Below are 72,089 nucleotides of genomic sequence, written 5' to 3' on the forward strand. Positions count from 1 at the left end.
CTTCTGTGTGAAGAAGAATGGGCTGCCAGCTATAATGGCTATTGTACAGACGGGGAACTCAGCGCCAGGGATGGTGGAAACTCTTCATAATGGACACAACAGGTGTACAGACCTGGGAACTCATAATGGGCACAGCAGATGTGCAGACCCAGGAACCCAGAGCAGGGATGGTGGGAACCCCTTATAATGGCCACAGCAGGTCTACAGATAATATAAATAATAATTTAGTAGGGGCTGTTGGGAGCCCCTCATAATGGGTACAGCAAGTGTACAGACCTGGAAACCAGCATAAGAATGATGGGAACGCACTTATAGTGGGCACAGAAGGTGTGCAGACACAGGAGCTCAAATCATGGATGGTGGGAACCCCTCATAAAGGACACAGAAAGTATGCAGAACTGGGAACTCAGTACAGAGATCTCATCAAGAGACTTCTAAAGAGATAAGGAATGGTCACATAGTTTAACTCTCCAGCATCTACCAGACAATGAAATATCAGTTTTGTCTGGACCGACCATTTATATAAGTCTTTTAACCTAACCAAACTTCTCCATAAGTACAAAGTAAGATTGTCCAATATGGATGATTGTAGCTACTTAGTCAACTATTGACTAAGTAAAAAAATCAGATCAAAGTATCAAAAGAGGAAAATGGTCTACCAGACTAGTGAATGAATGATCCCTCTATGTGGATAACTGCACTTCACATTTGCGGCAAGGCTGAGAATTATAAAGCACAGCAATCAAATAATATTTTATTTTTTATTTTTTACCTACTTATCTAATCTAATATCTGATCTGATAATTAATAGAAATCAGATAAAATAGGTGATCGCAAGCAATTGAGAAAGAGGTCAGTTAAACATCATCATTAATATGTGTCTGTCTATCACATTGGGAGTATAATTAAGCTCAAAGAAAAACTTCTTCTAGAGGGAAGACAGTTTTCTGCGAGGGGTTTCCCTCTGTGACAAACACTGCAGCTTACTTCGGGGCTGGAACGATTCTCTCAGTTCTGGGTGAGTTCAAAATCTCCAAAATGTCCTCAAAATGAATTAATTTCAGGTATAGTTTTTATGCAGCTGTAGCATGCTGTGAGCTTACAGAAGCCTGAGTTTGGCCTGGGAACCGTCCTTTCTGTATTAGGTAAGGTTGAGCCAAGAATATGTCTTTTATTATGTGGGTTTGTGTATTTATCATAATTTGGGATGTCAGTAAGAGATGATCTATATAAAGGCTTATATGCCAAGGCAGACATGTCCAACTGCTACTCCTTGGGCAGCGTGTGTGGCACTCATACCCCTTCCTTGTTACTGCTCTTCTATGTAAGTTAATGAGCTGTAGACTATATCACTGAACAGCCACCTTGTAGGAGTAAGTGGACAGACTGTATCTCTTTTCTGGGTAATCACTTTAAATAATACCACAATGTTGCCAGTAACTGATATTAGGTATCAATGATATTAACACACAGCATTGTTACAACCCCAAGGGGGTTTTTTACTTGCACTCTGCTTGTGTGTCAGTACCGAAAGACAGTATTTTGGTCAGGGAACAGTGCTGTCCGTGTTGGGTAAGTAAGAATTTGTCTATTCTAAGGTGGTTTGGATTGCACTTTACTTCCAAATTTCATTTTTGACTATATGTTAATAATAATAATATAGGTAATGTTGAAATACTGTTCATATAAGGGGTGAGTGTCTTTAAAGAGAATTTTTTGGGGCAATAAAAAATCAGTTAGGCATGCAAAAGCTCACTATTTAGTTAGTGACATGTCTCTGCCGAGTCTGTTAGTGCCCAGATTAGTGTCCTACATTAGTTCTAAATTCACTTTGGTGTCTTCCATTGTGCATTATTATCTTCATCTCCAATAGCCACACTCATTGTGACATCCCAATTCCATGCAGCTTTCTGATAGAGAATCAAAGATTTAAATTTAAGACTAATAGAATCAATAGCAATCTGTAAACTGGAAAGGAATTAACTACTTTGCTAGTCTTCTCAGATGGAAAATTCCTTTAAGTACAAAAAAATCTTAATAATGAAAATATTGCATTGACTGGCAATGGAGTTTTACACTGGCAGTCAACTTGTGTGTCAGTAACGACAGACAGTATTTTGGACAGGGGACAATACTATCCATCCTGGGTAAGTCATTAACAGCAAATATCCACTTTTGATTCTGTGTTCTTTATTTCTGACTTTCTTTATGAAAACACAGTACTGTGTATTCTATTTTCTGTAGATATCCAGCTCAGTGTTGGTATTTAGTATATCACTCATATGCCTATTATGTTAAATTTGCCACAAATGTAAGCAAAGTGTTACTCTAAATCAGCCTTTATCAACCTTTTCAACATGGAGGAACACTTGAAATAACTTTATGGTCTCAGGGAACCCCTGCTAAAAATTACTATATGTAAAACTCATGATACATTAGTTTGATGGTCAGTGGGAAGAATGCTCCTTACATTTGTGATGAATGGGAAGAATGCTCCTTACATTTGTGATGAATAGGAAGAATGCTCCTTACATTTCTGGGAAGAATTACCCCCTTACAGATAGCTAAAAAGATTAATAGTGTCAGTGGGAAACTGTGGAAATTGTATGGAACCCTGGCTGAGAAACCCTGATCTAAATACTCAGAGTTAAATAAGACAAAACTTATTTGAACTTAAAGTCAATGCATGGCCAAAAATATTTTTACATAGGGTAAAGAAAAGTCAAAACCCTGATCAGATTATTTTTTACAGTCTGCATCCTGTTGGGAAGCTCTCCCTTTCGTTTCCTGCCTGGAAGGCATAACAGTGAATGAGAGAAAATCTTCCAAAATGAGAAGAATTCACATCTTAGACAGTTGTTCCTGGAACAGGTGTCCCCAATGGAAGATTTTCCATCACCTCTTGCTCTGGTGACAACTCAAAAATTTTGCATTTCCCATCACTTTCTCTCTCTGTATAAATGGTCAAGCAAAACAAGTAGAGTTGGGTTTATCTCCCCAGAAATGTGATGGTGGGCTAACCCCTCACCACTCTATCCAGAACAAGAAAAAAACCCAGCTTTGAATTTTCATACACTTTAAGGACCACATTCGTTAAAAAAAAAAAAAAATCTTGTATTCTGGTATATGTGGTTTATAAATGTAATATTAGTATTTGGAAGGAAAATTCCTTTTTATTTCAGTCATATGCCTTTATTTATAATTTTCTAGACGTGTGCCTACAGACCGAGCTGTCCAGTAGAAATGACAGCGACAAAGGTTAGGACAAACAATAACACTGTCACAGGGGTCTTAAAGGGACACTTTTTTTCACACATTTTTGAAGGTTCTCTTTCGACCAGGTCATGGTATAGGTCAAGGGTCTCCAAACTTTTCCATCTGATGGCTACATTATGTATTTTACAAATATTTGTGGGCCAAAAAAATTGAATTTATAAAAGTCCCTTATTACTTCCAGTAGTGCCTATCAGATTCCCCTCCATACATCCAGCAGTGCCCAACAGAGTCCCTCCTTACATCCATGTGTATCCAGCAAAGTCCCCCCTTAGATCCATATGTATCCGGCAGAATCCCCCTTTACATCCATGTGTGACCAACAGAGTCCTCCTTACATGCATCCACGACCATTAGAATCCTCCTTACATCCATGCATGGCATGCCCATTATAATCCCCTTTACATCCATGTGCAGAAGGGTCAGTAGATGCACCAGTTTCTGTATAAAGATGCAGAGACCAGAGCATCTATTGACAGCCAGCTGGGATATTTTGCTGGATAGTTGCTGCAGGTCAGATAAAATCTTGTAGCAGGCTGTATCTGGCCCTCGGGCTGTAGTTTTGAGGACCCCCGGAGTAGATAGTAGTAGTTGGTCACATTCTCCTTGACTTAACTCGTTAAAATGTTGAATAAGTTACACTTCTCATCCAAGTAGTTTCCTTAATTTAAAGCAGCCATTCACAACCAGGATTCCTCCTGAGATTTGCAGGGGATTCCTTGAGCTGTGGCTGATTGACCTCCCATTTGATGGTGCTTGCATCTAGGACCAACATCACTTGGCAAAACCAAAAGTATGACACCAATAATTTTTTTAGATGTCTGTAAGGGTGGCATTCTGATCACCACTATAAGGGCTGCATTCTTACCAATGACCACCAATGTAAGAGGTATTTCTCTCCACTGAAAATTGGGAAAATATAATTGGTTTTAGTAGAAGTTCCCTAGGACCTGAAAATTACATTCCCCAGGGGTAAAAAGGTTGGGTAAGGCTGGCTTAAAGTAACAGAAATATACCCCACCAAGTCCATCTAGCCTGCTCCCCTTATTTTAAATTTGTGGGTTCCTTTTTTTTTTTTTTTTTGCTTTTTGTGTGATTGTGTATTGTACTATAATTTGTATTTGCAGTATCACAATACAATACTTTTCACGACACCAGTCCTTTAATGGATGACTATGATATGCTGTAGATTTGGTACATAGGTGTGTTGATGTGCTCCAGCTATGCTCAGTATTTCGGTGGAGGTACTGTGCTGCATGTACTGGGTAAGTCACAACTAAAGAAAATCTTTTTCAATATCTAGAAACTAAAGGTTCCTGCATATAGACGTGTTTAGCCATACAATGCCAGAAAACAGCGTATTTCCTTGTTTAGGAGCCCACAAGTGAGGCATATAGCCTATAAAAATCAATGAAAGGTTGCCAGACACCAAGACTGTACTTCTGTAACCATGCATCTAAGTGGTTACATGTGTACAGGGGTGGATAAACGGCCCTGGACATTGACAGTTTGCATCCAGGAGACAGCCACAGCATCTGACAACCTGTCATTGATATTTACAGGCTGCAGGCTGTGGCTGTATGCCACACCTAAGGACTCTTTGGTGCAGAAATATGTCTATATATAAAGCAAATATTTGGAATTGTAGCAATTTAATAGATTTGTGATTCCTCAATATATCAGTCTGATTACGTAAAATTGAACAATTCTATGATATCACTGAGTTTGTGAAAGACCAAATTCTATGACTACAGTGGGGGATCAGTGAATGTTTCCTATATTTGTCCAGCATAGGAGGGTGTATTAGTAAAATGAATAGATAAGGTCAGCCATAAACCATTCTATGTTTGTAAGTGAGGCATTAATGGTTATTGTGAAATTGAGATGCCATTGCTGACTTTAAAATGTGCAAGCTCCATGTGTACCAACCAGATCCTGGCTGGATCCAGCAAGTAGACAGTGAATCCTTAAGGGCCGCTTCACCCCTTTGCATGCATTTTATATGAGTGAGGCCTTAATGGGCTTAAACGCGTTGGCTCTGTTTGGAACATGTGTACTCCTTGGATGAAAAAAAACAGACATTTTATTCATCCTCACCTGGTATCCGACTATATCTACATAGATTTTCAGTGCCTCCATGAGCATTGCTCTTTTATGTTTAATAACCCATCAACATGCATCTATGGTCCACAAAACAAACCCGCTTCCTTCTTTCTCAGTATTTTATGATAGAGCCTTGCTGAATGATGAGAAGCAGGGGCACTTGTTTACACCAGAGGTCTCTAAACTTTTAAGTATGAGGGCACATTGTATATTTTACAAATATTTGTGGGCTGAAAAAAAATCAGTTTTGTACTAAGTCCTCCCTTATATTCAGGAGTGCCCAGCAGAGTCCCCCCTTATATCTATGTGTGCCCAGCAGAGCCCCCCTCCTTACATCTATGTGTGGCCAGCAGAGCCAACCTCCTTACATCTATGTGTGCCCAGCAGAGCCCCCCTCCTTACATCCATGTGTGCCCAGCAGAGCCCCCACCTTACATCTATGTGTGGCCAGCAGAGCCAACCTCCTTACATCTATGTGTGCCCAGCAGAGCCCCCCTCCTTACATCTATGTGTGGCCAGCAGAGCTAACCTCCTTACAGCTATGTGTGCCCAGCAGAGCCCCCCTCCTTACATCTATGTTCCCCCTTACATCCACGTGTGACAGGCAGAGATCTCCCTCACAACCACGTGTGCCCAGCAAAGTTCCTCTTTATATCCATGTATGCTCTCCAGAGCCCCCCTTACATCCATGTGTGCAGAGTTGTCCCCCTCGCTTACATCCATGTGTGCCCATCAAAGCCCCCCTTTTCAACCATGTGCACCCAGCAGAGTCCCTTCTTACATTATTCTGGCTTGTAACTATTCTTTTCACAATTGAACAGTCCAAGTGCACTAGACTGCAGTTTCCAAAGTGAACATATAATAGACATTCTGTACTCCTTCAGTCAGTCAACTCCACTGTAATGCCCCGTACACACGGTCGGATTTTCCGACGGAAAATGTGTGATAGGACCTTGTTGTCGGAAATTCCGACCGTGTGTGAGCTCCATCACACATTTGCCATCGGATTTTCCGACCCACGAAGTTTGAGAGCAGGATATAAAATTTTCCGACAACAAAATCCATTGTCGGAAATTCGTGTGTACACAAATCCGACGGACAAAGTGCCACGCATGCTCAGAATAAAAAAAGGGATGAAAGCTATTGGCCACTGCCCCGTTTATAGTCCCGACGTACGTGTTTTACGTCACCGCGTTTAGAATGATCGGATTTTCCGACAACTTTGTGTGACCGTGTGTACGCAAAACAAGTTTGAGCCAACATCCGTCGGAAAAAATCCTAGGATTTTGTTGTCGGAATGTCCGAACAAAGTCTGACCGTGTGTACGGGGCATAAGAGTATTTTTTTTTTTAAATCCCAGGGTTCAGCTTTAATTCAGCTAATTTTAGATAAGGGCTCCAAACGCAAAGACTTCCGCTCCTTCATTGAAGTTAAAGGGCTGAGGGGTATAAAGAGCTCCTCCCCTCTAGTTAGTGGACACATTTTAACACTTTCCTGGATATTCTGTTTTTTTTTCCTATTATTTTTTTTATAAATAATAATATTAAAATAAATATTATTGTCTATATTATTATTATTATTATTTTTATATTTTTTCATTTTTAAGCATCATCATCATAATCATTATAATAATAGTAATAATAATAATGTAATAATTTAGCTAAAGCAGTAATATAAATAATACAAATGATGCCATAGCTAATATTTGTAAAGTATCAGTTACATACAAGTACAAGGCCATGACTGTGCCGATCCCATCCAAGGAAGTTTTACACTTACCATTTATTTGTGTGTCGGTAATGAAAGACTGTATTTTGGCCAAGGAACAGTGCTCTCTGTAATGGGTAAGTCACTAAAAGGAAAAACTACATTTTAATATTACATTTTATTTCTAAAAATTATACTTAAACCTAGAAAAAAAATGATGTGTTTTTAAGAATAAATATTCTGTCTGGAAGAGAAGCACTGGCATATACTGCAGTTTACCGATTGGATACAGATGTCATTTGTGTAGAGATGAATCTTTCAATGTAACAATCAATTCAGTTTAAATTAAATTGTAATGTGCAGATACAGGACAGTGTCCAGAGCTTCAATTCTATGCAGCCTATGGATTAAACAGAAGGGGGTTGATTTACAAAAACTGGAGAGTGCAAAATCTGGTGCAGCTGTGCATGGTAGCCAATCAGCTACTAACTTCAGCTTGTTCAAGTAATCTTTTACAATAAAACCTGGAAGCTGGTTTCTATGCAGAGCTGCACCAGATTTTGCGCTCTCCAGTTAGTAAATCAACCTCAATGCATTAAAACGTTCTGGGTATTGTCAGCATTGAGAGCACATGTGTAAAGCTGGATACACACTATACAACTTTTGTTGTTCGATTTCCTTTAGATTCACCTTCAACTATGTAGTGCAAGGGCCGGCCTGATTGCATACAATTGTACAATTGTTGACTCACTGAGCATATGCCCATTTGAGTCCTCTTACTCTGGTAAGCCTCTTCACTAACCGTTGGTAGTACTGTTGTCTGTGTCTTCACCTCAACAACGATATCACGTGGAATTCCACTTCTGGTTACATTATCTGTTTTCACCGTTTATCCAAGGACTTATATTTATGGTTTAAAAATCTATTTATGATGGCACATGGATGTTAGTTTGGGTGTGAATTTCACATCCTGGTCATTGCACAGTGTACATGTTTGCATATATATGAATTTTTATCACCATGAATTTTTGAGCGCTGCACAAAATTTTACCTTTCACATATCCCTAGATTTACCCTTGTCTTAGTATTGTGCTGGCCACTATTTGATATACGTTTACATGTCAGCTCAATATACACTAATTTTTCTATTTATATTATTATTAGAATTTTTAAGCATCATCATCATAATCATCATAATAATAGTAATAATAATAATAATAATGTAATCATTTAGTTAATGCAGTAATATAAGTAATACAAATAATGCCATAGCTAATATCTGTAAAGTATTAGTTACATGCCAACTGGATACAGATGTCATGTGTGTAGAGATGAATCTTACAATGTAACAATCAATTCAGTTTACATTTTAAATTAAATTTTAATGTGCAGATACAGGACAGTGTCCAGAGCTTCAATTCTACATAGCCCATGGTTTAAACAGAAGGGGATTGTTTTACTAAAATTGGAGAGTGCAAAATATGGTGCAGCTGTGCATGGTAGCCAATCAGCTTCTAACTTCAGCTTGTTCAATTAAGCTTTGACAATAAAACCTGGAAGCTGATTGGTTTCTATGCAGAGCTACACCAAATTTTGCACTCTCCAGTTAATAAATCAACCCCAAGATATCAAAACTTTCTGGGTATTGCATTGCAGTTTACCCAGCATTGAGAGCACATGTGTAAAGCTGGATACACACTATACAACTTTTGTTGTTCGATTTCCTTTAGATTTACCTTCAACTATGTAGTGCAAGGGTTGGCCTGATTGCAAATTGAAAGTGTTTAGGTTTGACCTCATATTATATGGTTTTGGTCAGAGGCGGCTCTCTAATTGGGCAAATTAGGCAGTCGCCTAAGGCCTCGCCCTCCCAGGGGCCTCGCGGCTGCCTAGTTTGCCTAAAGAGCCGCCTCTGGCGATCATCATCAGTCCCAGTACAGTCAGCGGAGCTTCGTGCCGCCTCGTTCAGTGTACAGTCAGTCCTCCTCCTCTCTGCTCTGTAACACCACGCCCCACCAGGGCACTATCCAGTCTCCACTCCTGTCATTAAAACTCCACTGGAACAGCCAGCAGAGACACACACAGAGACTGACAACTGCCCCGCCCCCACCCCTCCAGCAAATCCTGTCCGCCCCTTAAGCAGGTAACTTGTGCAAGGGCGCAGCTAGCACCTCAGCAGGATTGCCGAGTCATCCTCCTTCCAAGGCGGGGCTCCTGTGGTGGAGGCGGAGCCAATTCCAATGTGCTTACTGTGTGCAGCTGACTGACTGCTGAGCTGAGCTGTGAGGGGTCAGAGCCTTGCTATGTGTGAGGTACATGTGACTGGGGGTGTGTGCATGTGACTGGGGGGAGGGTACATGTGACTGGGGGTGTGTGTGCATGTGACTGGGGGTGTGTGCATGTGACTGGGGGGTACATGTGACTGGGGGTACATGTGACTGGGGGGTGCATGTGACTGGGGGGTACATGTGACTCGCAGGGTGTGCATGTGACTGGGGGTGTGTGCATGTGATTGGGGGGGTACATGTGACTGGGGGGTGTGCATGTGACTGGGGGGTGTGCATGTGACTGGGGGGCGTGCATGTGACTGGGGGTGGCGTGCATGTGACTGGGGGGTACATGTGACTGGGGTGTGTGAATGTGACTGGGGGGTGCATGTGACTGGGTGGGGTGTGCATGCGACTGGGGTGTGTGAATGCGACTGGGGGGTGTGCATGTGACTGGGGGGTACATGTGATTGGGGGGTGTGCATGTGACTGGGGGGTGTGCATTTGACTGTGGGGGGTACATGTGACTGGGGGTGTGCATGTGACTGGGGTGGTGCATGTGACTGGGGGGGTACATGTGACTGGGGGGTGTGCATGTGACTGGGGGTGTGCATGTGACTGTGGGGGGGGTGCATGTGACTAGGGGGTACATGTGACTGGGGGGGTGTACATGTGACTGGGGGTGTGTGAATGTGAACTGGAGGGGTGTACATGTGACTGGGGGGTGTGCATATGACCTGGGGGGGTGTGCATGTGACTGGGGGTATATGTGCATGTGCCTGCGGGGGCGTGTGCATGTGCTTTGTGTTTACATTCAGGTCTGCTCTGTCCTCTGCCAGTGTCCCAGTGTGCCTGCCTGTAATTGACAACCTGGGTCCCCAAGACCTGACTCCACCCTACCCTCATCCTCGGCCACCCAGGGCTCCACTGCGGTGGTCAAGAGGTCCCAGCTCAGTCCAGTGCCGATCCTCATCCATGATGAGCAAGGCGCTCTTCATTCTGCGCTGGCACTGCTCATGATCAGCTTCTCTGCAGCTATCTCCCACCAGGAGCTCTTCCACTATGGGGAGTCTGAGGGGACCTACTGCTGCCCAACAGGGATGATGAGACCTCTGAGGTGGTGAAATTTTGCACAGCTTCTCTTCTATGAGGCCGAGTTCAAGGAGCTATATGTGAGCACAGCACTGAGAGAGACAGAGCACTGACACCAACACTGAGAGAGACAAAGAACTGACACCAACACTGAGAGAGACAAAGAACTGACACCAACACTGAGAGAGACAAAGCACTGACACCAACACTGAGAGAGACAAAGCACTGACACCAACACTGAGTGAGACAAAGCACTGACACCAGCACTGAGAGAGAGGTTACTGACACCAGCACTGAGAGAGGTTACTGACACCAGCACTGAAAGAGACAGAGCACTGACACCAGCACTGAGAGAGAGGTTACTGACACCAGCACTGAGAGAGACAGAGCACTGACACCAGCACTGAGAGAGGTTACTGACACCAGCACTGAGAGAGACAGAGCACTGACACCAGCACTGAGAGAGAGGTTACTGACACCAGCACTGAGAGAGACAGAGCACTGACACCAGCACTGAGAGAGAGGTTACTGACACCAGCACTGAGAGAGACAGAGCACTGACACCAGCACTGAGAGAAAGGTTACTGACACCAGCACTGGGAGAGACAAAGCACTGACACCAGCACTGAGAGAGAAATAGCACTGACACCAGCACTGAGATAAACGGGGTTATTTACTAAAGGCAAATCCACTTTCCACTACAAGTGCACTTGGAAGTGCAGTCGCTGTAGATCTGAGGGGGACATGCAAGGAAAATAAAAAACAGCATTTTAGCTTGCACATGATTGGATGATAAAATCAGCAGAGCTTCCCCTCATTTCAGAGCTTCCCCTCAGATCTAAAGTGACTGCATTTCCAAGTACACTTGTAGTGCAAAGTGGATTTGCCTTTCGTAAATACCCCCCATAGTACCCTCGACACCAGTACTGAGAGTACAATGACACGAGCACTGGGAGCATGCCAGCACTGACACCGGCTTTGAAATAGAGGACACTGACACCAGTACTCTTAATATATCCAATTCATTTTTATTGCTTGAATTATTTTTTCCCTTATGGACGTGAGGGGGCCTCATGTCTAAGTTACAGTATGCCTAAGGCCTCACAAAGCCTCTGGTTTTGGTAAATCTAAATTAAAAAATCTAAAGGAAATTGTATAGTATGTATCCAGCTTGAAAAGCAAATGTAATCTATGCATTGCATGACTCCCCTAAGAAAATATAGTTATATCAATTCTTAAGTGGCAGATACTATTATTAATTTATATATATATATATATATTTATCGCTCTCTCTCTCTCTATATATATAGATAGATAGATAGATAGATAGATAGATAGATAGATAGATAGATAGATAGATAGATATAGATCTATATATATATAGATCTATATCTATATCTATCTATATATATATATATATATATATAGATAGATATAGATATAGATATAGATATAGATCTATATATATATATATATGGGCCAGTTCACACCACCTGCAGTCCAATACTTTTTTTTCTGCATCAAAAACGCATGGAAGGTAGGTTATATGGTTTCCAATGGCATAATTCACACCAGTGCTGTCAGTTCCAGGGTGTTCCAGTTTCAGAAAAAATAGTACTGGACTGCAGGTGGACTGTACTGGATAACAGTAAAATGCATCAAAAACATACCGGAATGCACTGGAATGCATCAAAAACACACCGGACCCCAGTACACTGAAAAATAAACAGGAAAAAAGAAGAAAAAAAGCACCTGGAATGCATCCAGAAACGCATCAAGAATGCGTCAAAAACGCGTTAAAAACATGCATGCAGAAACGCATCCGGAACAGATCTGGGGTGTGTTTTAGTGGTGTGAACCAGCCCTAAATATATTTTTTATAATAATTAGGTTTCATTTCATAAATGAAACTTAATTATTATAAAAAATATATAAATATATATATTTAAAAGTTTCATTTATACAATATTATTAACATCCCTAATGAATACAGTATGTGGCAATAATGTGCCATGGAGTTTTACAGCAGCAGTCAGCTTGTGTGCCAACAGAGACAGACAGTATTTTGGAGAGGGAACAGTTCTCTCTGTGTTGGGTAAGTGATAAATACAGCAATGGTGTAATGTGTATAGACTTTTTACTTTTATCTATGAAAATCTATACAAACATTAATAATTTGATGATAGGTGGTCAAATGGTGGAATTAAGGTAACTTATCTTACTGACTGACTTTATATGAAATTTGGGAATGAAGAGCAGTGTTGCATTAACTAATTCGTTTAACCTTCCTATGGGAGGTGAGGACTAAACCTGTTACTTGTTAGTAGAATTGAGTCAGTAGACGAGCTGTAGATTTGGTGGATTGGGTTGGCTGGATGTTTTGGTGCTCCGATCTCTCAGTGTGCTCTGGCAATGTTCAGTATTTCGGAGGAGGCACCGTGCTGCATGTTTTGGGTAAGTAACAGATAAATTAAAAACTGATGTGAGATTTTTGTTCTTAATGGTATTTGGGATTTATAAAAGTTTTGTATAAAAATCACCATTAAGGCTAGTGGGAAATGTTGCCCATTTTAAGGCTTGCATATTGTTGAATAGGGCTATAGGAATCGAACAGATCTGAGATTCCAAACTTTACTGGCAGTCTAATAAGTTACACATACTGGTAATTAGTCAGGTTGAGAAAAGACATAAGTCCATATAGTTCCATCAATAGAAAAAAAAAAAAAAAATATATATATATATATATATATATATATATATATATATATATATATATAACATATACAGAATGCTATACCCACAGAGGAAGGCAAAAAAAAAAAACAATAAAGCATAATCCAATTTAATCCAGCAGGTAAAAAAAATACCATTGTGATCGCCCAGAAGGCAATCAGATATTCCCTGGATCAACAATCTCTGATGCCATTACCTATAAATGTTAATATTTAGTTATATTTCGTAGATTTAGCCATGGTTCACATCAGTGTGGCTTTGAAATTGTGCTACTTCAGCGTGACTTCAAAGCTGACTATCAGTGCAAGTTCATGTGCGGCTTGCTGACATCTGTGTCAGATGTCAATGCAAGTCGCACTGAAATCACACAGAAATAGTGCAGGAAACTCTAGGCACAGCAATTTGAATGGTTCTATTGCCGCAAATGGGATGCGACTTGTCATGCTACTTTGAACTGTACAGTCACATGACAAGTCGCACTGGTATGAACCAGGGCTTAGAAATGCATCCAGCCCTTTTTCTTTTTTTTAAACAATCTACTGAGCTGGCCAGAAGTAACTCTTGAGGAAGTTTATTTCATATTTTCACAGCTCTTACTGTGAAGAAGCCTTTTCGTATGTGGAGGTCAAATCTCTTTTTTTCCTCCAGATGTAAAGAGTGCCCCCTTGCCCTTTGTAATGACCTTAGACTGATAAGTCTAAGCCAGTGTTTCTCAACTCCAGTCCTCAAGGCACCCAAACAGGTCATGTTTTCAGGATTTCCCACAACAGAAACGGCTGTGGTAATTACTAAGGCAGTGAAACTGATCAAATCACCTGTGCAAAACAATGGCAAGCCTGAAAACATGACCTGTTGGGTCACCTTGAGGACTGGAGTTGAGAAACACTGGTCTAAGCCACGTGAGTGATATTAAAGTGTACACAAAACCTAACAATAAACGTCTTATTTGCTCCATTCTGGTCTGTTATATATACTTACTATTGAAAACACTTTGTTTTTACTGTTTAATAAGTACAAAGAAACACCTGTTGAACCTGCCAGAAATCTTGTCAGCTGGTTACTTCCTGTACACTTTATTTATGTTGCATTGCAGTTGTTTTACTAAAACTGGAGAGTGTAAATCTGGTGCAGCTCTGCATAGAAACCAATCAGCTTCCAGGCTTTATTGTCAAAGCCTAATTGAACAAACTGAAATTAGAAGTTGATTGGCTACCATAGCCCCCAACTGTCCCTGATTTGGAGGGGCTGTCCCCGATTTGGAACAAAGTCCCTCTGTCCCTCTTTCCTACTCATGTGTCCCTCATTTTGGTCTGATGTATATATTGCATATAAAATGCACTTTTTATTTTTCAAAAAGTGTTTCCCGATGCTAAACCTTTCATCCAAATTCTAAATTGTTGCAGTTGTAAGTTTCAAAAGCCAATATTAAGGAATAGTAGTGGTAAAAAAAAAGCACTTGTCGGTTTAACTAATCTTTTTCTGGTGGTGGGGGTGTGTTCTATGCCTACGTACTTTTGCTAATAGCTCATCGTTCCCATCTCAAAAAGTTGGGCGGTATGGGCTACCATGCACAGATGCACCAGATTTTCCACTCTCTAGTTTTAGTAAATCAACCCCAGTGTTACCAATTACAGTGGAACTTTGGTTTACGAGTAACACGGTTAACCTAGCATTTTGAAACATGAGCAACTTTTTTTTTTTTAATTCTCACTCGGTTTGCAAATGTTGTCTCACAAAACGAGCAGAATTCAAACTAATGGGGTGTGCAGTACAATATTTGGCCAGCGGTGCGTGGCCGCTGGGGACACTCGGAACGGTTCGGAGCCCTTTGGAAATGCTCGGGATCACTTAGAAATACTCGGAAACACTTGGAAATACTCAGTTCCTGAGTGTTTGCGAGCCTTTCCGAGGCTTTCTGACACCCCCCACCTCTGGCCACATGCGGTATTGCATGAAATAGAAGTCAATGCGGAGCAAATTATCTTAGTTTCCATTGACTTCTATGGCGAAACTCGCTTTGATATGCGAGTGCTTTGGATTACAAGCATTCTCCTGGAACGGATTATGCTTGTAATCCAAGGTTCCATTGTATCTCCATATACTGCAAAACACCTTCCCTGTGTTATGGAGAAGAGGGGAAGCTGTTTTGCAGTTCTGTCCTAGAGAAACAATTCAGCTCCTCTATTAATACAGAAGGAAATGTGAGTGTTGTCACTCCAAGACAGGAAGTGTGTTGCTGGCAGGATCACCAGGCAAAATAAAGCAAACATAATCCTGCAAATAATATACATTTAGATATCTTGCTACTAAGAGATTTAACCACTGACAGATAGTGACTTAAAGTGGTTGTAAGGTCAAAAGGTTTTTTATCTTAATGCATTCTATGCATTAAAGTGGTTGTAAACCCTTATGCACCACTTTCACCTACAGGTAAGCCTATAATAAGGCTGGAAATATCTGGAAATATCTCCTAAACGGTGTAGATATTTACCATATACACTTGCGCATACGTCATCGACGCATGCGCACTAAAGAGAGGGCATGACCATGCCGTTTCTATAGGGCCTGTGCCGTGACCATCAGCTCCAGCTCCCATGTGTGGGATTGATGTCACATGACTCTGGCCAGTCACAGAGCCGGAATCCATGGCTCCAGAAGGAAGAGGGGTGAAGATGGACGTGGCCACCAGAGGGGATCTCGTGGGCTTTATTTGCACGTAAGTTCAACATATTGCATACCAGCCCATTATGCTTTTACTTTGCAGGGGTATAAAGAGGAAGTAAAACCCATCAGGGTTTACCTCCTCTTTAAGATAAAAAGCCTTCTGTGTGTAGCAGCCCCCATTGCCCCCCCAATACGTACCTGAGCTCCCACTCTCTCCAGCAATGTCCATGAGTGAATCAGCCGTCTGGGACTCAGGGACACTCAGCTGTCTGCGACACAGCAAAGGCGCCATTGGCTTCCACTGCTGTCAATCAAAGTCAGTTAGACAATCAGGAGTGAGAGGAGGCAGGGCTGAACTACAGCTTTGTGTCTGAACGAACACAGGGAGCTGCAGCTCGGCTCGGGTGCCCCCATAGCAAGCTGCTTGCTGTGGGGGCACTCAATGGGAGGGAGGGGCCAGGAGCACGAAAGAGGGACCTGAGAAGAGGAGGATCAGGGCTGCTTGTGCAAATGTACCTGAGAAGAGGAGGATCAGGGCTCCTCTGTGCACATCTACTGCAACAGAACAGGTAAGTATAACATGTTTGTTATTTTTATAGAAAGAAAACGAGACTTTACAAACACTTTAATTTTGTGATTTACTAAAACAGGAGCATTCTACATATTAGCTAATAATAGTATCTGCCACTTAGAGCAGTAGCAAAGCCTGCTTTGTGATTTTTACCTATAGGTAAGCCTATAAAAAGACTTACCTGTAGGTAAAATGAATATCTCCTAAATGTGCACCATTTAGAAGATATTCATCCTGGACGGAGCCAGTGACCTCACCAGCGCATGCGCTCTGAAGGTCCAGCATACCGTGCCAGACACGCGGAAGTGACATCATCACAGCTCCAGCCACTCACAGCATCGGAGCCCAAGAACCCTGGGAAGAAAGACCGGGGGAAAATGTCAGCCCTCTCAGCGGTGACAGAAGGCTTCGTTCTAAGGTAAGTATTTCGTAATGGGCTAATATGTGATGCATAATAGCCCATTATGCCATTGTCTTACAGATGTTTTGTATTTTGTTTTTTTAAACTTTGCTGCAGTTTACTACCGCGTTAAAAAAAACTATGGGGTTGATTTACTAAAACTGGAGAGTGCAAAATCTTGAGCAGCTGTGCATGGTCCATGGATCAATTTAGTTTTTTTCAAAATTGTCGCTCTTTTTTGTTTATAGTGCAAAAAATAAAAAACGCACAAGCGATCAAATACCACCAAAAGAAAGCTCTATTTGTGGGAAAAAAGGATGTCAATTTTGTTAGGGTGCAACGTCGCACAACCGCGCAATTGTCAGTTAAAGCGGCGCAGTGCCGAATCGCAAAAAGTGCTCTGGTCAGGAAGAGGGTAAAATCTTCCGGGGATGAAGCAGTTAAGTGGTTAAACCTACCTCATTTACAGACCAAAGTTCATCCCTTTGATCTAAAAGAACTAAATTTTACAATGTTTCTCTTTATCTCCGCCTAAGTGATGTTGTGATAAACGTTGCAGTTTTTTTTTTTGTTTGTTTTTTTACAGCTGTCAGCTGTCAGCTGTGAGCAGAGTATGGCTCTGCACTGAATCATAAAAATGCTGTTTTAAGATCGTGAAGGGGGGTTGAATCCTGATCTTGATTATTTAACAATTAATCGTGCACCTCTATGGCCAGGTAATGGTTAAACCCTTACTAAGTGAGGAAGTACAGTAGCTGCCCTTGATGACCTCTTCATCTGAAAATACTTCTTGGCTTTCATTTTGAGGCAGTGGCATTCATTTACATGGCATTTATTTACATGGCTTTCATTTTGAGGCAGTGGCATTCATTTACATGGCTTTCATTTTGAGGCAGTGGCTTTAGTACTTTCTTAGTCATTTACATGTAGAAAGTGTGCAGGTTTATAGTTTGAACGAATAAACTACAAATCCTGTCTGCCACTGCAGAAGATGGACCTGTAGTTCTCAATGGAGCATGGGTCAGGTAATCACTGTAACAACTCGGACAACTCTAGTTCGGTCACGTGATCTACTCTGTGTTGGCCAGTGGTGATTGCAAGGGAGAGGAGAGAGCCATCAACAACGGCTGGAATTCCTGGGGACGATGTCCCACATAGGCTTACTATGTCCAATCCATTGTTGGTGCTTCCATCTCTCCCCCTGTTTGACACAAGGGAGCCGGATCATATGACTGGACCACAGCACGCCATCTTTATTACACAGATTATCAGTATAGGTGTTAGGAGGGGGAATAGGTGGAAGCTGGAATTCCACTTACATTTTTTTAAAAGGTGGGCTTAGCCTTGAAAGATGAAATTTTCAGGTCAGGCCCAGATCAGTTATTCACTGGGTAGGGAATGCAGTATGAGGGCTTGTGTTGACTGGCTTTGGGCTTGTGCAGTTAAGCATATGCATCTTCCTTTCAGACACATTCACCCGCAATTGACTTCAGTTTAAGATGCTTGTGAGATCATTCACAGTTTACAGACAGGTGCATATGACCTGCAGCTGGCCTCCATCTAAACTGCAGAAATGTGCTTCAAACTGCTTTTACGTTGCCATAGACTTGTATTGGGGCAAAAACAGTTATTGTATGAACAAAAAAATCTATCAACCTTTAAGGAGGACAGCCCTGGAGCCAGCAGCACTAAAAACCAAGTCAGCAATGACTATTCTCACATCTCTATCCTTACAAGAACCTCCAATTAAGTAGGTAATTAATCAATCGATGTGTCAGAAGTGAGAAATATAAAAAGTGGAGGAAACTAAATATGATTGGCATGGAATTTTTTTTTTTTACTTTTTTTAATACTTTTTAAGCAGCTTTTCTCCTGCCAGGAGAAAAGACATTAAGAGGAGCTGAGCAAATGATCAGTCTCCATGAGGCCTAAATATCTTCTGGATAACCTGTGTAATAAAATGCACCAGTCATGGACCACTCATGTCTAGGGATGGTCTGAACACCCCCCCAGATTGGTTCGCACCAGAACACGCGAACAGGCAAAAAGTTCTAGCGAAGATGCGAACCCTATAAAAGTCTATGGGACACGAACATGAAAAATCAAATGTGCTCATTTTAAATGCTTATATGCAAGTTATTGCCATAAAAAGTGTATGGGGACCCGGGTACTGCCCCAGGAGACATGTATCAATGCAAAAGAAAGTTTAAAGTGAAATAATAAAAATGAAATATTCCTTTAAATATCGTGCCTGGGGGTGTCCTTAGTCTTCTTTTAAAGTGGCGCATCTGTGCAATACTGCAGCAAAATGACATTTCTAAAGGAAAAAATGTCATTTAAACTTGCTCGCGGCTGTAATGTATTGCCGACTCCTGGCAATATAGATGAAAAATCAAGGAAAGAAACAGCGTAGCCCCCCCCCCCCCCAGTCCATGCCAGGCCCTTCAGGTATGGTATGGATTTTAAGGGGAACTCCACGCCAAAATTAAAAAAAAAATTGGCGTGGGGTTCCCCCCCAATATGCATATCCTTGCATATAGCCTGAGGTCAGAATAGTGGGGGACTAGCGAGCGCCCCCTCCTGAACCATACCAGGCCACATGCCCTCAACATGGGGAGGGTTTTTTGGAGTCCCCCCCAAATCACCTTTCCCCATGTTGATGGGGACAAGAGCCTCTTCCCAACAACCCTGGCCATTGGTTGTCAAGGTCTGTGGGCAGGGGCTTATAGGAATCTGGAAGCCCCCTTTTAACAAGTGGGACCCCAGATCCCCCCCCCATGTGAATGGGTAGGGGTACATTGTACCCCTACCCATTCACCAAAAAAAAAGTGCCCAAAAGTAAATATCACATCAGACAGTTTTTGGCCATTTTGTTATTAAAAAAGAAAAAAAAGTGTCCCGCGATGTCCATCCATCTTCAATCACGCCGCCCGGCGAATGCCCCATATGTTCGTTTGTTCTACGAACAAACGAACACCCGGGACCATCCCTACTCATGTCTAATCATATGACCCAAGCAGTTCCCTTAACCCTAGAGCAGGAGTAGGCAACCTTTGTTCTCTGGATATGCTAAAACTACAAATCCCATCATGCCTCTGCCTCTGGAAGCAATGCCTGTGGCTATCAGGGTCTTTTAATGCTTCAACGGACTTGTAGTTCACAACAGCTAGTGCTGAGGTTGCCTACCCCCTGCCGTAGGCCTTTCATTTTGGATTCCTCCTGCAAAAATTGCAGTGTTCCTTGTAATGTGAGTGTGGCTAGGCACTCCGGTGCTTGTAGCCTAATAGCTGTATATCTCCAGTGTGAAATATAAAGGCACTGCTGCCTCTGACTGCTAGTCAGAAGTGATGTCACTATGGTGCTGCTCAATGTTCTCTTTGCTGGAGGCTCTGACCTGTGGAAGCAAACCCCTGCCTCTGCCAAGATGGCCAGCTTCCAAATGCTATTGCTCTTTAAAGCATGTGCAGTTGTTAGCCATTGTTGTTAAAGCAATTTAAAAAACGCAGACGCATATTTTTTAATCCATCCCTAATGTAATTCACATTTATGCAGCTGTCGATATTCCTGCTAGATGCAGATGGATAGATCAAGCATGTTGCATGCATAGCAATGATTGCGAAAAATCCCTTGCAAGACAGTTTTACACTTGCACTTTTCCTGTGTGGGTAGCTACGACCAAGCTTATTTTGGCCAAGGAACGGTGGTATCTGTATTGGGTAAGTAGGCAAGACAGGTGTTGTCCAAGTCAGTTTTGACCACAAATTTCTGTAATCTCTTTCCTGAATATTCATGACATTTTTCAATTGAATTATTTTGTTGGAGTGTTTCGCAGTAGTAGCATAAGCATTGTACGGTGAAAGGGGGTATTTCTCCAAGAGCAAAGACTGTATTCAGCAGTTAAATAACCAAAAATACTATGTTCAGATGAATCTGTTGGAGTCTGGATTAATGTTATAATTTAGTACAAAGTATGGTCAGGTTGCTACCATTTTAAATAATTCATTTGCAAACTCCTGACAGAGATCTGTATCTAGAGATGTAAATTCTTCTGCTTTATGTGTCACAGATTTAGAAATGGAAAAGTTCCAATATGTCTATCAAAATTTTACAGAGCAACCTGCAAATAACTCTCAACAGTTGCAATAGGAACTATTTAATATATAAAATGTTTCAACTGGACACAAAACCTGCCCTGTACATGCCAAGCAGACCAACATAGGCAATAGACTTAAAGAAGATAATTTTCTTACTGGCCTGTCTCCATATTTGCCAAAAATCTTCAAAAGATGACAGTCATGGTATAAAATACAGGGGTTACAAATACCAAGACTGGACAGGATCCTTTGTTGTGATTACGGCTTGATACACCAACAACAAGGTTGAGATTTTGGTGCCTTGGTATCTCACTGTGTTACAACAATGTTCAGTACTTTGGTGAAGGCACCGTGCTGCATGTATCTGGTAAGTCACAGTTAAACAATCTAAGAAATGTCATTTAAATGGGTGAAATATTGGAATTATGGGAATTTGACAGAATTTGATCTTCAGTCTATTATAACACTGTTGTCATGACTTAGTAGACCTTGGTAACTTGGTATTAATAGATGTTTCATGAAAGATGCATGTCAACAAATTCTAAAAGCTTTGTGAGTATTTCATTAACATAGGAAGAATTAATATTAATATGATGAAAATGTAACTAAATTTGGATATATACTACAGTATATTTGCAAGTGTATTAGATTAGAGCATGGCTAGAATGGATCAAGAGGTGGACAAGATAAAGTATCTAAAGTTGGCCATAGATGGAGCGATTTTCTTTTCTATAACCATGGATCGATTAATAAACTTGGGTATAATCAGCCTGCCCATACATGGTTTGAATCTCAGCCGGTTCAGCAGGGACCAAATTGTCTATGGTCGGCTTAAGGATGGAAGCACTTAGAAGAGTCTATCATGGAAAACATGGAACATGCTGGTAAATTTCTGTATGCTGTTTCCACAGTAATTGTAAAGCAGCCTTTCTCAACATTTTTAACATGGAGGAACCCTTAAAATAAAGAGTTTTAATAACCTTTGAAAGTTATCTTACGTATCAGGGGAACCATGCTAATAACTATGATATCTATAGCTCATGGTACATTAGTGGACCTATAAGTTAAATATGAAAAAAAGAAAGGAACATGGCATACTTGGTGTATTTGACTTCCAGAATTGCGCTATAGGACAAGCTTATTTTCAGTAGTATTGAAATGAATTGTGTAATAACAATAGTAATGACCAGGAAAAAATTCAGTAGTAGCATTTTCAGTAGTAATGAAATTGAATAAAATGTGTAATGATAACAATAATGACCAGAAAAAAAATAACAGCCATTAAAAATTGTAATGTTCCCTCACATTGATGGCCAATGGTCTAAAGCCATTCTACATTGGTGATTAGTGGAGAAATGTCCCATGGTGGTCATTGAAATGCTCCCCTTTGCTGGTGGTCAGTGAGGTAGGGCCCATTTAGATTGGTGTTTCTTTTAAGATAGGCCACCTTACTGGTGTTCAGTGGGAGGAGAGATCCATTACAATTGTTGTCAGTATGAAAGAATGTCCTTAGTTAAACATATCACCAATGTCAATGGTTACCTATTTCAAAATGACCCATTGCTCAAAGAACCCCTCAAAGCCTTTGGAGGAACCATAGGGTTCCACAGAACCCTGCTTGAGAAAAGCTATTCTACAACGTGGTGTTGATTTAAAAAAGTAGTAGAGGCTTTTCACTTTTCAAAATTAATGTTCGGTAAATAAGATGTACATGTGTACACTTTGAATTCCCAATGATGTGTGAGCGAAATAAAAAAAAAAAGATTTTTTTGCCTAATTGGTTGAATAGAATGTACAAAACTTTATCTTATTTTCTAAACTCAGCACATTCAGCACTCATATCAAAATTTATATCAAGGAGGCTCATTTACTAAAAGAGTTGAGAATGTTCACATAATAAACAACATGAATATTGACTTCACCTATCCAAAAATGGCAAATACAAATTCCTGTTTACTTAATTCTTCTGCACATGATTGGATAATTGAATATTCACAACTCCCTTCGTAAATTGGCCTTAAAATACATATAGAGTAAGCCAAAATTAAAATATATCTTTAGTCAAATCCTTTCATTAGTCTTGGCTAGAGTTGGTGAGGATTAGACCACCTGACAAGTTTTCATTGCTATATGCAGCCCAATGAGAGTATTAAGCAAATGTCCAAGAGTTCAAAGGTTTTATTGATGAAATTGGTTCAGAGCAGAAAACAGACCCACATCATTAGGGCTTAGGAATTTTGACTGTCCTAAGTGGACTCAAATGATACAAGGCATATCTGTGGTTTTCTGCTTGGAATAGTTTCAGAAGGCAGGTCATGCCATTGTTAACAACTGCAGCAAAGTAGTGAATATTCACACAATTTATTGTGTGAGCATTCTCAACTCCTTTAGTAAACCAGCCTCCAAGTATATAAAGTAAGCCAAAATTATAGTGTATCTCTAGGCAAAACCTATATTTTTTTTAGTTTTGGATAGAGTTGGGGAAGGTTAGACCCTCTTTCAAGTTTTCATTGGTGTCTCTGCAACCATTGAGGAGATACACACTCTATCTGTACGGGTGACTATTGTCACTGAGAAAGAAAGTGATGGGAAATCCAAAATTTTAGAGTTGTCTCTGGGACAAGAGGTAAGGGATCTTCTTAAAAAGGACCCCTGTTTCATAGACAATTGTCTAAAGTGTCCATACACTATTAAAATTTTGTTCAAATATTAAGGACTAAGTTCACCTTTTACCAATAAAGTAATAAATGAACATCTTTTTACAGGTAAAATGTGCATATATTTTTATGTTTCTGGAGCCTCTAAAGCACTGCGGGTGCCATTCAGGACTCCTGTAGACCTGTCAGTGTAGCTGTGTGCTCATACATTGTACAGGCAAGCAGATACAATCTGACAGGAAGACTAAATGAACTACCACAGCGCCATGGTAGTTCACTGAAAACTACAAGCCGACAGCCGCTAAGGCTGCTGGACCTTGTAGTTTTCCATTCACAGAGGACTGTGAATGAGTGACGCGGCCGGGTGGGAGGAGCCCTGCTCTGTTGTTTTTTTTTTTAAAACTGTGACAGCTAGCGGGGGGAGAAGATCCCCACCAGCTGTCAGAGTGGGGGATCGGGGGGTGAGCGGGGGCCGGTCCATTCGTAACATGTTACACCCTGAATATGGGTGTAACATGTAACATGTTACAAAAGGCGAACTTATCCTTTAAGAACGTTTATTCGATTTTCTAATCATTAGTTGGGTCAAGTCGACGTTTCTTTTCAACTACAGTGACGTCAAAATTCAAAAGAGCAGGATGGACAACAAATGAATTTCTATTAGACCCCTTTCACACGGGGCAGACATTGTTGATCAGCAGGGGATCTGTCCGCTGATCCCCTGCTGTTTAGAGCAGAGTGCAGGGATGACAGGTCCATGTCCGCTCAGTTTATGCAGAGCAGACACGGACAGACCCATTTGGAAAATTCATTTGTAAAACTCCATTCATTACGAAACTGATTGTTAAAGGCAAACGTAATTTTGAAATACTTGCAAACAACATGTGTCCAGTCATCGAATGTGCAAAGAATTTTCCTAAGAACGTTTGTCCGAACAGTTGTTGGAAAATCTACTAGTGACTACTAATTGTTTGGAGGACTTCTTGTTGAGTTACTGGAACTAAAATGGAACAGAAATGTCACCAATGCTGCATAGACATCAGAAACCTGTCAATGAGTTTAACTCTTTCCTACTCCTACAAACAAGAGTTTCTGTTATACATATGGTGTATATGGTTAATTTTTGGATCCAGGAAGAGTGCTCTAGTCCAGTGTTTCTCAACTTTTTTTCAGGCAAGGCACCCTTTCCGTACAATCTTGAGGCACCTCATTCTAAAACGTAAAAAACAAAAGTAATAGTTTTACATATTGTGGCAACATTCACGCACGTAGGACATAATTTATTCTTCCAAAGCAAATACACCTATGCACACTGGTACTGACTAGTATTCCAATGTTTCTCTTCTCCCTCAGTTTCTCTCCCTCACTCAGCTATTGTGACCCCAGTGCTGAGAGGCGGGGAAGGGGCAAATAAGGATGCTGTGCAGGCACCCAATGTCCTCCTTATCGGTGTCTTCAATGTCATTGGTTGATAAGGAGGACTTTGGTGCCTGTACAGGGTTTTTAGGTGGCTGGCGGTTGGAAGGTTGTATTAGTGTACAATGAAAAACTCTGACTTTGAGTTAACTAAAAGGCAGTCTTGATCCACCTGTTAGCTTGTACACAATTTTTGGACAATTTTTAGGCCTTTTGCCAAGGCACCCCTGAAGAAACCTGAAGATAACCCAGGGTGTCTGTGCCCCCTGGTTGAAAAAGGTTGCTCTAGTCGTATATTTTAAAATCAGATTTCATCAGCGATAATACAGGCAACATAGTTGCTTTAGTTTCCGTGAAATGTTTGATACAGACAAGATATAGATTAGGAACAACGATGAAAGGATAACTATAATTCTATTGCAACTACAATGTGCATCTTTGATGATGGTTTAAAGATGGTCAAAATTTTGAGTCTGCTCTCACAGCCTAGAAAAGCTCACTTTGACAATCAACACCAGCAAAGTTTTCAGCACTGAGTGCTCTAGGTGTATTTTAAAAAATCAGATGCCATTAGTGATAATACAGGCAACATAGTTGCTTTATTTTCCAGGAAAAGTTTGGAACAGACAAGCCTAGACAAAGACCTAAAAAGTCAATGTGGTCAGCGTTATTTTAAAATAGAATTATCCCAGCTATGTTAATACCAAATACTTTTACTGTAAAGCCACAGAGTCAGTTAGATGTTATCAGTGTCTTAGCACCTGCTAGGACATTGAGGAATTTCATACGATACTGGTTGGCTGTGAGCTCCGGCAGTGTTCAGTATTTTGGAGAAGGAACTACTATTTATGTGTTGGGTAAGTGAAATATTTAGACCTTTTTGGTTGCATGCTAAGTCTACCAGTGCAAGAATTTGCCTTTCTAGATTGCCTATAGACAGGTGGATAGAGACAAGGTTAACCATTATACCATGTAAGGTTTAGGAGGTAAGTAGTAAGAAAATCTTGCAGGCATTGCATTTTTATTATTGGTCAGAGAGTAAAATATGTAGATATGGTTAAAGCATATAGCACTTGCAGACCACAGATCATCAAATAGAGTGCAAAAAGTTTATTAAAGCAATCACATCAGAGCAAAGGGCTGCAATGTTTCGGGGCTACGCAGGACTCCTTTTTCATGATATGCCTGATGAAAGGGTCATGCATGGCCCTGAGACATTGCTTTTTTGGGTGCTATTTGCTGATCCACTGTGTGTTTGCGATATTTGCTTCAAACTCTTTTTTTTTTTTTAAGCCACCTCCAGGAACTTGTGCCATGGGAATATTTTACTACATCTGTTGATATAAACACACTGGTGTTGATTTACTAAAACTGGTAGGTGCAAAATCTGGTGCAGCTGTACATAGTAGCCAATCAGCTTCAAACTTCAGCTTATTCAATTGAGCTTTGACCTAAAAAAAAAAAAAAAAAAAAAATGGAACCTGATTGGTTTCTGTGCAGAGCTGCACCAGATTTTGCGTGCTCCAGTTCTAGTAAATCAATCCCTCAATGGCAGTTCCCATTCCAATTTTGCTCCCAAACTTAACCAATCGCGCTGATTCACTAAAGGAGTAAAGAGTGTTCCCCTAGCAAAGTAATTGTTTCCATGGCCTAGTAGATAAAGAGAATCTGTGTTATCTTTGAATTCTCAATTATCTTGGTGGGAATAAAAAAATAGAACAGGATTTTTGCTTTCTTAAAAACCATACCCCCAAAACACATTGTGGGCGCTGTTGGGTGGTATGGACACTTTGCTGATGACATTTAGTATAGAGATCTGCAGCTGTGAGTAGCAATCAAAGACAATATTTTGGACAAGGCACCATTCTCTCTGTGTTAGGTAAGTCGTTACATTGACATTAACATAATTACACAGCTTAGAGCTGCAAGATCAAATGAAATCCATGCTTTTCTTAACAAATGACATTCATTTATTTTGTAATACTATTTAAAAATAAAGGGTTTCAAATGATGAATGTCCTACCATGATTTAAAACAAGCTTGCATACTTGTTCTAAAATCAGTGGCTTGTTAAGTAGCGAAGCCAGGGGATTCAAATGACATCTAATTATCTACTACTTTTAGATGGGAGTTGAAAGCACTGGTCTCAGAACAGTTTCCCTTTATGTGTGAAAGCAATAACTTATACTAATGCCTAGTATACACAATGACAAAATCGTACCAAAAATACCACTTTCGGAGCGATCATCCAATAATTTGATCATTAGTACACAGCTTTCGAGAGCTGATCACGACAGTTCATGCGAAATTATCCGAATGGGTCACATGAAAATTTTTCTTGTACGATAACGGAACAAACGATTTTCGTGTAATTTTAGTATTTGTACGAAAAAAATTGTGCGACCAAGACCACGCATGCTTGGAAATGAAAGACAATACAATACAAAAAATTACATCACTTCCAAAGTTGTATTCTGTTGTATGAGAATTTTCGTAACTTTAGTAACCTCTTGGTTTTTGATATGAGGCTAGCATGCAAAAAAAGATGGACGATCATTCGTCCGATATTCTTATCATGTGTACGAGGCTTTAGGGTTGCTTTACCGTTTCTGGTAATATGTTAGGTTTTATAGAGCATGATATGCGATGGCATACTTGCCTTGGAGTATTGAAGATCTGAGTTCAGTGCTTACCAGGGATAATATATGCTTTGACTTTGTACGTAATGTGTGCGTAGGTTTTTCTCTACAAGCCAAAAGTCAATTGACGATAACCATTTGGCTTGTACCTGCAGTAACCATCATTTGTGTAATCTTGACAGATGTGTGGACATCTGAGGCTAAAAGCTCTGTTGGGGATAGGATATTGTATCTGGTTTGATAAACCCTTGAAAATGCTGTAAACATATGTAAATACAGAAAAAAAGAAGCCACTTGTTTAAACTTTTTAAAAATGTATCCAAAAGAACAAAAATATACCACAAATAAGTCCATTCCTGTAAAAATGTCAATACAAAAAAAACTTGAAGGGCTCTTTATCAAAAATGGCTTGGGGCAGTAAAAACAGGCGGCTGAGCTGTGATTTTGTCTCCCGTCCCCCCCCCCCCCCCCCCCCCCAGCCTCCCACCTAAATTAAACAAGTGCTGCCTTTCAAACTCTGTAGGCCAAATTGAAATTCTGTGTGCACCAGTTTTAGTAAATCTCCCCCAATGCTTTGCAGTTGCGGAAATTTCAATTTGGCCTACAGAGAATGAAAGGCAGCACTGTCTATCATAAATTACAATGGAACGTGCCAGAACTGTGAACCAAACGCTTGGCTTGCATTTGCAGTACTGTATTTTAATACAAAATCACCTTTGGGATTAAAAAAATTGCAAGCATTCAGAGGGTGGTAGGATTGTCCCCTGAACACCTGCCAGCCACTGTCAGGGTGGGAATGGCTGCATTGGGGCTCTTTCACACGGGTGGCAGTGCTTACTGCCCTCTGAAAAGCAAACCACTGTGGATCACTTTTCAGAGGAAAGTAAGTACTGCCACACATATGAACGAGCCCCAGTGCAGCCAGTTGCAGGGGTTACTTAAGCTGTGGGTGAGGTTGCTAGGGGTTACTTAAGCTGTGGGAGATGGACCTCTCATTTGATGGTGCCTGCATATTTCCAGGACCAACACTGCTTAAGAAAGCAGCATGATAACAATTATTTTTTCGATGTCTGTAAGATTGGCATTCTGGCTACCTTTTTTATGGGGTGCATTCTTTCTATTGACCACAGATATAAGGGCATTTTGCATTTTGGATTCTGGCTTTAGTAAGGTTTTTGTGAGACCTGAAAATTTATTTAGGGGCTCTTCCCAGGTAAAAAGGTTGGAAAAGGCTGACCTAATGAATAGATAAGATAAAGAATTTTCATGAAGATGTCCTTTACACCTACTTTACACAGCATAATTGTGGACACAAACACATCTTAACATAAACCATAGAGGAGGCATGCCTGCAAGAACTAGAAAATCCACTTCTTGTAGCAGTGCGTAACATTGTGGGTACTAGTAGCACCATGATAAAATGTAATGGAAGCCCTTTACATTAACCCCAGTGGAGACATATGGTGTCTTACCATGTGATGAAAGCACATCAAAAACTTTGTACAGCCTGTGACAACCTTGGAGGGCTTGTAGCAAAGCTCTAATGTCATAAAAGGATCATCAATCTTTCGTGAGTCAACTAGTAATTCCAAAATCACAATAATCATATGACATTCTAAAAACTAAAAAAACTTCTGGTTGCTAAAAAAAAAATGAAATTCCATAAAGCCAAAAGTGATCCCAAGGTTTCCAAAATCACCTCAACATTTCAAAATATGGACATATTTAAGTAAAACTCTGTGGAAGTTTTTGGCTGGAACCAAGCCACTGTGTTCTGGAGCCTCTGCAGTCTATTTCGGCAGTGGTACTATTGTCAGTGTTTTGGGTAAGTCCATCAACCTTTAGGTTTTTATACACCAATGTATAGCTGTGAATACTGCCGCTAAACTAGATTTTGGAGAAGGAACAATCCTATCAGTGCTTGGTAAGTTTAAAGGCATTATGTGTCCTTTTGTTATGCGTTAATGTAGCCTTTCTCAACATTTCTACTATAGAGAAAGCCTTGTAATAGCTGTCACATCTCAGCAATCCCCCCCAAAAATATATCTACAACTCATGATACATTAGCATGTTTGAAAGGTTGTAGGCATTTTTATATAAAAGAATAGAGTGTGCTTAACATCCCCACTCTTTGGCAATATTATCTTTATCAATAATCATGAAATGGAACAAATAACAACAGACAATACAAATAAAAGTGATCCTTTACACTGGTGAAGAAGTGACCCCTTACTTAGTGGTCATTGTAGGCAGGAGGTCAACCTGCCACTGCTTTCTCCTCAAGGAACCCCTAGCAACCTCTGGGGGAACCCCAAGGTTCCTCTGAACCATGGTTGAGAAAGGCTCTGTCTATATGAGTGCTGTCCAATTTGGTCTTTGAAGACCTTGGTCTTCCAACAACCCTAAGTATTACTTGATCACACAGATCACAAAAGATTATTAAAGGTCTTTTACCCTTAGCAAAATAGCTGTATCTACCCCAGATTGCCAGGATCAGGTCTTAGTTGACTCTTATTTATGGTTTTAGAATTTTTCTTAGCACATAATATTGTTGATTGGACTCAGGAGGCCATGATATTGCCGCCAGTTAAGTAAAGATAAACTGTCTGTTAGTATGGGTAACTAGCCATCATAATAGTTTTCTAAATACATCTTATAGTATTTTCTTTAGGGATTTCTTTAGTTACTACCAAGATGGCAATAATAATGGGCTTGGTGACATGATAAACCCAAAAGGATTTAGTATGGCAGTTTGTAACTGTGAATGCCGAGAGGCAGTATTTTGGAAGTGGTACCATCCTGTCAGTTTTGGGTAAGTAATAAAATGTTCCCTTTTTCTTTAATCCCTTAAAGTCCATATTAGACTAAGCTGGCTTTTTTGGAGTTGTCTACAGTGGATACAAACATAGATATGAAGCTGCTGCACAAATAAAGGTTTAAATCACAAAAAATTAACAAAAGCATTTTTTTGGAGCTAACTATTCATCAGTAGTAATTGGCTACCTTTTTTGCATGTTTTTTAAAATAATAATCTGTTAGCTGGGTATATGTAGAACTGCAATATTTCTCAGTAAAACACATTGCATTTGCAGTCTATCGTTTCTATTAATTCCTATGCTGATGTCAATGCTGAAAAACACATGTGGGTTGCAAATTCCACTATGATTCGCAATGTAGCACAGGAAAATTAAGGGAACTGGTTGACTTGTAGAACAATTCTATATCTGCTGTAGTTTCCCTATGGTAGCTGACTGCGTTATCCCGCTAGGAACTTTTTAGATGTGAATGCAGTCTGAATGCTTTGAATGCAAATGAATCCAGAGTCACAAGAACAAGATAAGAGGATAACCAAACTCAGACCAGAATTGGTGATTTAGATGATGCCTAAATTATGTGACATAAAGGATACTCTGTATAAACAAAGTTATAAGGAGGTATACCATGTAATTAGGCTAGAGACAAAAATATCAAAGGCTGCTGCATCTGAGAATCGAGATGCCATATATACTATACGACCAAAAGTTTGTTGACAGCTGAACATCACACCTAACGATAGGCCAAACGTATGAGGACACCTCTCCAAATTCAATAGTGCAGGTGTTTCCAGTGAAAGGTACTGTAGACATTTGTGCTCTTCCAAAACCATCCAAAGGTTTCTATTGCAGACAGATCACATCACAAAGATAAGCGCAACGTTTCAGAATCGCGCACAACCACTTTGTCAGGCATGTGATGAGGAAGGGGTCACATGCCTGACGAAGGGGTCCTGCGTGACTCCAAAATATTGCACTTGTTTTTGTGATGTGATCTCTCTGCAGTAAAAACCTTTGGGCGGTGATTGTTAAACCATAGTGTGCTGGCTAATATGTACACTAACTCCATTTTAATGTCGGTTGTTTTAGAAAGATGTCCAGCAAGCTCATATAGGTGTGATGGTCAGTTGTCCATGAACGTTTGACCATATAGTGTATCTATGAAATAGGTCTAACGTTTTCAACCATGCTGATATGCGAGTCTTAAGACTTGCTCAACCATAACTTCTCACATTTTCACTAGAATATGCAATTGGGTAGCATGGGCAACCAACTATGCTAATGATTGTGGTTAGTGGGATTTAGTACAGAGCACTGTGGCTGTGAGCGGATACAACACACAATATTTTGGAGCAGGGACCATTCTCTCTGTCATAGGTAAGTTATTACATTAACTCCAACAAATTCAATCATACACAAGTCTTCTAGATCTGCAAAAGGAAAACTTAGTTCATGTATTTATTAGCTTCCACAATAAGCCAGTCTGTTGCAGTGCTGTATTTCCCAACACTGCCTACAGAACAAAGTAAATTAATCAATGATGGTGTAAATGATTTGATTAGTATATTCAATGCACAAATGCCAAATGGGTAGGGGGACAGCTTTGCTAAAAAAGATACGTAAAAATCTCATCATTCTAACTTGTGTTATTGCAATGGTGGCATGTGCTAATTAACACTAATTATCTCCCCTTAAAATATTCAGCCATCCTGGCTCTATGTGACTGGGTAGTGTGGCTCCTGTGCTGGTACTTACTGCACTATATGGGATTTAGAACAGAGCCTGTGGCTGTGAGCAGGACTGGAACACATAATTTTGGGGTTGGAACAATCATCTCTGTACTGGGTAAGTTGTTATATAAACCTCCACACATCAATAAGTACACTGTATCATCAAATGAAATTAATAAAAATAGACTGCTTAAGTGTGAAAGGCCCTTGAGGTTTACATACACTTGAGGTACAAGGTCTCTTCTTTGTTGGTTACTAGGGCTGGGGATTGTATCTGGGATCCTTTGACAACCCAAAATCCTTAATTGGGATAAGTGTCTTAATTATTACAACCTAAAATGTGTTATTTATGTGTGTGACTATGGTGGGAACATTAGAGGGTAAGCTAAGTTTAAAAGGGTAAGCTTCTTCGAGGATAAGGAGTGGTATGAATATTCTGATATAAATGATTGCACACTTTGCTGTGCCATGTAAATATATTAATCATTTTAAACACCCATTACTAAATTATCTGACCCCCATAGATGATTTTATTATATGCACCTTCATTTTCTCTCTACACTTTACATATCATTGATAACTTAATTAGTGAGAAAATGATGGTCAACGCAGCTCTAGAAATGATAACATAATATACATTGGATTTTAAAATAAGTATTAAAGGCAACCTACAAGTGGATAAATATTGGGTTTGGGGCATTGCTGGCCTCATTTGGAAAAATTACAGCTGCTTGGGTTTCTTTGGCCATAATACTTCCTAAATCAGTGACCTAGAACAAGTATGCAGACCAGGAACGTTCTAATGAAGTCACAACTCCTAACATGCCTGCTTGTTCATAGTCACTTACTCAGAAAGTGCCATCGATTAGCCAGGCAATAAGACTTTTCAGAAGAAGAGGTCAACGACAGTAGCCTCTATACTTCCTCAGTACAAGTGTTTTTTTTAAATAACAGCTGTGGAACACAGGAGAGACTTTTAGAGTAAAGAACTAAACCACTCCATGCTTGCAAAAGCTAGAAAACACCCTTTTTGTAGCAGTGCGTAACATTGTGAGCAGCGGTAGCACTATGATAAAAACTAATGTAAGCCCTTTACAATAACTCCAGTGGTGACGTATAGTCTAATGTTGTGAGGCTAAAAAAGGCCAAGACGGCCCACAGCTTTTTATAATAATGCTTTCAAGTCTTCATCAAGAACAATCACATCATCCTTGGGTCTTATCAAACTGGTGCTTCTTCAACAGGATCATAACACAAATTTAAAGAAAATTATAAAAAGTCTAAAGATTTGTTGAGAATACAGTAACTTGAAGTTTTAGCTATACAATTGGGAACAAATACAGCTAAGGATGTGCTTATGAGCAAGTGGACAATGTCCTTGCTTTGGTCAACTGCCTGTGAACAAATTCTTCACTAACCACTATCTTTATTTTTTCCAAATACTGGATAGTTCATCATATGGATAATTAGTTACCATTCTAAAATGATAAACTCTTCTAATCTATGTTCTACCGTATTAGTTACAAATTAATACAAACATTTATATATAAGGTCAAATTTTGGGAGGTTTTTGGCTGGTGCTAACCCACTGTGTACTGGATCCTCCGCACAGTACTTTGGTGGTGGCACCATTGTCAATGTTCTGGGTAAGTGTAGTAAGGGTTGAGGTTTTATAACACCAATGTATAGCTGTGAGTAATGCTGCAAAGCAAGAATTTGGAGGGGGAACAATCCTTTCTGTCCTTGGTAAGTGGCCACAATGTCTTTGTTTTATGTATGTCCTCTTCACAAGTTATTTTGCACCTCAGATTCAATAACTACTCATGTTATCAAATGCAGATGACCATAACACACCAGCAACTTGAAGTTTCATTGAGAAGCATTGTAGCTAGCTAAAGCAGTAACTATATCTAAGAGAAAACAAGCAAAAGATATCCATAACTGCTACATATCTCTACTACAGTGCTGTTAGTGTGACATGACCATTAGGTTAGGTTTTTATACGCCAATGTATAGCTGTGAATACGGGAGCTAAGCTAGAGTTTGGAGGGGGGACATTCCTCTCTATCCTGGGTAAGTGGCACTATTGTCTGTGTTTTGGGTAATCATGTGAAAGGTGAAGTTTTTATACACCAATGTACAACTGTGAATGCTGCCAATAAACAAGATTTTGGAGGTGGTACAATTATCTCAGTCCTTGGTAAGTTCAAAAAAATATCATGTCTCTTTATTATACATTAATAAGTTAGTGATGTCCACCTTGGTCCTTGAAGGACTTCCAATGGATTTAGATTTTCTTTGACCATAATAGATTACGCTTCTTGCCACAGTAATCCTGTCTACCTTGAAGGCTTGGGCTGTATAGAGGTCTAGAGGACTTGGACAATCCCGAAGTTTGTAGAGATCTGATCTTAGTTTAATAGGTTTATTGATAGTTATAACAAACGAGTCATGGTGGGGCTTAGGCAGATCTCAAATGACTGCAGGTAGATAATAGATAAGTTACAGATAACTTGGCTGTTGTATAACTAACAAACTGCATACTAGCTTACAAATGAAGCCAGAGAGTATTTTATTTAGAGATCTCAAGAGATTTTTTTTTCCTTTGGGAGCAAGCCAAGGAAATCTTAAATAAATTAGTGAAAGATAGACTCATCTGGATTTAGTATGGCCATTTGCAGCTGTGACTAACGAAAGACAGTATTTTGGAATTGGCACCATCCTGACTGTTCTCGGTAAGTGATAATACTGTTGCCAATTTTTATAACCCCTTTAAGGGGTTATAAGTCTAATTGAGCTTATTTAAAGCAAATGAATAAATTATTGATATACCATGGCTCTAAAGCAAATGTAATGTATGTAAAATTGGATGACACATATGGAGAGCAGATTAAAACAGATTTAGATTTTTTAGATTAGAGGAGATTTTTTTTTTTTTAAATGTAAAAATCATGTTTAGGTTTTTAAATTCAGGTTGCCATTGCCAAGTGGTGGCACCTTCTGTTAAAATATTTGATTCTATAGCAAAAAGCTGCATAAATGCAAGAACTCAGGGTAACACTCTCTGCCTGGATGCTTGGGATAATTGCGAATAATGTCTGCACCCAAGCTGAATTGTTACTTAATCAAGACACTAAAAGGTTTAAAAAAAAAAACTTTGAGGGGAATTTACTAAAACTGGAGCAGCTCTGCATAGAAACCAATCAGCTTCCAGTTTTTACTGTAATAATTTAATTGAACAACCTGAAATTAAAAGCTGATTGGCTACCATGCACAGCTACACCAGATTCTGAATGCGCAAGTTTTAGTAAATCTCCCCCATAATGTCTTATATTATTGGTGAAACTCTTCCATCCAAGTGCTCTTTTCTTGTAAACAGATTCAATAATAGGCCAGCTGACAGATCATATCCAAAGTGTAGAAAACTCTTTAAAAAAAGATTTAATGAACAAGTGAGGCTGGAAACGAACATGTGGCTGATAGAGGTTATTGTATTTAGCATGTAGGCTTAGTGCTTTGTCCTAAGTCATGATATAAATGTGTATAATGCTTTGTGAATGCTGTGTGATTTTTACACATGGTTCATCTAGTTGTATATTTATTAGATCGTGAATCATGCATTCACCAAACATTCACTGCAGGTGAATTTTCCTAGTGCATGTGTTTTAAATGACAGTGATTCATTCACCACTAGTGAATGTTTGATGAACTTCACATTCACTTCTTTATAAATACACCCAGTGCATGGGTTAGAGATCAAGTCATGCCTTGATGGTCTCAGAAATCCTCAAGCAGTGCAAGCATACACAAAAATACCACTTACCAGACAAAAGAGAAGAAAAAGGTTGCTTTTTTTTGTAAAGCCTTTAGCCTTAAACTAAAACTGATATTGCACTTTTGCATCAATGGTAGCGGGCCCTTATACCACGTAACTTGAAAATTCTCTTAGTAAAAGCTCTTGATTCAGGCCACTCCATTAGATTCTCACTCCTCCTGCTGCTATTTCTATTGCAGAATAGAATAGAATAGTTTGAAAAAAAAAAAACGATAGAATACAATCACTTCATAACTGGCAGAGCAGTTGGGAAAAACTGATAAATCAGAAGGCAACTCATGGTCACCCAATGTATCTCATGTGAAAAAACCTAAACATGGTCACCCAAAGGCATCTAATGTGAATCCACCTAAACATGGTCACCCTATAGTATCTCATGTGAACCCACCTAAACATAGTTACTCAATGGCATCTCTTTAACTCTCATGAGATGTCATTGAGTGACCGTGTTAAGGTGGATTTACCCATAAACCTGGACAGGCTGTAGAGTAAAATAGATTTTTTTAATATCATTTTTATGCCTTCTAATATCTTAAACCTCCACTAATTCAGGATTGTTTTATTATATAGAAATGCATAGTTATATACTTTATACAGATTTCATAAATGTTTAGCAGTGAAGCTCCACTACAGCCTTCAGCCTAGCTTGGTTTATGACAAGCTAGGCACTTTTTAGCATGTCTGGGTGAAGCTGTTTTTGTAGCTTTGTGTAGTATGGTGATGACGGGGGGAGCACTGTATTTTAAAAAATAGCAGGGCCTTTACAAAAATCGACCCATCTGTCAGTTAACAATATTGATATGTTTAAGGTTTGAATGTTGCAAGGCAGAGGACACTATAGGTACACCAATGCTAGGGAGTTAATGGAAGAGCACAGAGGATGCTCACGGTTGACCCTAAGGGTTTAAGGCATGGTTTTGGCAAAGTTGGTAAAATTCCATTCCTAAATTTGCCAAGAAACTGCAAGTCTCAGCAAACCCATCCATTCAGTCTAGCAGGGCATTTGAGGACTTGTAGTCCTCTATCATCTACAGGCCCAGAAATTTTATAAAAATCCTTTCTACCACCATAATGCTCTTTTGAGGTTTACCACCAATGGCCCATCACTGTGTCTAGCTCCGCAGTCATTTTTGGAAGAGGCACTGTTCTCCATGTACTGGGTAAGTCTGCAGATTTCACTCTGTTGTACTCTTCATTTTGTGAAAAACATAATCTTTTTTAAGACTAGATTTGAGAGATCTCAGCTCAAAAAGTAGGGGAGAGTTTTTATATGCTGAGCTCTGACCTGTGAGCTCTGGGAATAAATTAGAATTTGGGGGTGGAATCACGCTTTCAGTGCTTGGTGAGTAAAACAAAAAACAAAGTTTACATTTTGTTATTATATATGATGGTGCTTTATAATGTGAATATTACTAATAATATTATTAATATAATTATTATAATTATAATTATTATTATAAATATTACTAATAATATTATTAATATAATTATAATTTTAATACTATGTAGTATGTGTTATTTTGTTAACATTTTCTGTATTTGATATTTATACATTTATTTATATGCTGATCTTATTTAGATGTAACATAAGCCTTATGTTTAGAAAAAAAAAACCCACTGTTATGAATAACCTGTACATGATATTCAGAAGGCTGTTTTCTGTAAATGTAGCTTCAAAATAGTAGAGTAGTACTAGAGTACTGTAAGTCATCAATTAATGCAGCTGGTTTGGAGTTTAATTGGTAACATTTATTGGCTAACTGGTAAGCTATGACATATTACATTTTTGCTTTTTGGGTTTAGATACACTTTAATATCATACAGATGCAAGCTTGGGAGATTCCCTAGGCTCCTTCTTCAGGCTTTATACAAATAAATTGTTTAAATCCCTGATGCCCAATTTGCGGCTCGGGGGCTGCATACGGCCCTTTTTGTGCTGCCCTCAGGGCCTCTGCGGACACTTATCTGTGTTTCCCTATTGCCCTATTATAACAATGATTCCTAGCAGTCTAATGTAATGTATCTCCTGTCTATGACTGTCCCCAGAAGCATGTCCCCAGTCTCCAACAAGTTCTCATGTACCATGACTGCAGTCTCTTACCATCTCCTGTGTTATGGCCAAAGTCTCTGAGCATCTCCTGTAGTATGTCCACAGTCTCTGACTACCTCCTGTATTATGTCTGCGGTCTCTACCATCTCTCGTATTATGTCCACGGTCTCTGACCATCTCTCGTATTATGTCCACAGTCTCTGACCATCTCTCGTATTATGTCCACAGACTCTACCATCTGTTGTATTATGTCCATAGTTTCTGACCACCTCATTTATTATTTCTGCAGTCTATGACCATCTTCTGTATTGTGTCTGCACTCTCTGACCATCTTCTGTATCATGTCCAAAGTCTATGACAATCTTCTCTATCATGCCCGTTTGACTATATTCTGTTGTGTATCTGCTGTCTCTAACATTGAATACTCGCTGAATTTTGATTATGGCCCTTTTGGTGATGTCGAGGGCTGCACTTGAGGCTCCTCATACCAAGAAAGTTGACAACCACTGGTATGAAGCCAAAAGAAGGGATCAAGCACACCCATAAGCTTGCATCTCTAATAACTTAAAGGGGGATTTACTAAAACTGGTGCACACAGAATCTGATGCAGCTCTGCATAGAATCCAATCAGCTTCCAGTTTTTTTTGTCAAAGCTTAAAGTGATTGTAAAGCTCTATTTTTTGTATTTGTTTTTAATTAAAATAACAAACATGTCATACTTACTTGCTCTGTGCAATAGTTTTGCACAGAGCAGCCCCAACCTTCCTCCTCTCGGGTCCCCTACTGGCACTCCTGGCCCTCTCCCCTGCCAAGTGCCCCCAGAGCAAGCTGCTTTCTCTGGGGGCACTCATGCGTGCTTGCTTCCAAGCCAGCCTTGTATGTCCATAAGACATACAGGGTGCAGCTCAGCCCCACCCCCAGCTCCCTCCTCACTGGCTGTGATTGATAGCAACAGGAGCCAATGGCTCCCGCTGCTGTGTCTCAGCCAATGAGGAGAAAGAGACCCAGAAGAGCCGAGGCTCTCGTGCACAACGCTTGAGCAGGCCCAGGTAGGTATTAAGAGGGGCTAAGGGGGTGCTGCACAATAAAGGTTTTTTACCTTCATGCATAGATTGCATGGAGATAAAAAACCTTCAGGCTTTAGAACCACTTTAAGGCCCAGTTCACACTGATGCGACAAGCGCTCCGAGTTATGAGCATATGTCACATCAGCACTTGCACCCCATTCCGTGCAATGGAACTGTTCTAATCATTTCCGGCTTAACTGTTCAAGTCGCTCCGGCTTACATAAATGTACCTGCACTACTTTTGGTCCAACTTCAGTACGACTTGCATTGACTTCTGTTAAAAAAGTCACATGCAAGTCATGCCTAAGTCACTTTGGGATTAGGCTTCAAAGTCGTGCAGAAGTCGCGGCAGTGTGAACTAATTGAACAAGCTGAAGTTAGAAGTTGAGTGGTTACAATGTACAGCTGCACCAGATTCTGTTTGCACCAGTTTTAGTAAATCCCCCCCAAAGTGTATCTAAACCCAAAAATGTAATAAATTTCAGCTTACCTAACCTTAAATGTGGTGGCTGTATTATTTTATTTTAGGCTTTTTTCCCTTTATTTTTAACTGGCAATCTGGACAGAAATCTGTTTTTTTTTTTTATTCCTTTTAACCGACTAAGCTGTCCAGCAAAATTGGCACTTAAAGGGTTAAGATAAACCACTGACGTTTATTTATTCATTTATGTAAAACCTTTTTTCCCCAAAAAAAATTGTGTCTCTGGCCCATTCCAGAGATTTCCCACATAGCAGGACTTTAGAGTAAATCGCTTTAAAATGAGGTGTAATCCCCTCTTTCAGATTTTTCACTGTTTTCTTTGTTGGAGACACAGCAGGAAGTGAGAGAGAATGTTAAAAAGTGATTGGAAATCTCCTCTTAGACAATTGTTACTGGATCAGGTGCCTGCACCTCTTGTTCTGGTGGTGTAAAATCTGGACTTCCTCTTGTTTCCCATCTTGGAGATACAACAGGAAGAGAGAAAAAAAGGTGAAGAGTGAAGGGAAATCCACTTTTAGACAGTCGTGACCAGAATAGGTGTCCCCTCAACTCTTGTTCTGGTGGCAATTGTAAAAAAAATGGATTTCCCCTTATTTTCTGTCTTGAAAATACATCAGGAAGAGGAAAAAAATGGTGAAAAGTGAGGGGAAATCCTATCCTAGACAGTTGTGACCGGAACAGGTTCCCTGCACCTACTGTTAAACATGTAACAATTGTAAAAATTTAGATTTCCTCTTGTTTACTGTCTTGGAGATGCAACAGGAAATGGCAAAAAGGGAGTACAAATCTCCTCTTGGGACAGTCGTGACCAGAAAACGTGTCCCCTCACCTATTGTTCTGGGGACAACTGTAAAAATGTGGATTTCCCCCATTTCCTGTCTTGGAGATACTGCTAAAAGATAGAAAAAATTGTGAAAATTGAGGGGAAGTCCTCTCTTAGACAGTTGTGAGCAAAAGATGTGTTCCCTCCCCTCTTGTACTGGCGGCAACTGTACTATTTTGGATTTCTCCTCATTTCCTGTCTTGGAGATACAACAGGAAGGGAGAGAAAACGATGAAAAGTGAAGGGAAATCTCCTCTTAGACTGTTGCTACTGTCCCCTCACCTCTTGTTCTGGTGAAAACTGTGAAAATGTGGATTCCCTCCTGTTTCCTGTTGTAGAGGTACAACAGGAGGAGAGAAAATAATGTTGGCAAGTAAGGAGAAATCCCCTCTTAGACAGTGGTTGCTGGGGGGGGGGGGGGGGCTGGGGACCCTGCACCTCTTGTGCAGATTGCAACTGTAAAAAATTGGATTTGCCCTCATTTCCTGTCTTGGCGATCCAAAAAGAAGAGAAAAAAATGTTGGAAATGAGGGGACATCCTTGTTTGGGCAGTTGTAGTCAGAGCAGGTGTCCCCTTACCTCTTGTTCTGGTGACAACTGTAAAAAAATGTATTTTTCCTTATTTTCTGTCTTGGATATATGACGGGAAGGGAGAAAAAATGGTGGAAAATGAAGGGAAATCCCCTTTTTAGACAGTTGTGACTAGCACTGGTGTCTCCTCACCTCTTGTTCTAGTGACAACTGTAAAAATGTGGTTTCCCTCCATTTCCTGTCTTGGAAATATAACAGGATAAAATGTAAAAAGTGAGAAGAAATCACAGACATTGTGTCACCTCACCTCTTGTTCTGGAGACAACTGTAAAATGTTGGATTTCTCCTCATTTCCTGTTTTGGAGATACAACAGGAGGAGAGTAAAAAAAAAATGGTGAAAAGAGAGGGAAAAAACCCTCTTGGAACAGTTGTGACCAGAATAGGTGCCCCCTCTGGTGATAACTGTAAAATGGTAAGTTTCCCCTCATTTCCTGACATGGAGAAACAGCAGGAAGAGAGAGTAAATGTTCAAAAGTGAGGGGAGATCCCCTCTTGGACAGTTGTCACAATTGCATTTCCCTTGGATTCTGTCCTAGAGACACAAGAAGCAGTGTCAGGAGCTCTCTCCAAAGTTAGAGAAAATCCCTTTTGTACCCAGAAAAGGCATCCCCATTGGATGATTTCCCTCACCTAGTAATCCAGTGACAACTTTAAAATGTAACAACGGTCACTAGGACTAATAGAGGGGGGGAATCTCACTAGCGAGGACACAGACAGCAATATAAGCTCTAATCCTTTCACACTCCATCCAAAAGTAATGGCAATGTATACAGTTTAACATATCTGTATGTTCTATGTCTACTCTTACAAGACAGCCATAGTGAATTCCTATATTTTCTACTTTTCTTCAAAGGAGACGGTAAGGAACAGATAAATCCCAACGTCACAATCTTTCTTCCAAACAAAAAAGAGTACACAGATCACAACCTCATCTCACTGGTCTGTGTGGCAAGTGGTTTCTACCCAGAACATGTACGGTTACATTGGAGTGTTAATGGCGTACGAAGAAATGACCTGTACCAAAATGTGGTGAGCAACATTAGCGACACTTTTTTCACCAGCAAACGCCTCACTCTGACAAGATCTGAATATTTCAACCAAAAAAACACCTTCAAATGTGAGGCAGGCTTCATTGGAGACAGCAGTGTTGCATCTGCTGAGATTAGGGGAGAATCAGGTATGTAAAACTGGCACAGAAACAAATGATTTTAGGAATCATAAAATGTATGCTTGGTCAAAAACAAAATTGCAATAGTGAAGGCTCCATGCCTTTGAGCAGCTACAATACATGGCTATAAGGTTTGTGAATGCCTGACCCTCACACCTATGTGGGCTTGCTGGTCATTCCATTGTAAAATCATGGCCATTACCATGGAATTGCCCCCTTTCCTTTAAGGGTATAACAGCCTCATCTCTTCTGGGAAGACTTTCCATAAGATTTTGGAGACTGTCAATGAATGCCTTACAATCATGCCTATATGAGCTTGTTGGTCATCCCATTCCAAAACCATGGCCATTGATATGGAGTTGCCCCCTTTCCTCTAACAGCCTCCACTATTCTGGGAAGATTTTTCATTACATTTTTAAAGGTGTCTGTGGGAGTTTGTCCCCAGTCAGCCAAAAGAACATTTTTGAGCTAAGGTACTAACGCTAAACAAAGAAGAACTGGCTTGCAATTGATGTTCAATCTTTCAAAAGATGTTCAATATGGTTGAGGTCAGGGCTCTATGCAGGCCAAAACTGATACCAAGTCAAATTTAGGCACTGACATTGCTTGCTGTCCTGCTTGCCGCAATGTCTACGTCAGGAACTGGTAAGTGTTTCTTCTACCAATAACAGCCTCTGTTTCTTTAACCCCCCTGGAGGTATTCCCGAGTCTGGCTCGGGGTGGATTTTCAATACCAAAAGTGGTATCCCCGAGCCAGACTCGGGATTGCATCGCAGGATCCAGGAAGAGTTTACTTACCTTGTCCCCTGGATCCTGCGATGTCTCCCCGCTGTGATCTGCGAGAGGCCGTGTCTCGCTCGATTCACAGTGCCGAGCTCTGTTCCCTGCGAGCGTTGCGACGCACGGGGACGGAGTTCGGCGGCAAATTCAAACAGTAAAACACACAGAATAGATACAGTACACTATAATCTTACAGATTACAGTACTGTATCAAATAATTTCACATCCCCTTTGTCCCTAGTGGTTTCTCCAGTGCCCTGCATGCAGTTTTATATTTTAAAAACTGTTCTTTCTGCCTGGAAACTAGAGATTGTCCATAGCAACCAAAACTGTCCCTTTACATCAAAAATGGTTTTAGACCAGCTAGAAAACAGCGATAATAAATTAGAATCACTTGCAGAATTGAGCAATAGTGATTTGTGGGGAAATCTGTCACCAAACATTAAAAGTAACAAAAGCGACAATTCTGCAACTGAGCAAATTTCAGTGTTTTTGATTTGATTACATTGTTGAATAATTTTTATTATTATTATATTATTATTTGTTATAATTATTTATAGTTATTTATTATATTATAATTTTTTATTTCGTTTTTCAAACTTTATCATACCCGGGATGTCTACTAGACTCTTGTTTGGACAGATTTAGGTGAATTATTCCTAAGAATTACAGGCCTACAATATAAAACGCCAAATTTCTGTGTAAAATAATTGTACCGCTTTCAGCACCTAAAATCTGAAATAATCATACCGCTAGGAAGGTTAAGGCAACATGGCGTACCACTACTTGGTTGCACCCAGGTTTTAGTACACACTTCTATAGTTTCTGGACTGGTGCCATGGGGACTTAGTAAAGATAACAGAAAAGGATATCTGTAGTCTTGAGGCAGATCAGGTATGGGTTGTAGAGGTGCCGGACAGCATCCATGTGAACGTCCAGAGGTTTGTGGTGGTCTGAGCAGGCGATAATTAAAAACATTATCCTGAGTGCTGAGGTCAAGGCAGGCAGAGAAAATTGTGGTCCAGAAATGGTTCCGTGGTCAGGGCAGGCAGCAGGTAAGAATATTCCAGAAAATAGCATGTGGTCAAGGCAATCCAAGAGAGTAGTCCATATTCCAGGTAGGGGTCAGAAAGAGGAGTCCAATGACAAGGCTTAATGGGCAGGGACAATGAGGCAAGACAGAGTAGGGAGTCAGGTAGCAAGATGCTATCACAAGCTCAGAACCCCAGGCTTGCAATGCTCAAAGAGAGTGCCACTGCCAATTGGGGGGAGAAGTCAAAGGAGGGGATGTATGGACATAAGCAATCAATGCAGTAGAGGCTAGGCAGATGGATCCATCGTGGGGATGCCTTCCAGGGAGTGCAAAGAGGGGACATTTCTGAGCATTTGAAATGCAAGTTAGGTGACTGAGCAGAGCACTGCAGAGTGGGAGCATGGGTAAGTCTCATGTACCTAGCACTTGCATTTGAAAAATATTCTTTTATATGCTTCTTTTATATCAGGAATCAATTTTTAAATGTAAGTACCCTAATTTGACTTGGTGTCAGCATCTTGCACACAGCTCAGACTCAGGGAAGGCAGAAGCAGTACAGAGAGACTAATCAGTTGTGCTATATGTTCTTGTAGGAATATGCTGATAGGAGGAGAAAGTAGATTGAAAGGGAAATGAGCATACCAGCCTTCAAAAGTCTCCCCTAGATGTGTAAAAATGTGATCATAATTCCAATATAACACTGATGCATAAAATATGATTTGGTTAATACTTCTTTAGGTTACTTATAAATTGCTGATAGTAATTTACTCTCTGTTCTTTTCTTTGCAGCTTGTGGTGTTTCTGAAGGTAAGTGATCTTTTATTGAATTTCTTCTAGAGTACCGAAAATGAATTATTTTGTAAGTTGGACTGAAGTCCAATATTTAGTTTGATAAATTGCAATCCCATCTGTATTTTATTACTGTCTTTGTCCTCATTGGAAGATTTCCTATCTCTTCCAGGTTGGTCATTAGGGCAAATCTCCCCATCAGGGATACAGATAGCCACCTGACACCGATTAACCTTCCCCACACCATCCAAAGCTCAATCTATATTTGACATGGAGTCAAGTAGTACTCCCTCCTCCGAGTTGCTTTTGATCCCCTGTTATCTCTACTGCTGCTTTATTTTCAAAACACATACTCACAATTACAGTGACTCCAGCGTTGCCCCACCGCAATCTGCTTTTCGGGTCACACACACTGGGTCCCCCACCACCATCTTGGTCCTCTACAGCTGGTTGCCTCTTCAGGGTGCAGGTACCCAGCTACTGGTGAAATGTTAGGCTGCCCTCTAACACGCCTGCCTCCCAGCCCAGCCAGTGAGCCCAATCATGCAGCCTCCTGGGCAGGGGCAGACTGATAACTCATGGGCCCCCCGGGCAATAGGAGATTATGGGGCCCCCAGGCAATCACAGATTATGGGGTCACACAGTATACACACACACACACAGTATACAATCACACAGTATACACATACATGTACACACAGTATACACAGACAGATGTAAAAAAAACACAGATTTATACATACTATCCCTGGTTTTACTGAGGCTGACAACCCTGATGGGGCCCCCTAGTGGCCCAGGGCCCTCGGGCAGTGCCCGAGTCGCTCAATGGTCAGTCCGCCCCTGCTCCTTGGAGATGTGATGCAAGTATCTCGGGAGGCTCCAGGACAAGGTATATGTCCTGAGCCAAGGTGGTGGCAGGTTCAATGAAGAATATTTAAAAAAAACAAGCTCAGGAAAAAAAAGCAAGGTTTCATTTGTGGGGGAAGTGTGTTTAAATAGAACTGACTCCCTTTTGGGAGTTAAATTCTAGAGGTGCACCGAATGGAAATTTTAGTGCTGAAACCGAAAATGCAGAATGCACTTGGCCCAAAACCGAAAATGACAGATTTAAAAAAATCTATTTATTTTGAAATATAAATGTATTATATTCAACTTTTTAATTAATATCACAAATGTAAATTTATGAATCTATTGTCGGTCATTATTGGCACCTTTTGCGCAAGAAACGCTCAAGAAAAAAGTATCCCTTTAAATTCTGTGTATGTCTTCACACTGGTTCCTTGCGCTTCACTGTGGTTTTAAAAATCCTGCTTGCTACATTTAGTCGGTTAAAAAAAACCCCGCACCTTCCTGTTAAAATGATTGAAAATGCAGCACAGCAATAACGCATCCATAACGCACCGTTGTTACGTTTTTAATGCGGTTTTTGAGTCACATGACCTATAAAAACACACGCCATAAGCACAGTAAAATTGTGGTAAAATCGTGGCAACATCACGTGCATCTTCGGTACCAATATCGGCACTTTTTTCTCTCATCAGCAAACTGTCGATAACACAATTTTTGCTTGGCCAATATATTTTGGTGCTTCTCTGTTAAATTCCACTTTAATAACTTGCATATTGTATAACAGATCCAGCACCTTGGGATATCCAGCAAAAAAAAATGTTGATGTAAAAAAACAAAAAAAAAAACTGCCCCTGCCCTATTCAAGCTAAACTTAGAAATAAAATGCAGATACCCAATGGAAACCATACTGTCCAAATTTCTTCTTGAACCTTGAACCCCCCCCCCAAACATAAAATTGGCCCCTCAGAAAGCCAGCAACATTATTGGTCTTTGAGGATGGTCATCAAAATTAATGGACCAATAAAAAGTCATGGAAGGCAGAAGGGGGGCAGGCCTAAATCAGACCTTGCAATAAATGGAAAAGTCCGCTCAAAGTTTCGGGGCCGTGCATCTGCATGGATGACACATTGGGAGCAGCAGATGTGTCCTTGCAACCACTGCATGCCAATTGACAGCAATGGGACTGTCTGGTAAGCACAGGCCTTACACTGGGTACAGATTCATATGCCCCAAGTGAAGAAGACCTTACACTCAGTGGTACCAGATGCCAAATAGAGAATAGAGTCCCTATCAGGGGCACAGAATATCAACATAGTAATGTTGACAGGTAGACCCCTAACTTGGTTCTCCAAATGATAAAAGCATTACTATAATCTGGAGGTCTTACTATGTGCCCCCATTACCTGCTCTCAAGGCAGGACTAGGAGATTAGGTTGGAGGAGAGTTAGGTGCAAATGCCAATGGGATTCATAGAAAGTCATTACCAATAGCAATGACTTATAATCTCCCTAGAACTGCCATGGTAATATGCACGTGTATGAAAAAGGTGGACGTATTAGTATGACAGGTGGGCTTAGAGGTATAGGACCCAACTGGTAGTGGTAATACACTTTTTTTTTTACTTTAAATCACAACCGGGGTTAAAGAAAAGCATTCCAATGTTTTCTTTTCTTTCCAGAGACTTACACCATGTACATAAACCAGGGGAAGATTTCCTATATCATGGTTCTGTTCAAGAGTGGTCTGTATGCTCTGATCGTCCTGGCTATCATCTGGAGGAGGAAGGTGAGTGTTGGGGAGATGACGGGCTTCTGATAAGTGTGCGGGACTTGTGAATCACCATTGTCTGGAAAGGAGAATGGTTTGTCTTGCCGATGAGTCAAAATAAAACCATCTCATGAGACAATAACAATTCTATGTTACCACCGCCTGTACTCTAGAAGAAGCCACAGAAATTAAAGTGCATGTACACCTGAAAATCTAATTTTCAGTATGTTTGGCATCATGTCTCACTGTACGCAGTTCTCCTCACAGTGTATGTAAACCCTTCGCTTATTTGCTCCCTTTTGGTCTGTTGAAAGAGTTGTGTTATAGCTGTACTATTTCTCTTAGTATGGCCCCTTTCACACCAGCAGACTGATTGGGTCCACCTGTCAGTTTTTTTAGGTGGACCCGATCAGACCACCCATTGTTCTCTATGGGGAGGCGGATGTCAGCGGACATGTGTCCGCTGACACCCACCGGGCATCCAACTCGATAAAATCCGCTGAAAACAGACGTATGGCGATACATACGTCCAGCGGATTGGATGACAATCAGATGGAAATGAACATGCAGTCCCTTTCTATCCAACCACCCCATAGAGAACAGCGGGGTGTGTCCATGTCCGCTCTGCTTATAGAAGCAGACAAAGACATGTCATCTGCCTGCTCATCGGGGATCAGCAGAGAGATCCCCCGCCAAGCAGGTGGATTCCACTTGGACAGATCCGCTCCATGTAAAAGGGGCCTACAGATGTTCTTTAAAACAGTTCTTCAGCCTTTTTGGAAAAACTAAAAATAAATGTCTGTATAAATACTGTAGCTGCTGACTTTTAATAAAAGGACACTTACCTGTCCAGGGATCCAGCGCCATGTTCACCCGAACCACTTTTATGCCGGTCTTCGGACTCTCGGCACCAGCATGTTTACTGTGGGAAGCCAGCTGTGACTCCTTGTGGCTTCACAGATGGCTGCCCACTGTGCATGCATGAGCCACGCTGCGCTTTGTGAATGGTCTTGCAGCCTTCTGGGACCTGTGACATGTCCCAGAAGGTTTCAGGGAGAGGGAGAACTTCTGGTTGATTGCGGCCAAAGTGGGAGCGGGTACTTGTCAAAAGTAGACTTCACACAGCGCAGCCAGGAACTCCTCTGATTTTCCGTTTCCCCCAACAAGTGGAAAAAGTAGAAGGGGGAGGGGGGGGCATAAAACGGAACTTACCCTTTAGGGTGAAGTTCCGTTTTAAAGTGTAAATGTATATTGCCGTATACAAGTCCATAATGTGGTAACTGCGTTCATTTTCTTTCTTTTAGGCCTCTATTTTTTTTACCTGGTAATCTTTCTAGTAACGCACTCCCTGTCCTAGGTGACAACACTCACTCGCTGCACTGTTTCTATGGAGTGTTGTCACCCTAGAACAAGAAGTATGTTAGGCTAAGTTCACACTTTCAAAAAACTCTAACTCTGACACTAATGCCCCGTACACACGGTCGGATTTTCTGACGGAAAATGTGTGATAGGACCTTGTTGTCGGAAAATTCCGACCGTGTGTGGGCTCCATCACACATTTTCCATCGGAATTTCCGACACACAAAGTTTGAGAGCTTGCTATAAAATTTTCCGACACCAAAATCCGTTGTCAGAAATTCCGATCGTGTGTACACAAATCCGACGGACAAAGTGCCACACATGCTCAGAATAAATTAAGAGACGAAAGCTATTGGCCACTGCCCCATTTATAGTCCCGACGTACATGCTTTACGTCACCGCATTCAGAACGATCGGATTTTCCGATAACTTTGTGTGACCCTGTGTATGCAAAACAAGTTTGAGCCAACATCCGTCGGAAAAAATCGATGGACTTTGTTGTCGGAATGTTCGATCAATGTCCGACCGTGTGTACGGGGCATTACACTAATCCATGCGCCTATAACATAAACGTACGTTTTTTATGTGCTTAAGGCACTTTAAAAAATGCACCCAGATGCCCTGCAAGTGATTTTATTTTATGAAGGTTTTTTTTTTTCACCTTACTGATATATGATAAAGTTTTTTTTTTCCCCCGTCTAGTCTAACAATTTAAAGTGGTTCTAAAGTCAGAAGGTTTTTTATCTTAATGCATTCTATGCATTAAGATAAAAGACCTTCTGTGTGCAGCAGCCCCCCTCCCCCCTAATACTTACCTGAGCCCCATCTCAAACCAGCGATGTTGCACGAGAGTCTTGGCTGTCCAGGACTCTCCCTCCTCATTGGCTGCGACAGCAGCGGGGCGCCATTGGTTCATGCTGCTGTCAATCACAGTCAGTGAGCTAATGAGGAGAGAGTAGGGGCCGGGCTGAGGCATGGCTCCGTGTCTGAATGGACACACCGAGCAGCGGCTCGACTTGGGTGCCCCCATAGCAAACTGCTTTATATGAGGGCACTCTGCAGGAGGGAGGGGCCAAGAGTACTGAAGAGGAGGATCTGGGCTGCCCTGTGCAAAACCGCTGCACAGAGCAGGTAAGTATTACATGTTTATTATTAAAAAAAACTGGTGACTAGGGATGAACTTGGGTTTGGTCTGAACCCGTAAGGAAACTGTCAGTATTGAGCCAATCACCTGCATGAAGGGGATTCCCCGCAACGTAGCTACAAGCAAAACAAAGGGATGAGGATGCTTGTAGCATCATTGACTAATGTGGCCAATGTGGCCATATTAAGTCTTCAATGCCATAATCATTCCCCGCCACCCCCAGTGGTACATCAGCTGTGAGATGGGGAATCCCCCACCCACAGGTGACTGCCCCAGTAATGACAGCTGCCTTCTGGGCTCGACAGAACGTAGGTGTGGACAAAACCAAGTCTCAGTCCTACTGGTGTCCAAACAGCAGCTCTTGGATCTGTGTGTCAAAACTTTGCTGTAGGTTCTGACTGGTCATTCTTTGGGCCAAGAAGAAGCTCCTAATGTCAAAGTATGGCGGTTCTGCTCCAAGCCCAGACTGGAACTTCAGAAATGCTGAGTTAGATTATTTTTTTTTGTGCAACAGAGATGGTATATTGACTTGTGTTTATGCTTCCTACTTTAGGTTCTCTCAGGATCTTGCTAGAGGATCACCCTGAGAATACAATTTTGATGCAGCTTCAATGCACAATGCACGCTTCACATGCAAAGTATATATGTTCAGCCTTACAAGGGAGTGAAGGTCAGCGGATCCAGAAAGATGCCTATGACCTAGGAGACACAATGACGGATCCAACATTGAAAACCCCTGGGGCTAAACAGCTGTGCAATTCTTCTTGTCGTCTGTGCTATTTATTGGTGTGCAATATTTACTTGTCAATAAATAAGAGTTTTCTGCATAAAAATTGTCTATTGGTTTTCTATATCTATTGTACATGCCAAGAGGTTAGAGCCGCCTTTCCTAACTTTTTAACCCCAGAGGAACCCTTAAAGTGTTACTAAACCTAGGACTCTGCATTCACTATATCTGGTCTCCCACAGTACACAGAACATGGAAATGCAATTATTTTAATTAATATAAACTGCTGAATATCTTTTCTCATCAGCAGTATATAACAATCTTGTGACTTCTATCAGTGCCTGGTTAAAGCTTTTAGGAGGAGGTTTCATTCTCCTCTGACTGTCCTATGAGGCTGCATGACCCCTGACCCTCTGTCTGGATAGTGCGTAACCCCTTAGGTTCCACAGTGAGTATAACAAGCATGCTTTACTGCATATAGAGACTGATTTTACTGTTGTGGGTTTAGTAACACTTTAAAGTAATTTTATAATAATGGCCAGAAAAGAACGAAAGAGAGGATTCCTTACTTTGCTGGTCAGAGGCAGTGCTAATTTTGACATCAGATTTCAATTTAGTTTTAGTCATAATCTTTTGACTAATATGCTATTTTAGTTTTAGTCATAACTTAGTGTTCTGAATTGTTTTAGTTTTAGTCGTATTTTAGTCAACTAAAATCTAATGAGTTTAGTTAACCACTTGACCTCTGAAAGGTTTGCCCCCCTTCCTGACCAGGCCATTTTTTACGATACGGCACTGCGTTGCTTTGACTGAGAATTGCGCAGACATGCAATGCTGTACAGAAATAAAATGTATGTATTTTTTTCCCAACAAATAGAGCTTTCTTTTGGTGGTATTTGATCACCTATGCATTTTTAATTTTTTGCGCTACAAACAAAAAAGGAAGACAATTTAAAAAAATCTATATTTTTTTTTTCTGCTATAAAACATATACAATAAAAAAATGTTGAAAATCAAATTTCTTCATAAATTTAGGTCAATATGTATTTTGCTACATGTCTTTGGTATAAAAAAAAATCTCAACAAGCATATACTGATTGGTTTACGTGAATGTTATAGGGTCTACAAACTATGGTATATATTTATGATTTTTTTTTTTTTTTTTAATACTAATCAGAGGGACTACGATATTGCAGCAGGCAATCGGAAATTACCTGACACTTTTGACACTTTGTAGGAACCAGTGACACTAATGCAGTGATCAATGCTAAAAATATGCACTGCCACTGTACTAGGGTGCCCACGTGTCCCAGATTGCCCGGGACAATCCCGCAATTAGCAGGTCTGTCCCGGGTCCCGGGCACCTTCATTCCGAGACAATACAGTGTCCCGCCATAGCGCTGGCGCTCGCTTCGCCTCCAGCTCCACCTGAGACTCTGGCCACTGGTTGCCTACCAAACAGTGACCTCACAGCCGTGACTCTTCCCAGCATGCAAAGCGGAGGAGAAGTTAACTTTCTCCTCCTCCATGTCTAACACTCTCCAGTCTCCACCAGGACACCTGCACTGCACTGTCTCCACCAGAACACCTGCACTGCAATCTGGGTTAGGATCTCTGTGGCTCTGCCCCTGGCTGTATCCATGCCTCATACCGCAGAGCGCGCCGAAGCCGCCTCCCCCTCCTTGGCTGTTTACATGTACACAGGAGAAGGAGGAGGGACACTGATCTGAGGTCTGTTGTTAAGCCTATATTATTATATGTATATAGATGGACTGAGGAGGGGGACAGGGACAGTGATCAGGAAAAAGGTAAAAAGCGCCCCCCCAGCACATTACCGACCCCCACCTCTCTACTAGCACAAGTGGAAGGGGAGGGGGTCAGTACTGTGGGGGGGTCTGTACTCAGTGGGGGGTCTGTACTGAGGGAAGTGGGTCAGTACTGTGCGGGGGTCTGTACTTAGTGGGGGGGTCTGTACTGGGGGGAGGGGGGTTAGTACTGTGGGGGGGTCTGTACATAGTGGGGGTCTGTACTGAGGGGGATCCATACTGAGGGGGAGTCCGTACTGAGGGAGGGGGGTCTATACTTAGTGGAGAGGGGGTCTGTACTGAGGGAGGGGGATCTATACTTAGTGGAGAGGGGGGTCCGTACTGAGGGAGGGGGGGTCTATACTTAGTGGAGGGGGGTACATACTGAGGGAGGGGGGTCTATACTTAGTAGAGGGGGTTACGTACTGAGGGAGGGGGTCAATAAATAGTGGAGAGGGGGTACGTACTGAGGTAGGGGGGTCTATACTTACTAGAGACAGGGGTACGTACTGAGAGAGGGGGGTCTATACTTAGTGGAGAGGGGGTCTGTCCTGAGGGAGGGGGGTCTATACTTAGTGGAGAGGGGGTCTGTACTGAGGGAGGGGGGTCTATACCTAGTGGAGGGGGTACGTACTGAGGGAGGGGGGTCTATACTTAGTGGAGGGGGTACGTACTAAGGGAGGGGGGTCTATACTTAGTGGAGGGGGTATGTTTTGAGGGAGGGGGTCTATACTTAGTGGAGAGGGGGGTATGTACTGAGTGAGGGGGTCTATACTTAGTGGAGAGGGGGGTCAGTACTGAGGGAGGGGGGTCTATACTTAGTGGAGAGGGGGGTATGTACTGAGGCAGGGGATCTATACTTAGTGGAGAGGGGGGTCCGTGCTGACCGAGGGAGGTCTATACTTAGTGGAGGGGGTATGTACTAAGGGAGAAGGGTTTATACTTAGTGGAGGGAGGGTATGTACTGAGGGAGGGGAGTCTATACTTAGTGGAGGGGGGTACATAGTGAGGGGGGTCTATACTTAGTGGAGAGGGGGGTCAGTACTGAGGGAGGGGGGTCTATACTTAGTGGAGAGGGGGGTACGTACTGAGGGAGGGGGTCTATACTTAGTGAAGGGGGGGTCCATACTGACCGAGGGAGGTCTATACTTAGTGGAGGGGGTATGTACTAAGGGAGAAGGGTTTATACTTAGTGGAGGGAGGGTACGTACTGAGGGAGGGGAGTCTATACTTAGTGGAGGGGGGTACATACTAAGCGAGGGGGGTCTATACTTAGTGGAGAGGGGGGTCCGTACTGAGGGAGGGGGGTCTATACTTAGTGGAGAGGGGGATACGTACTGAGGGAGGGGGTCTATACTTAGTGGAGAGGGGGGTATGTACTGAGGGAGGGGGGGTCTATACTTAGTGGAGAGGGGGGTCCGTACTGAGGGAGGGGGTCTATACTTAGTGGAGAGGGGGGTACGTACTGAGTGAGGGGGTCTATACTTAGTGGATGGGGGGTACGTACTGAGGGAGGGGGGTCTATACTAAGTGGAGAGGGGGGTCCGTACTGAGGGAGGGGGTCTATACTTAGTGGAGAGGGGAGTATACGTACTGAAGGAGGGGGTCTATACTTAATGTAATAATAGAAATACATTTCAAGCATGGTGTTGGGATGATATAAGTGATGATATAAGCAGGGTGTTGGTGTTGGGATGATATAAGTGCTAAAACCAGCCATTCACCCAACAAATCACACGCCGCCGAAATCCTATCAACCCCGAGACTACATTCAATACAAACCCCCCCTGGTCCTTGGAAAAATTGTCCCTGAATGGCAGTTTGGAAATGTGGTCACCCTACACTGGCTGTGAAGGGGTTAAACATCTAGGGCAATCAAAGGGTTAACTGTGTGCCTAGCTGGTGTTTATGTGTACTGTGTGAGGTGCTTTTACTAGGGAAAGTAATGGAATCCATCCCCCCCCCCCCCTTGTCAGAATATAAACCTGCCTTGTTTACAGATCTCAGTCCTGTGCGTTTTACCCATGATCGGCAGGTGCTGGCAGACATCTAGTGCCCAGCACCCATAGACCAGCTTCCGCTGTGATCACAGTTAATCACAGTGGAAGTGGGCTGCTGCCGGCGTGCATGCACTCAATAGGCGGAAGTGCAGGATCACGTATGTATATATATATTTATGGTCGGAGCCCTCTGTCCGGAGACATATGAACCACATAAACACATCACAAGACTAACAACATAAAGTAGACCTAAAGTGTGCCCTGGTCTGCTGGACGGTATGCCAAGAGAGGGGCGCATACCCTAAGAAAGTAAATGGATGTTTCTGTAGAGAAATTGTTTTAAGAGAAGTACCCTGAGAAGGGGAATGGGTGGGTGGGTACCGCGCACTGGAACCGACACAGACCATCATGAGTGGTCTGCTTAAATACCCCCCGGGCTCCTCCCATAATTTCAGGCCAACATACTGGCCTTCCTATTTATGGTCGGAGCCCTATGTCCAGAGAAATATGAACCACATAAACATGTCACAAGACTAACAACATAAAGTAGACCTGAAGTGTGCCCTGGTCTGCTGGAAGGTATGCCAAGAGAAGGGCGCAAAAGACTCGGTTAGGGAGGTAATTATTTATTTAAGTTTAATAACATACTACAGGGCAAGCTTGCTGAAGGCTCGTGACATTTCTGCTTGTGGATTGGGGATGTATAGAGCGAAGCAAGTGGATTTCCACCTGCCCATCTTTTTGATGACGTGGTCCGGGACCCCGTTTTGTGAGGCTGCTGATGCTGCTTCAATATGGAAAGAATGTCCAGAAAATCGGCCAGGGTCAAGGCCTAAGTAACGCAAAAGAATCCTGACATGTCTAGTGAACTGGTTGCTACTTAGAGGGCTAGTAGGGAACGGTAGTAATGGCTGTCCTCCATGAGGTCGGACAGATGAGCTAATAACTGGTCTAGAATGGCCATGGGGCACCAGGCGTTGCGAGTCTGGAAAAGTTTGATATCTACCCATACCGGACTGTTGTGTTTTGGACACCATGAGGTGCCGGAGGAAGTAACTCTGGTGGCGTGTCAGGTGGCATGTACGTTACATCTTACAACTGTGGCCGGTGACTGTGAATTCGCTGGGGCGTAAGAAGCCGTAGAAAGCCAGGTAGATGGCTGCTTGAATGACCAGGCTGGATAATAACCCAAAGGGGGAACGTGACAGGATGGTAGACATATCTTGGAATATGGCGCTGGTCGCAGATAAGCGTTTACTACTGATTTGGGGTTAGTTGCCTGTGAATACCGCGCAGGATGGTCTTGACCGCATGGGCGGCGAACAAAGATGGTTTGGTAGGATCTTGTAAGGAGATGAAATGCTGGATGCCAGCTAAGTAGAGTCTAATATTATTGTGTGACAATGCCAACTGCGTGTGGCAGTATGATAAGAAGGCCAGATTGTGGTGGAGATCTCCTGATACTGCCCCAGGGTTTGAGGCTAGGAACCTGTCATAGATCTTCCAGGCAGTACGGTAGGCCTTCGGGGTGTTGTGAGATAATGATAGATTAATAAGGCAGGTAGCATCGTGAAGGTGTTGTTTCAATCCAAGGTTAGCTGCGACCAATGTGGGATAAGAGACATGGTCGAGTCAGTTCCAGGTTCATGCGAAAAAAATGATGCAAAGTTAAAACGGGGTAGTGCGTCGGCCAGAGTATTGCATTTGCCTGGGATGTAGACGCAGAGGACATTAAATTGGTGCTGTTGGGATAGTTGCACCAGCCTGCGCAGGAAGGCCATGATGGCCAGCGACTTGGACCTGCTTTTATTTACAATATAGGCTGTGGCTTGGTTGTCTGTGGCAAACGTCACTGTTTGTCCTGCCCAGGTGCTGCCCCAGACTTGAGCTGCTGCAACAATGGGGTGAAGCTCGAACAAAGAGGAGGACTGACTGTACCCGGGAATCAAGAGGATTTCTGGTGGCCATGGCCCTGCAAACCAAAGATGGCCAAAAATTGCCACAAAGACTGTGGAGGCTGCAGCGTCCGTGACTACCTGAGGTGAAGAGGGAGATGCTGACGGATGAACATTGATATGCCATTCCAGTTCGTGAGAAATTCGTCCCACGTGGACAGATCAGCTATTGCTGGCACATCTAATTTAAGGATTTAGTCAGGGTCTTGTACCTGGGAGAGAAACACTAAGAGGCGTGAGATAAAGGATCACCCCGAGTCTGGCTGCTGCATTAGCTGAAAATGACCGGTGACAGCCATAGAATGAGCACCCTGCGTACTTGTGACCTAGATCCACTACTGCATGCAGATACGTGTCCAGTTCTTCCCTCCTGTTGGGGTTGCCATGCATAGCACATCTCTGACCATCCCCAAGGCCAGCACAAACTCTGTGATGGTGAGCTTGCGATTAAGTCTAGGGTTTTTGGCCTTCAGGACGACGGAGACGTCTCCCCACAAATATGACTTGTTTTCGGCCAAGTCGTGTACTGATATGAGGAGGGATGCTAAGTTAATGTCATTGCCGTCCAAGATGTCCTTCCTGATGCCCTGCTGGGACAAGGTGCGCAGGGAAGACAGTGGTGCAGATGTCAGGCGTACCTGTAAGTGAAGGCATGGGGATGACGGTGGTGACTGGAGCTCGGAGGGGCGCAGCTGGGTGTACCTTCAGGGCTCCCACTCTGGCCTGTACGTCGGTGACTGCTGTTGACAGTGTGGTCACCAAGGAGTGCAGCTGAGTAGTCGCTGAGAAAATAGACTGCAGTGATGCCTGGGTGCCTGGTAGGGCTGCCACTGGCGGTGGAAACAGCAGCCTAAAAAGCTCGGCTTTCCTAGCTGAAGCAGGGTAGGAAGTACTCCTGCGACGCAGTTCTGCTGTGAGCTTGGCATATGGTCCAAGCTCTGTGAGACTGCGAGCCTCCGCTTGCTGAGCCCGCAAAGGGTGACGGCAGGGCGGAGGCAAAGTCATCGCTGATGGCCTGCGACATGGCGTCAGCTAAAAACAAGGAGGGGATATGCATATGTTTAAGGTAAGTTGCAAAGGTAGGAGGGGATAGATGCGTTTGGGTAGATAAGATGGAAAGGCAGAAGGAAAACAAGAAGGACAGGACAAGGAACGACAGGCATAGTGACAGCTAGTTTGCGTGCGAGCGCCGTTGAGTGTGACTTTAGAAAACTCAAAAGAATACGTGACAACCGAGGTGAGCCAGGAGGTGACTGGCTAGGGAACCGATAGCTCAGGTGTCCGTCTGTGCTTGGCACAGACTAATGAACCAGAGCCCCCTAGGGCAGACTGGGGCGGGTAGCTGAAGTCTGGTATTCTAAGTAGGAATGTTGCGATCTGTAGTTTATTGATGCATGTTCGGTCTGCTAACGCTTGCACTGCCAGCAAGCTGGACGTTAGGTGACCTTGTCTGCGTGGTGAAGGATCTCGCTTCAAAAACAGAGTGAAGTGCACAGAAGTATGTGATAGTTACTAGTGCCTCAGGAGCAAGTCAAATTGTGTATGTGAAGTAAAAATATGTTGTGAAAAGAGTGTTTAGGAGAAACAAGGGATCCCTTTGAACTACACACCTGACTTGATGCCCTAGTTGTGAAGTCTTGGTTGGGGTTGAGAACCAGTGTTGCCAACCGCCAGTATTTTTACTGGCAGCCAGTAAAAAAATGGGCACTTTTCTCCTGCCAGTAAATGCCAGTGAAAGGAAAAGGTTGCCAGTAAAAAATATGACTGTGACGCTTGGCCGAGACCATCCGAGTGGCTGCTACAGTGTGTTCGGACTGTGCCGGCAGTGTGTTATGTGAAATCATGGTGCAAGGGAACGGAACAGCTGGAGCCTCATGTGCAGGTCTGCAGGACGGGAGGAAGGCAAGCCAGGAGTGGACTGAAGGAACCACCTGGCATAGATAGAGAGGGTCACTGTGACTCAGGAGGGGATGTGTCATGCCGGTGAGGTGCCATCATCATCTGTGCTGCTGCACACTGCTATCAGTGTCACTGTGAGAGTCAATTTCATGTGTGTGCCGCCCATTGTAATTTCGTGCCCTCTCGATTCCTGTCCCTGTGCTACTTAATTACTATATCGAAAATAAAATAAGAAATATGTTTTTGCCTTAATATCTACCTTAAATCACTTTGCTAATTTCATATTGTAATTGTTTGTAGCCTAAATACTGAAATTTGCACTTAAAACGGTCATTTTGTAACTTTTGGAATACGCCAGTAAAAACTTGACCATGCCAGTAAATTTTGTGTGTCGTGTCAGTAAATTTCAATCTGATAGGTTGGCAACACTGTCGAGAACTGGGTTGACCGGGAACCTGTAGTAAGGTGACATAGGAAGTTTGTATTGTAAGTACCACTGTATTCGTATCAGCGATGCGACCAGTTCGAACCGGTCTGGCGTGTGAGCACCGGTGGGGTTTGTTTTGTGAAGGATCCGAATCGTTGAGGCGGTGATGCGACTGGACTCAGATCAGTTGGTGAAGTTCCTATTGCTGGGGATCTGAATCGTAAGTAGCACTGTATTCGTATCAGCGATGCATATAGTTTAAACCGGGCTGGGGTGTGAGCACCGGTGGGGTTTGTTTTGTGAAGGATCCGAATCGTTGAGCCGGTGATGCGACTGGACTCGGATCGGTTGGTGAAGTTTGTATTTCCGAGGATCCGAATCGTTGCACCGATGATGCGACTAGTTTCGGATCGGCTGTTGGTGTTTTGTAGGGCCGAGGATCCGAATTGTTGCGCCGATGATGCAACAAGACTCCGATTGGCTGTATGGTGTGAGTATGCTTGTAGGAGGTGTCGTAGGAGGTGTAGTATTTTAGGGTGAAAGGATTTGGGACATACACCACTGATGCAATTTGATTTGGAAGCGGCTGTAGTGTGAGTGGGTTACGTGATTCGTAACGTTCGTGCCTCCTAGGCAGCTAGAAACGAATGGTCCAGAGCAGAGGGCTGCCTTGAGTCACGACTGGGCTCGAATGAGGTACAAATCCCAACGAACGCATACGAATACATCCGAATGATATGGTGCAATTACTACGAAGCAGTGAGAATGAGGCAAGGGACTTACAACATGAGGTGGCGACAGTTTTACGAAATGGGGAACATGATAGACAATGGTTTGAACGTAGATGTCTGCTACGAATCAGTTTGTAAAGAGAGATGACTCTGATACGAATTGGTTATAAATGTATAAAACTAATCTGGTACGAACCGGTAGTAAGAAGTGTTAAATGTATCTGATACTTTGAAGTTTGTATTGCTGAGGATCCGAATCATTGCGCCGATCATGCGACTAGACTCGGATTGGCTGTGGATGTAAGGTGACCAGGGAGCTTGTGTGCCAGATCTGAATCGTTGCGCCGATGATATGACTAGACTCGGATCGACTGACGGTGATGGTGGTTGAAGGGGCTTGCTTTGCCGAGGATCCGAATCATAGAGCCGATGCTGCGACTTGATTCGGATCGGCTGTTTGGTGAGTGCTTGGCATCCAGTAGGAGGTGTAGGGCATCAGTTAGGTGAAGTGAGTGTTCCATAGGAGGTGTAGGTGGTCAGTAGGTGGAGTGGGGGTTTAGTAGGAGGTGTGGTGTTGTGGTGTTTGGGACGCAGGTTCGGGACCATGCGCCAGTGATGTGACCTGATTCGTAAGTGGCTTCACGTGCTATTCGTATACTTTGTATCGCCTAGTCGGCTAGATACGAATGGTGCCGATCGGACGGCTACCATGAGTCGTTACGTCGCAGCAGCGACTGGACTCGAATGAGGAACAGAGCTAGGCAGTAAGTATGAATACATGCTAATGAGATAGTAAGACCTACGAAGCCGTTGGGGGCGGTTTACGAAGGGGAACATGATAACCAACGATTCGGTAGGAACGGTAACAATAAGTCCTACCTGCGACAGCGAGCATGGAACGGTCGACAAAAACTTACGAACGGGGAACTCCAACACCCTGGGTCTCGAAAGCACCAAATCACAGACACGCAGTGAGTTGGCAGAGTCGGCCTGGTGACGTAATACCGCGCACTGGAACCGACACAGACCATTATGGGTGGTCTGCTTAATTGCCCCCCGGGCTCCTCCCATAATTTCAGGCCATAATACTGGCCTTCCTATATATGTGATCTTGCACAGTAGGCCCCGCCCTGTTACAGTAAACCTGCTAAAGGGCGGTCCGGAGGTGGTTAATTCCCGGTTCGCACTGGTGCGATGCAGGAAACCCTGTTCCCGCATCGCACCTGAATCGTACACTGGTTCACACTGACATCTGTGAACCACTGGGAGTGTCAATGTAAAGTTAACGACACCCCCAAATTGGTTCACAGATCGCAGTGTGAACTATGAAATGGTACAGGAATCGCATTGCATGGGTGTGAACACCCATGCGATCCGATTCCAGTGCAGACCAAAAAAGGGTCCTGCACCATTTTGAAGCGAATGCGATGCGATTTTTGCCATACGGTTTGTATGGCTGAATTTGCATCTCACAGACATCGCATATGATGTGCACAGCATGGCGGTGCCAATCACATGCGATGTCTGATCACTCCAGTGTGAACCCAGTCTAAATTGTAATGCATTTTTTAGGCATTTCTCTAGAATTGCCAAACTCATTATATACTCCTGGAGTAAAAAAAAGAAACAGATTATTATTTATGGTATTAAGGTTTGAACATGAACTACAGACACAGATTTAGCCGTTGTGATATATATAACGTCTTTATAAATAAAAACAATTTCATAAACAGACAAAAATATTGCTTTTTGATAAACAGACGTACAACGTTAAAATATATTTTAAAAAATCTCTATTGGCTGTAATGCCCTTGCACATATTACCTGAATATATTAAAACATTAAGCCCGGGTTCCCACTATAGTGAACACAGACATGTGATTGCATGTGATTCGCACCCGCACTGTGATGCCGATCACATTCGATGTCTGTGCAATGCGAGTTCCGCCATACAGTTGTATGGCGGAACTTGCACTGGATTCGCATAAAAAAGGTGCAGGGACTTTTTTTTTCCGGCACTGGAATGGGATTGCATGTGTGTTCTCACCCATGTGATCCGATTCCTGTCCGAATCCACAGTTCACACTGCAATTTGTGGACCGTTCTGGGGGTGTCATTAACATTGTATTCACACCCGCAGCAGTTCGCAGAGGACAGTGTGAAACTTCTGCGAGTCCGATGCGATGCGGGAACCGGCACTGGAATCGTGCTGGTTCCCGCATCGCTACAGTGTGAACCTATGCTAAATATTAACCACTTAACGACTGCCCACTGCAGATATACTGCAACAGGGCGGCCACGGATTGGTCACCGGCACCCAATGATCAGCTCCGGACATCACCGAAGAGAGCCCTGTGTAGGTAAACAAACTGACAGCAGCAATGTGCTTTTGTTTTCTCCCTGTAAAGCACATTGCTTAGTAAATACAGCACCCACAGTAACACATGTTGGCCACACATTTAACCCTTTGAGCGCCCCTGATGTTAACCCCTTCCCAGCCAGTGTCATTAGTACAGTGACAGTGCATATTTTTAGCAACTGGTAACTGGTTCCCAAAAAAGTGTCAAAAGTCTGTTAGTGTCCGACTTGTCCGCCACAATATCGCAGTCCCGCTATGAGTCGCTGATCGCAGGCGTTACTGGTAAAAATAAATAAAAATTCCATAAATCTATCCCATAGTTTGTAGACGCTATAACTTTTGAGCAAACCAATCAATATACACTTATTGGGGTTTTTTTTTACCAAAAACATGTAGCAGAATACATATTGGCCTAAATTGATGAAGACATTTTTTTACATTTTTTTATTGGATGTGTTTTATAGCAGAAAGTAAAAAATATTGTTTTTTATTTTTAAATTGTTGTTTTTTTTTGTTTATCGTGCAAAAGATAAAAACCACAGGTGAGGTGATCAAATACCACCAAAAGGAAAAAAGGACAGTTTTATTTAGGCACAGCATTGCACGACCGTGCAATTGTCAGTTACAGTATTCATATATGCGTACCAGAATGTAAACAGAGCTGTGCCAATAGGCGCACAATTACCAGCGGCTAACAGAAGGCTTCCGATTTCTACTAAACACATTATCAGAAACCCCGCCCCACCTCCTGGCATCAGAAACCTTTTAAAGGGCGCCGGCGTTAAGAGGTTAAAGGGGTTGTAAAGGTAAAAGTTATTTTCGCCTTAATGCATTCTATGCATTAAGGTGAAAAAATATCTGACAATACCGGCCCCCCCAGCCCCCCCGTTTCACTTACCTGACCCGTCAAAAGTCCTGCGCTCGCCCCCGACATCCTCTTCGTCGCTCAGCTTGGCCGTTGATTGGCTAGAGTGGATGGATTGAAAGCAGCGCAGTCATTGGCTCGCGCTGCTGTCAATCACATCCAATGACGCGGCGCGCCGGGGGGCGGGGCCGAGTGATACAGTGAGCGGCTATGGCCGCCAGCTGTATCACGGGAGCGCGCCCGCAAGCACTCAGCACCATGCGAGGGAGCTCACATGAAAGTGTTGAGTCCTTGCGGGGGGAGATGAGACAGCCGCTGAGGGACCCCAGAAGACCAGGTTCGGAGCCACTCTGTGCAAAACGAGCTGCACAGTGGAGGTAAGTATAACATGTTTGTTATTTAAAAAAAAAAAAAAATGTATCCTTTAACCACTTGACATCCACGCTATGGCCGAATGACGGCCACAGCGCGGACCCGTATTTCCGGGACGGCCTCCCCTGTGCATGCGCCCTCGGGTGATCACCGATCCGGTCCCGGCCCCTTACCATGTGATCAGCTGTCAGCTAATGGCAGCTGATCACATGATGTAAACAAAAGATCGGTAATCGTTTTTTTTTTCTACTCACGCTAATAGCATGAGTAGAAAAAAAAGCCAATCACCGGCTCAGCTGCAAGGGACATCGGTCCCGAAGTGGAAGAGGCACATCTGCCTCATCTGTGTCACCTGCCATTGCCACCTAACAGTGCCCACAGTGCCACCTATCAATGCCCACAAGTGCCACCTATCAATGCCCACAAGTGCCACCTATCAATGCCCACCAGTAGTGCCAATCAGTGCCACCTAGCAGTGCTGCCTATCAGTGTAACTGATCAGTGCCCATTATTGCCACCCATCAGTGCCCATCACTGCCACCCATCAGTGCCCATCACTGCCATCTATTGGTGCCCATCAGTGCCGCCTCATCAGCGTACATCAATGAAGGAGAAAAATTACTTGTTTTAAATTTTTTATAACAAAATATAAATTTTTTTTTTTAATTCAGTCTTTTTACATTTTTTTAATCGCAGAGGTGATCAAATACCACCAAAAGAAAGCTCTATTTGTGGGGAAAAAATGATAAAAATTTCATTTGGGTACAGTGTTGTATGACCGCGCAATTGTCATTCAAAGTGCATCAGTGCTGAAAGCCTAAAATTGGTCTGGATAGGAGGGGGGTTTAAGTGCCCAGTAAGCAAGTGGTTAATGCTGGTCAGAGGAGAAATTCCCCCTTACCTTGGTGCCCCCTTACCTTGGTGTCCCTTACTTAAATGTCCCTTTACATTGGTGTCCTCTTACCTTGGTGTCCCTTACTTTGATGTCCTTTTACATTGGTGTCCCCTACCTTGGTGTCCCTTACTTTGATGTCCCCTTAACATTGTTGTCCCTTTACATTGGTGTCCCCTTGCCTTGGTGTCCCCTTACCTTGGTGTCCCTTACATTGGTGTCCCCTTACGAGATGGGCGATGACTGACACTTTTTTTTATTGTACGCATACTACTGCTGCTGGCAGTTTTTGGATAGAAGGACCTGCAGACTGAGGACCTCCTTCCAGGTTAAGGACATGTTGTGTCATTTCTCCCTTACTCTGAGTGTGGCAAAGTAGATGGAAGCTGGAGGAAGAGAGCAAACAACTCACTCATAAGTTTGACACAAAATATGCAATATCTCATTCTTTACTCTGTGCTGTGCGTTCCCTATTCCACACCTGCTCACTCTATACTCTGCACTGTGTGTTCCCTATTCCACACTACCTCATTCTGTACTCTGCTCTGTACATTCCCTATTCCACACCTCATTCTGTATTCTGTGCTGCATGTTCCTTATTCCACACCTCCTTATTTTCTACGCTGCACTGTGCATTACCTATTTTACACCATCTCATTCTGTACTCTGTGCTGCACATTTCCTGTTCCCTACTGCCTCATTTTGTACTCTACACTGTGCATTCCCTATTCCACACCACCTCATTCTGTACTCTGTGCTGCCTGTTCCCTATTTCATAGCACCTCACAATGTACTCCGCGCTGCACATCATTCCCTATTCCACACCACCTCATTCTGTACACTGTGCTGCACGTTCCCTATTCCACAACACATCATTCTGTACTCGGTGCTGCTCATTCCCTATTCCATACAGCCTCACACTATAATCTGTACTGCACATTCCGTGCTCCACAGCACCTCCTTCTATACTCTGTGCCGCACTTTCCCTATTCCACACTGTTTGTACTCTGCACTGTGAATTCCCTATTCCACATTACATCATTCTGTTTCCCTATTCCACATTACATCATTCTGTACGCTGCACTGTGCATTCCCTACTAATCCTTGCTACTATCCTTGCTAAGCAATGTGGATGGAGGGATTTCCACTGCCGGCTATTGTATTCAAACAGCCACAGCAACTATGGCTGCCTGGATACCCAAATAGTGATCCTATCTAATGGGACTATGGGGTTGATTTACTAAAGTCAAACAGACTGTGCACTTTGCAAAGTGCAAAGTGCAGCTGAACTATGTAAGTGCACAGCCTATTTGCCTTTAGTAAATCAGCCCCAATGTGTATGTAAAACAGAAGGAGCCCCAAACAGACATTCGTGGAGTACCAGAGGCAGCAATGGTAAGGAAGCAAGGTGCAGGATATGTATCCCCTACTAGCAGTATGGGGTTGATTTACTAAAGGCAAATAAACTGTGCACTTTGCAAAGTGCAGTTGCTCCAGAGTTTAGTAAATGAGGGGGAGCTCTGCTGACTTCCATCATAGAATCATATGCAAGCAAAATTTCAGCTTTTTAAATTTTCCTTACATGTGATTGGGCATTCTTTGCAAAGTGAAGCTTTACCTCATTTACTAAGCTCTGCATCAATTGCACTTGTAGAGACCACTGCACTTTGCAAAGTGCGCATTCTATTTGCCTTTAGTAAATCAACCCCTATAAGTCCTTAATAAAACCAGATGGTTTGAGTTTGGGGGCTTTTCCCCCAGAGACAGTGGTCACCCATAGTGAGAGGTTTGTGTTTTTCAATCACAAGGAGCAACCAACCAATATTCTTAGAGTCTAAAAGTGTTTTAATAAGTCTGCAAATGACAACAGGAGACAACAGCAGGCAACTAACATGCTTTGGGGGTCTAAATAAAAAACCCTTCATCAGGGCTTTAGCACTTGTCAGAATGTTTATAGGACTCAGAGCAAAGTTCCTTTAATAAAACACTTTTGGACTCCAAGAATGTCCATTTGGAGCTCCTTCAGCCCCTTGCATACTACGCGTTTAGCCCATGTGAGTCCAATCGTGGCTTTTAAGGCATCTGGGAAGCACAGGTACAGCAGCCAGGCTAAATAACAGCTATGGCTGGACAAGGCTGAACGCTGTACAGAGTAGCATGCGTTTAAGGGCGTATGCCTGGAACGCAGGTACAGCATTCAGCCCCATCAAGTCACAGCATTTTTTCAGCCTGCTGTAGATTTTGACAGGCCTTACGGGCACACTAAAAAGCTGGGATTGGACACACACAGGATAAATGCCTAGTTTGCATAGGGCCTTCTAATCAAAATTGGGGTTGATTTACTAAAGGCATAAGAGAGCTGTCAAACTCAAGCCATCTAGTTTTATTTATCCTATTAGTTGGGAAAACATATCCAGCACCTTGCATTTTTAGAATTTTTGCATCTGATGCAACCACTGTTTGGCGATAAATACTTTTATTTCCAAATAATTGACATAAGCTGATTTATATTATGCAGAAATTTCTTGCTCGCTACTAAAGCTGGCTATAATAAAAAGTGAAAACATATGTTATATGTATGCAATTAAAATATGTTTTTACTTTTTATTATAGCCAACTTTAGTGAGTCTATTAGGCCAGTGAGCAGGAACTTTTTGCATATTACAAATCAGCTTATGTCAATTCGCTCTTTAGTGACAACACTCAATTCTACAGCTTGGTGAGAGTAGGTGGCTGAGATATCTGTCGCAGTCTTACAGGAAATGGGGAACGTTGTTTATTTTAAATCGTGACCTCATTTTAGCCGCAGCCTGATCGAGAATAACTGGCACGGAAATCTCACGCTCAGCATGCTCGCCCACATAACCCACATAGGGTGACAACTGCTCCAGCCCGAGAGCGGAAGGTGCAGGTGTGTGCATGGCTGAGCTCTGCAAATACCGAGCCTGCAGACTGTCACGGCCTTGCAGAGCATCACTGCTAATCAACTGTTGTAATTCCTCTCTTAAGTCTAAAATTAACACCGTTGTAGCCAGCTGTGGTGTTAAAAAAAAAGAAAACTGCCCTAAAATCGCACATTAATTTTGTTTTGTTTTTTGCTATGTATTTTCCTGCGAGTCTAAATGCAAATCCTACTGCCAGACCATGTCCTCGCTCCTCCCAGATCTCCAGCTACCTGCAGATCCCCTAAACTTCCACAGTGCCTCCCAGCTCCCATAGTGGTCCACTGCGCTCCTCAACCTCCCACAGTGCCCACAGGACCCATAAGAGCACTCAGCCCCCACAGCGCCACCCAGCCTCCTATTGTTGTACACCATGCCCCCTAACCTCCCACATTGCTCCCAAGACCCCCTGGGAGCCCTTAGACCCCACAGCGTTCCTCAACCACCCACAGTGCTTCCAGGACCTCTGGGAACCCTCAGCCCCTGCAGCTCTTCTCAACCACCCACAGTGCGCCCAGGATCCCTGGGAAAATTCAGCACCCACAGTGCTCTTCAACCACCCACAGTCCTCGCAGGACCCCTGAGAGCCCTTAGCCCCCACAATGCACTTCAACCGCCCATTGTGCTCTCAGGACCCCTGGTAACCCTCAGCCTCCACAGTGTTCCTCAACCACCCACAGTGCTCCCGGAACCCCAGTGAGCCCTCAGCCCTCACAGTGCTTCCCAACCACCCACAGTGATCCCAGGACCCCTGAGAGCCCTCAGCCCCCACTGTGCTCCTCAACCACCCACAGCATTGTGTACTACATATATACAATTGCCATTTTTTTCTCCCTAAAATATGATCGTCTTTTCATCCTTTTTTTGCATTTCAATGTTACTGATCACCTCCAGCCTCTTTCACGCACTTTATGTCTACATGCACCCACCCCAGCATTGGTCTTCCAGATGTTGTCAATGGTGGACTGTACCTATGAAAATGTTGGTTGTGTCCACCAAAAGCACATATGACAGGCTGATAACACTCACCTCCTGCAGCTTGTCCGCAGTCTTCGGTCAATTCCTGCAGCATGCCCTCAGTCAACGGTGAGCTCCTGCCATACCTTCATAGTCTACGATCAACTGCTGCTACTTGCCGGTCATTGGATTATCTCTGGTTGCATGGCTGCAGTCTCTGATGCCTTTTGGTAGCATTACAGTAGATGAAAATTATTTGCAGTCCTGCTATTGGAGGCAGCACTTGAGACCCTCTTTATTAATAAAGTTGACCACTACTAATTTAAACCATTTTGATCCAAAAAAGAAACATTAGCTGGAGATACAGCAATTTTAAAAATTCAAAATAGAGAATTTAACAGCTTCCATACTACGCAAATTCCAGCACTCCTCTCCTACATGTAAAAATCATAATTTTTTTGCTAGAAAATTATTTAGAACCCCCAAACATTATATACATATATTTTTTAGCAGAGACTCTAGGGAATAAAATGGTGGTCATTGCAATTTTTTGGAAAAAAAAAAACATTTTCATGAACAAAAAAAAAAAACAAAACAGTAAAGTTAGCTCAATTTGTTTGTATAATGTGACAGATGATGTTATGCCGAGTAAATAAATACCTCACATGTCACGCTTTAAAATTGCGCACACTCGTGGAATGGCACCAAACTTTGGTACTTAAAAATCTCCATAGGCGATGCTGATTAGAGGTCTTGGGCTAGAATTATTGCTCTTGCTCTAAAGTTCGTGGTGATACCTCACATGTGTGGTTTGACCATCTTTTACATATGCGTTCGCTTCTGCATTTGAGCACATGGGGATGGGGGAGCTTTAAAAAAAAAAAAATGTTATTGTTTATTTTATTTAAATTATGTTATTTTTACACTTTCCCTTTAAAAACAATTTTTTTGATCACTTTTATTCCTACTACATGTAAACATCCCTTGTAATAGGAATAGTGCATGACAGGTCCTTTTTATAGACCCCACATCTCTCCTCCAGGCTGGAAAGCCTGAGATAAAAAAAAAAATGAACGATCTCAGGCTTTCCAGCCGAGTCCCCAGGATTGTTTACTTCCCCCGGCCCGGATGTGATGTCATAACGTCGTGCCTGGGCCTCCGAGAGTCAAAGAGACTCCTGGGGACCATCTGGCCCTCGGTTTTCTCTTTGACTAACTTCCAGGCATCGGCGGATTCCTTTTCTGGCTCACCAATCGCACGGGCGAGCCGGCAGAAGGCGGCGGGAGGGAGGGGACGTTCCCTCCTGCCGCCCGTAAGAATGATCAAGCGGCTGAATAGCCACTATGATTGTTCTTACGGTGAAGGGAATCGCCGGCTGAAAAAATTATATCTGAATGATGCCTGTAACTGCAGGCATCATTAAGATATCATCACTGAAAGGCATGCAAACTTTTTGCTTTTTTTTTCTAGACCTTGACAGACTTGGAAATCTGATGTAAACAGACGTATGTCTGTTTATGTCTACCCATAGAAAACCATGGAGCTTCTGAATAGATCCACCTGAACCGCCATGTGAGGGGGCCCTAATGCCCTATTTACTGTATATGTTTAAAACCAAAATTTAGTTAAATAATTTTTTTTTTTTTAAATGAGCACAAGCGGTGGTACATTGAATGAGAAGTGTCCCTTGTGCTGCCACCGGCTGTCTTCAGTCATCTGCCCCATCCCCACAACTATAATCTTCCGGTGCTGCTGAGGTTAATACAGACACTGGACCTGTCATTGGCACTTGTCAAGAGCATGCCCACTGTTTTGGCCCCTCCTCCATTCATAGAAGCTGTACTATAGCATCCATCAAAGAAAAGTGGGCTATGAATGGATGACGGACGAATGAATGAATGGTCCACCTCCATTCACAGAGCAATTCTAATTGTGGAAAGATATAGTACAACTTCTATGAATAGAGGAAGGGGGCAGAAAGGCATAGTTGCCAACATTGTAAAAAAAAAAGTGTGACACTTTTGGGGCTGTAGGCGGAGCCGTACAATAATTAGGGGCGGGGCATTCGTTTGTAGGCATGGCTTAGGAAAATATCCACGTGCGCTGCGGCGAAATATGGGCGTGGTTTACGTGAAATAGTTGGCGTGGCTTAAATGGGCGTGGCTCAAGAGGGTGTGGTTAGAGTCTGAGATGAATGAGGGATGGAGAGGGAAAGGGGGAGAGGGGGAAAGGGGAAGAGGGAAATGACGGGACAGCAGGCCCAGATCCTACACAATAAAAATATGTGTATTCTAGAAAGTTTAACAATCAGCAGATAAAGATACTCCAAACACCTGGTGTTAGCACTTCAATCATCCCGGCACCATGGTTGTTATGGTGTCAGGATGATTGAACTGCATTATTTCTATTATTACATTGTAATATAAAATGAAATCATTCAACTCACCATAATGCAGAATCAGTGGGATCCCTGAGCGTGTCACTAGCCACGTCGCCTGCCACCAGCCGTCCGTCCTTGCGTCAGATGTCCCAGCAGAGTCCGTCCTTGCATCAGGTGTCCCAGCAGAGTCCGTCCTTGCATCAGGTGTCCCAGTAGAGTCCGTCCTTGCATCAGGTGCCCCCAGCGGAGCCCCCCTTACATCAGATGTCCCCAGCGGAGCCCCCCCTCACACCAGGAGTCCCCAACGGAGCCCCCCCTCACACCAGGAGTCCCCAGCAAAGCCCCCCTCACACCAGGAGTCCCCAGCGGAGCCCCCCCTCACACCAGGAGTCCCCAGCGGAGTCCCCCCTCACACCAGGAGTCCCTGGCAGAGCCCCCCCTCACATCAGGTGTCCCCGGCGGAGCCCCCCCTCACATCAGGAGTCCCCGGTGGAGCCCCCCCTCACATCAGGTGTCCCCATCAGGTGTCCCCGGTGGAGCCCTTCCTCACATCAGGAGTCCCCAGTGGAGCCCCCCCTCACATCAGGAGTCCCCAGTGGAGTCCCCCCACACATCAGGAGTCCCCGGCGGAGCCCCCCCTCACATCAGGAGTCCCCGGCGGAGCCCCCCCTCACATCAGGAGTACCCGGCGGAGCCCCCCTCACATCAGGTGTCCCCGGTGGAGCCCCCCTCACATCAGGTGTCCCAAGTGGAGCCCCCCTCACATCAGGTGTCCCCAGTGGAGCCCCCCCCTACCTCAGAGGTGTCCTAGTGTAGACAGTGTCGGAGGGTGGGCGGCGACACAGGAGCTCTGTCTAGCCCCCCCCCAGCCGTCTTCCTGATCTTCTTTAAAATGGCGGCCGGCGGAGACAATGTCTCCGCCAGCCGCGGACCTCTAGCGGCGGCGGCGCCGGAGAAAATCCGTGAAGAACCGGATTTCTCTGGACATTTCCCGGGACACCACAAATTCGGGAATGGAGGCTAAATCCCGGGAATGTCCCGGGAAATCCGGGACAGTTGGCAACTATGGAAAGGGTGGACATAGTCGGTACTCTTGATGAGTTTCAATCGCTCATATTAACCACATGAAGCGCCAAAAGATTACCACTGCAGGGGTATGCAGGGGGGGCGGGGGCGGGGGCAGAGGACGGAAGTTTTTAATTAAGACAGCAAAGCTGAGGGCTTGTTTACACTTCTTGTTGGGGGGGGGGCGCTAAAAATACAGCCCCTCAGCTGCTCCCTCTTAGCTGAAAAGCTAGCGAAGTAGGGTGTACACGTGCCATGCAAAAATTCTCCCCTGGCAGACTGTACCGCCTGCTGAACGTGACCTATTGACCTGAATAAAGCCACGCTACAACTGTCCCACAACTGCGTGCAATGCAATCAGTTGCGGTTCAGTGGTGCTAGTTTTTAGGGGCTAAAACCGCCAGTTAGAAGGCGATATAACACCTCCTAACTGCCTGGTAAACACCCTCTGATGAGCGATCCAATGATGATCGCGCCTCGTAGGGCACGACATATGTAAATAAGTCCTGCATGTAGGTAGTTTCCCTTGTGCTTATTAAAAAAAAAAAAAAAAAAAAAGAAAAAACTGGACTTTAATTACATAAATATATATTTATGCAGGTAGAAATATACTTTTAATAAATAAATTCAATTTAATGAATAAAACGTATTGGTAGTGTACTAGTGGCAGTGATGAGCCTGGACTAGGCCTCAGAGGGTGAGGTGGACAGGTAACCTAGCAACACCTAGCAACAGCCAGGCCTGAGTAGATGTGTGCATGAGAGGAGAGGGATGGCAGTATATGGTGAGGGGACAGGAGCGCTCGGTGTCCCCTGTC

General features: G+C 42.7%; 1 gene segment (V, D, J or C); it reads left to right on the top strand.

Moving 5' to 3' along the window:
- Positions 1-4,454: 4,454 nt before the first annotated feature.
- Positions 4,455-50,729, top strand: LOC141105824 (M1-specific T cell receptor beta chain-like). The segment is given in 5 exon segments: positions 4,455-4,538; positions 41,861-42,184; positions 44,778-44,795; positions 47,305-47,411; positions 50,450-50,729. Coding segments are annotated over 5 exon segments (525 nt in total).
- Positions 50,730-72,089: the final 21,360 nt, after the last annotated feature.

The sequence above is a fragment of the Aquarana catesbeiana genome, linkage group LG08 (genome assembly GCF_042186555.1).
Source record: "Aquarana catesbeiana isolate 2022-GZ linkage group LG08, ASM4218655v1, whole genome shotgun sequence".
Lineage (NCBI taxonomy): Eukaryota > Metazoa > Chordata > Amphibia > Anura > Ranidae > Aquarana > Aquarana catesbeiana.